The sequence below is a fragment of the Ranitomeya variabilis genome, chromosome 2, assembly GCF_051348905.1.
Source record: "Ranitomeya variabilis isolate aRanVar5 chromosome 2, aRanVar5.hap1, whole genome shotgun sequence".
NCBI classification, from domain to species: domain Eukaryota; kingdom Metazoa; phylum Chordata; class Amphibia; order Anura; family Dendrobatidae; genus Ranitomeya; species Ranitomeya variabilis.
In genome coordinates this window covers 278,089,831-278,156,220 of record NC_135233.1, presented here as the reverse complement: position 1 = coordinate 278,156,220, position 66,390 = coordinate 278,089,831, and the positions used below count along the sequence as shown (strand labels likewise).

Here is a 66,390-nt window from a genome sequence, read left to right as displayed (position 1 = left end):
TATTCTACCCCTAAAACCAGAGTGGTAGCAGGAAAACCGCTACGTACAATACTCATGTTTTTGCAGCATTTTGTTTTTTCTTTCATTCACTTGAATGGGTGAAAAACTCTGCAAAACTGAAAGAATTGACAAACTTCAAATAAAAAACGGAAGAAAAAAATGCAACGTGTGTTTGAGAGTTTAGAAATCTCATTCTCTAAGCTGGTACTGTAAAATGCAAGTTTTTTTTTTCCACAGAAGGAAATAAGTCTGAAAACCCCTAGGGTTAGGCATATTTTCATGTTATAAGCTGGAACTCACAGGCTGTGTCAGTGATACACTGACAGACTCATGCACTGCAGTACACAAGTACTGCAGTGTATGAGAGCAGCAATCAGAGTAAAAATTATACATGTCCCACAGTGAGACCAAGTCCAAAAGTGAAAAAAAAGTAAAATAAAACATGTAAAAAAACACAAACGCGCACGCAAATAACGGAAAGCCATTTTGCCACTGAAAACGCAGCATTTATAATAAAAACTAAACAAGAAATGTACTCATAATTGGCTTTGCCACATCCGGAACGACTCACTCTATAAAACTGGCATGTTATTTATTCCATTTGTCGAACATCGTAAAAAAATAAATAAAACACTTGCTTTTTCGTCAGTGACTCACAAAAAAGTGAATGAAACTGATGAAAAAGTCATATGTAAAAAAAAAAATAGGATAAATGAAAACACCAAACCGTCCTGCAAAAAAAAAATTCATAATTCGGCAAAATAATAAAAAAAGTTACAGTTCTCAGAATATTATGATGCAAAAACAAATTCATTTTCGTAAAATAATGTTTTTGGTGTGTAAAAATAGCAAAGCATAAAAAATAAAAATCAGTTATCGCTGTAATCGCGCCAACCGGACAAACAAATTGGTCTTCCTTGCTTGTGCCGATCACCGGCAGAGCAGCATGGGAAAGTGAACAGGCATTTTCCTACGCTACACGGTTCAGCGCGGGACAGGCCGGCAGGGAAGGCAGCATTAGTGAGGTCATCAGTAGTCACTGATACTGTGCGGCAGCATCTCCTCATTCCCCAGAAGATTGCAGCTGTGGAGGTAGCATCTTAGCACTGTCCTGGTTGCAAACTCTATATCCCCAGATATGGATTACTGCGTGGGACACTTCGACGGACAGACTGCAGTTTTCAGTATGTCAGGGGGGGCTGTTTAACTGGTATCACGTTTGGGGGTTTGCCAATGTATGAGACCCCTAAAGACACTTCAAACCTGGATAGGTCCCTAAAAAAAAAAGATTTTGTAAATTTCATTGAAAAAATGAAAAATTACTGCTACATTTTTAAACCTCCTAAAAGGCTAACAAAATGAAAGAACATTTTACAAATGGTGCTGATATAAAGCAGGCAGACATGAGAGAAATGTTATTTATTAATGTTTTGCTGTGGTATGACTATCTGGATTAAAGAGATAATCATTAAAAGTTTGAAAATTGCACATTTTTTTACATTTTTCTCAAATTTCTGATATTTTTTATAAATAAGCATAAAACATATTGACCTAAACTTACCATTATCATACAGTATAATGTGTCACGAAAAAACAATCTCAAAATCACTGGGATTTGTTGAAGCGTTGCAGAGTTATTACCACATAAAGTGACACTGGTCAGATTTAAAAAAAAAAATGGCTCTGTCACTAAGGGGTTAATAAAGATGGCAAACTGTGTTTAGTAATTAATTTCAATAAAAGACTTTTTTCTGGCTGTGTTTCTTTTAACCCATTACCAACTATAGGATTAGTAATGGATAGGTGTCTTATTGACACCTCTCCATTACTAAACAGGCTTGATGTCACCTTACAATCCAAAGGTGACATTAACCCCCCCCCCCATTACCCAACTTGCCACCGCTACAGGGCAGTGGGAAGAGAGAGGCTATGTGCTGGAATTGGTACATCTTACAGATGCGCCATTTCTGGGGCGGCTGAGTACTGATGTTTGTAGCCGGGGGGGCAATATCCATGGTCCCTTCCTAGGCTATGAATATCAGCCCGCAGCTGTCTGCATTGCCTTTTCTGGTTATTAATTATAGGGGAACCCCACGTCATTTTGTGAGGGGGTCCCCCTTTTTTAATAGCCAGTAAAGGATTAAATATACAACTGCGTGCTGATATTCATACCCTGGGAAGATCCATGGGTATTAACCCCTTCCCAGGCTAGAAACATCGGCCCCCAGTCGCTGGCTTTCCCTCTCTGGTTTTAAAAATTGTGCTGGAGCCCACGCAAATTTTTCCCCAAAAAATAATCTTTTATTAATTACATACATGTACCCTAATTTGCACGCACACACTACTAATTGTATTGTCACCGACATCTATATTTCTACCTATTCTGCATGGATAAATTGAAAGATGGATGGACTCATTGAAGGATGGATGGGATGGCTGGCTTGAATGATGAATGGCTGGCTTCGTGGAAGGATGGATGGATTCGTGGGAGGATGGATGGATTCGTGGAAGGAGGGATGGATTCATGGAAGGAGGGATGGATTCGTGGAAGGATGGATGTCGGAAGGATGGATTCATTCGTGAAAGAATTTATGGATTTGTGAAAGGATGGATGGATCTGTGGAAGGAAGGATGGATTCATGGAAGAATGGATGGATTCATGGAAGGAGGGATGGATTCATGGAAGGAAGGATGGCTTCGTGGAAGGATGGATTCATTTGTGAAAGAATTTATGGATTTGTGAAAGGATGGATGGATCTGTGGAAGGAAGGATGGATTCATGGAAGAATGGATGGATTCATGGAAGGAGGGATGGATTCATGGAAGGATGGATGGCTTCGTGGAAGGATGGATTCATTCGTGAAAGAATTTATGGATTTGTGAAAGGATGGATGGATCTGTGGAAGGATGGATGGATTCATGGAAGAATGGATGGATTCATGGAAGGAGGGATGGATTTGTGGAAGGATGGATTCATTCGTGAAAGAATTTATGGATTTGTGAAAGGATGGATGGATCTGTGGAAGGAAGGATGGATTCATGGAAGAATGGATGGATTCATGGATGAAAAAAGTGCAGTTATAGTTCGTAACCCACAGATTGCAACCAACTTATGATACATAAAAAAGCTAGAAAATGAACAGCAGTCAATAGCAAATTCCATGCAAAAATTGTTGGCTTTATTGGCCAATATGATAGATAGATTGATAGATAGATAACACTGGTCTACAAAAAAAAAACTTTCTGGCATGGACTTTAAGAACAGTTTTAGACTAATTTGAGGGTGCTGAATTCCAATCTGATCTTATAATGTTTCTATCACATCACGTTTTTGTGCTACAGGTACTGTATATAGCCCATTTTCAAGAATTCCATGATAAATATAAGTAGTGTATGAAAAGTGCCGGTTTATACGGTTCACTAAGGTAAATGTAGTTTTCATTTAGTCTCCCAATAAATGTGAGAATATCTTTGCTTTCTTTGAACATGCATAATTCCCATTTGTTATGATAACACCCTTGTTTTCTGTGCTACAGGGACAGTAGAGCTACAGCAGAGCATTGGGTGAAAACTGAATGGCCTCAGCGACAGAGTTTGGCATCTGGCGATAAGAATGTCATCCATGATCCTCTAGTGGATAGGAAGGACATTGTCTTTCCTCCCTTACACATAAAACTTGGATTGATGAAGCAGTTCGTCAAAGCTCTCAATCACAGTGGAGAATGCTTTAACTATATATGTTCAACTTTTCCTGGTCTTAGTGAAGAGAAGAAAAGGCTGGAATATTTGATGGACCTCAAATAAGAACACTTATGAGAGACCCAAATTTTATCACATCAATGAATGAGACAGATGAAAGAGCTTGGAATGCATTTTGTAATGTGGTGCAGAATTTTCTAGGGAATAAGAAAGCAGACAACTATGAAGAGATTGTGGAAGAGCTACTAATGAGTCTGCGAAATCTTGGATCTAGAATGAGTATCAAGATTCACTATTTACACAGCCATTTAGACTTTTTCCAGAGAACCTTGGGGATGTGAGCGAGGAACAAGGGGAGCGTTTTCATCAGAACATTAAAACAATGGAAGAACGTTATCAAGGCCGGTGGGACTCACATATGTTGGCTGACTATTGCTGGAGCTTGATGAGAGACAACCCAGAAGCTGTACATCACAGATCAGCCAAGAAAAGAAAGTTCAAATAACTGCCATTTGTGTTGTGAATTCCGTTCTGGAGCTCCCTCCTGTGGTTGCTAATGGTATTTTGTGAGTTCTGCCCTTGGGCTCCCTCTGGTGGTTTTGAGTGGTACTGCTGCTCCTTTAGGTAGCTGTAGCAGCTGCCTTCACTAATCGCCTTGCTTGGGTTTGTTATTTAAACCTGCTCTGGGCTTTAGTTCATGCCAGCTGTCAATGTTTCAAGATTGGATTTAGTCTTCTCCTTGGATATTTCTCATGGCCTGTTCATTCCAGCAAAAGATAAGTTCTTGCTAGTTCTTGTTAGTCCATTTTCTTGGACCTTATTTCTCAGTTTTTGTTAGGTCTTTTTGTCCAGCTCGTCATTATGATATATTCAGGCTAGCTGGAAGCTCTGGGGAAGCAGATTTGCCCCTCCACACCGTGAGTCGGTGTGGAGATCATTTTTTGTGAACTCTGCGTGGATTTTTAGTTTTGAATTCTGACCGCACAGTATCCTTTCCTATTTCTGTCTATTTAGATTAGTATTTGGCCTCCTTTGCTAAAATCTGTTTTCATCTCTGTGTATGTTATTTCCCCCTCCACTCACAGTCAATATATGTGGGGGGCTATCTTTCCTTTTGGGAATTTCTCTGAGGCAAGATAGTTTTCTATTTCCATCTTTAGGGGTAGTTAGTTCTTAGGCCGTGACGAGGCGTCTAGGGAGAGACAGGAATGTCCCACGGCTATTTCTAGTGTTGGCGTTAGGAGTAGGGTTTGCGGTCAGAAAAGTTACCACCTCCTCAGAGCTTGTCCATGTGTCCTTTTAACCACCAGGTCATTTCAGTGTTGTTCCCTAACCACCAGGTCATAACACATTTGCCATTCATCTGTGTGCCATATATATGTGTTTTTATATTTTGTAGTTTAATTCTGTAAGTATATTTGATTTGCTGTACATAGACTTTGTAATCTTTGTTATTCCTTGATTAAAAATATAAAATGTGGTATCGAAAATCATGTGTTTTTTATCATAAAACATTAGATAGGAGTAATTTTCTTTGAAAATATCTCGAAATCCTGATGTGATAGCCAAAAACGGAGTTCATATTCGTAATCAGCAGCCAAAATTGACTTAAAGTATGTTTTAAAACCTTTTGCCAGAAAAATTGCGTTGACCAGTGTAATAGATGGATAAATAGATAGATTATAGATACAATGCTTTGCGAAAGTATTCAGCTCCCTGGAACTTTTCAACCTTTTCCCACATATCATGCTTCAAACATAAAGATACCAAATGTAAATTTTTGGTGAAGAATCAACAACAAGTGGAACACAATTGTGAAGTTGAACGACATTTATAGGTTATTTTAAATTTCTGTGGAAATTCAAAAACTGAAAAGCGGGGCGTGCAATATTATTCGGCCCCTTTAACTTAATACTTTGTTGCGCCACTTTTTGCTGCGATTACATCTGCAAGTCCCTTGGGGTTTGTCTCCATCAGTTTAGTACATCAAGAGACTGAAATTCTTGCCCATTCTTCCTTGGCAAACAGCTCGAGCTCAGTGAGGTTTGATGGAGATCGTTTGTGAACAGCAGTTTTCAGCTCTTTCCACAGATTCTCGATTTGGATTGAGGTCTGGACTTTGACTTGGCCATTCTAACACCTGGATACGTTTATTTGTGAACCATTCCATTGTAGATTTTGCTTTATGTTTAGGATCATTGTCTTGTTGGAAGACAAATCTCCGTCCCAGTCTCAGGTCTTTTGCAGACTCCAACAGGTTTTCTTCAAGAATAGTCCTGTATTTGGCTCCATCCATCTTTCCATCAATTTTAACCATCTGCCCTGTCCCTGCTGAAGAAAAGCAGGCCCAAACCATGATGCTGCCCCCACCATGTTTGACAGTGGGGATGGTGTGTTCAGGGTGATGAGATGTGTTGCCTTTACGCCAAGCATATAGTTTGGCATTGTTGCCAAAAAGTTCGATTTTGGTTTCATCTGACCAGAGCACCTTCTTCCACATGTTTGGTGTGTCTCCCAGGTGGCTTGTTGCAAACTTTAAACAACACTTTTTATGGATATCTTTGAGAAATGGCTTTCTTCTTGTCACTCTTCCATAAAGGCCAGATTTGTTCAGTGTACGACTAATTGTTGTCCTATGGACAGACTGTCCCACCTCAGCTGTAGATCTCTGCAGTTCATCCAGAGTGATTATGGGCCTCTTGGCTGCATCTCTGATCAGTCTTCTCCTTGTTTGAGATGAAAGTTTAGAAGGACGGCCGGGTATTGGTAGATTTGCAGTGGTATGATACTCCTTCCATTTCAATATGATCGCTTGCACAGTGCTCCTTGGGATGTTTAAAGTTTTGGAAATCATTTTGTATCCAAATCCGGCTTTAAACTTCTCTACAACAGTATCACGGACCTGCCTGTTGTCGTCCTTGGTCTTCATGATGCTCTCTGTGCTTCAAACAGAACACTGAGACTATCACAGAGCAGGTGCATTTATACGGAGACTTGATTACACACAGGTGGATTATAGTTATCATCATTACGCATTTAGGACAACATTGGATCATTCAGAGATCCACAATGATCTTCTGGAGTGAGTTTGCTGCACTGAAAGTAAAGGGGCCGAATAATATTGCACGCCCCACTTTTCAGTTTTTGAATTTACACAAAAATGTTAAATCTAATATATAAAGCTGAATGTGTGTGTATGTGCGTGTGTATGTCCGGGATTGGTATCTGCACCGTCGCAGCTACAGCCACTAAATTTTGCACAGTCACACGTCTGGACCCCGAGAGTGTCATAGGCTATGTTGTGAGGCGAAATTTTAACCCCGCGCTTTCCAATTCACCAAACAATTTTGCCCCTATCTACATAATGGGGAAAAAGTGAAAGGAAAAGTGTTGGAGGCAAATTGACAGCTGCCAGATATGAACAAGGGGGACTTAAAGAGTGAGAGCGATGGCGCCAAAGAGTATATACCGTACAGTTGCTAAGGTGGGGCCCCAACATGGGATACTTACCACACACGGGGATATGAACACACACACAAAATGCGCCACACACTACCACGTGCTTGAACACATATACCACCCTCAGCACACATTTCACCACACATCCACCAACCTCGCCACATAAAAGTCGAAACACAAACGTCACCGCTCAAAATTCGCCGCACGCAAAATTCAACACATGCAAAACTCACCACATGCAAAACTAGGCTCACGCAAAACTAGCCACATGTGCAAAACTCACCTCAGGGAAAACTCGCCACACGCAAAACTTGCACACGCGGAAAAATTGCCACATGCGCAAAAGTTGCTACACATGCAAAAGTTGCCTCACACAAAACTTGCACATACTCAAAACGCACCACACGCTTTTTACAGCTGCTCTAACACCAGATTATGCTGCGTAAATACATCTAATCTCCTTTCAGCCAAAACAACTTGTAAGGGAGTCGGTCGGTAATATTCAGGACAGGAGCTTGAACAACTTTATGATAGTATTCTGTCTTCGATAAAATGTAGAAGGATTCCTTGGCTTTGGTAAAGAGTTGATCCCAACTAAGAGATGGAGTAAGGATGCAGGTGTACACAGATGTCAGTTCAAGAACTAACAAGAACGCAACAAGCTTGATAGTAGACATTCTTACAAGAGATAACTAGCTTGGAGGTTTCAACAGTCTCACGGGAGACAGCAGGTGGTCTGCATAGACATAGGTAGATAGTTGCTACAGATGGCTTACCTTTGCTGACACTTGTGTTCTCCCATCTTTTTACCCTGTCCATGAGCGTCTGTTGTCCATGTGAGAGTTCTGTCTGTGGTAGTGGTGTCATGGGGATGGGATGAGTTGGAGGAGTTGGTTGGAAGCTCTGAGGAGCCAGTCGCAGTTGGTGAGGAGCCATCATACCAAGGTTCTACTGATGGCTCAGTAAGTACTGAACCTCCGAGCAAAACTGGCTTTTGTTGTGTCTGTTGTGCAGCTGTGTTACAAGTAAATGCAGAACAAGAGTGACATACTCGTAGAATACATACAGTAGAACCATTTGGGAATCTTCAAAGTTAATTAAGGGCAGCTTTACGTCCGAAACGCACTTTTTTTTATTTGATGCAATATTTTTAATGTACCTGGAACCTTTTGAACAATACCAATAAATTGGTGAAGATTTATATCCAAATGGCTTGACAATTTAATTTGCTTTGTATCCATCTCAAGCCAAGCAGGGGCTTTTTACTTTCCGTGCCAAGAATCTTTACAGCCAGTCTTCAGGAGATGGTGAACTTTGTACTTTGTGCTTATCATCAAAATTGATTTATCTGTGCCTAAGTGGTCAAACAAATTATTTGAAGCCATATGGTTACACTTGGTGCAGATGGCAAGATCAGACCTAAACACAAATATGGCACTTATAGCAAAACTACAGTTTTCAATCAACAATCATGTCCCTCTTAAGGGGGCAGCAATGGTCAATGTGCTGACGTTTGACAGTAAAAATATGCCATTGACAAACTGGTTTAATGTTTAGATTGTGTGGCTCCATTTTTTCAGGTCTCAAGCCTTTAAGGCATTGTTCTACTTAGTGGGGAATGCCAAGCAATTAGTAGCATGCCTGCTTCGTGGCATGAATGGGAAGGGGTGTTCCCCTTTTCCCTGTTTACATTCATGTTATTTCCTTTATTCTTCTTTACTAGCGGATTTTCCTCCTTTCTTCTTTCTTTGATTGTGCCTGCACGCCTGGGCTTACATCGCGCATGGGCAGCGCCCCAGAGTCCTAGTCGTTGCAGTAATGTCGTTCTTCCACCAGGGGGAGTGATGTTACATCTGAAGGCAATAAAGGAGATCTCTTTACCAGGTATCACAAACCCCACAACACACTTCACACTCCAGCCCATCAGGGGGAGCTACGCTCCTATCTATTAGGGCACTCCTCACAACTAGGTAAAACTGGTGGTCTGGATAGGAAGTTAGTCAGAAGCTGACTGGGCTTCACCCAGGCAGCACCCTGTCAGGCAGACAGCGAGAAAGGAAGAACAGCTAAGAGCTGCAGACAGAGTGGGTCCCTGACAGGGGTGGGATCCTGTCAGAGGCCTAGACAGAAGGCTACGGAGCTGCGCCTGCCCGACATGCGGCAGCATCCTAGGAAAGAGACACTAGAAGAGAATTGTATTGTAGAGAGTGAGAAACTAAGTCATAGCAAAAGATGAGGAAACCAGAAGGAGTTCTGCCCTGTAAAAGGCTGCCTCCTTCTGAGGTGCAGGACCCGGTAGCCGGAACACCGAGGGAGTCAACGTCTCCAAGCCTTGCTCCAAAGACCGGCACGACAGGTAATTCCACGTTACCTGCCCGACCCATACCCAGGAGTCACGGTGGCAACTTGTGGGGGCCGGGGCGTGATAGAGTCCCTGTAAAAAGCCTCAGGCCACCTGTCATACGGGTTTGTCCTATCCATTCCATCTGGGGGACAGAGAGAAAGAAAAATAACATCTAGAACACTAGCATCAGTTGTAAGGACCTTACCGGGAAGCTCAGCAAGGAGGTACTACAACACACAGGCGCTAGAGGAAGGCTACTGATTTCCACCTGGATAAGGGGACTCTGGATTTGCCTTCGGACCGTCCGAACTCTGCCTACCCTGTGGTCGGTACCCTGGACTGTAGATGCTGAAGCTTTCAGTAAAGGTAAAGAGACTACAACCTTGTGTCCTCGTTCTTCACTGCGCCTCTCACCATCTACCATCTACACTCTGGGAAGCCCTGGGGATACATTTCACCTGTGGGAAGGTATATCATCTAGCTGCCATCACATCACCCCAGCTGACCCCTAAGCAGCGTCAGTCACCCTGACCGAATACCACAGGTGGCGTCACGAACATTATCCCTTTAAAGACCTTTCCCCCATTTTACAACGGACGTCCCTAGGGCCACAGACCGGGTCAGCCACCGTGACATCCCCGCCGAGAACTGAAGGACCCGGTACCGAGTACCCCATAGCCCTACTGGGGGCGATCCACATGCGCGGCCGCCAGGCTTACGTGCCTGACGGCGGCTGCGCACTTTGTTTCTGGATTGCCTTTATTGCATTCCAATGTGCGCCTGCGCAGTACATTATTTGCTTTTCAGCAGTACAGCGCTGGCGGCTCATGTAATTTCCGCCCTTGATATGGATTATGGCGCTCAACACCGGTAGGCTATTAAACATGGTAATTTTGTCCATATATATCCACAAATCGGTGGCCTTCCTTCACTTCCCCTGATGAAGCCTCACTTTGGAGGCAATACGTGTGGGGCCATGTCCTGCTTTTCGTCCTGGGTCCTCTGAACCTGTTTCCTTTCAGGTTATTATATCACATTGGGTAATATTTTCCTCTCTTAGTACGTGGACGGATTGTCCATGTTTATGTCTATGGATGTTGGTATATTATTATTATTATTATTATTCATTTTTATAGTGCCATTTATTCCATGGCGCTTTACATGTGAAAAACGGGGCAAATATAGACAAATACATTAAACATGAGCAAAAACAACATAAGGAGGGATATATTGGTTACTATAGGTAACTGGCACCTATTGGAAAAGCTTATTTCATGGTTATGTTGCTTTTCCTTCAATTTGGATAGGATACCCTAGGTACCCCATGAGCCATTTAGGGAGGGATATATCCCATGTATATTTTTTGCTTATATATTATTGTGCGCCAGGTTATACATTGAGGTTTATGCTGTGTACCAGGGATGGTAACAGTTGTGTGTTAAGTTTAATTATGTTTTAATCGTGTGTCAATAAAGTGGATTTTTTCATACTATTAATGCGGTGGTGTGCATATCACAGTAGTGTCTTGTTTCTTGTCCTTGCCTGCAAAGCATCTGCCAACCTTAGAAGCCATCGTACGGAGAGGAGATAGCAAAATAGTGGCCAATTCCTCATCCTAGAGTGGAAGGACCAAAACACCCAAGGGTATTAATTTCCAGAAATGCAGTGAATGTGATGTGCCAGGACACTTTGTTTGAGAATCCATACATGACGTATCCACAAAGACAAGCTAAGCCTTGCTCATCTGTGGCCCTGATTAGGCCCTATGGTGGTGCACATCAATAGCTTACTCACCCCTACTTTCTAGCTATCTATTAGCGCTTTTATCATAACCTCCTCATGTGCCTGTCTGTGCTCTGTTTCTATCTGACCTCTATGACAAAAAGTCCCTTTCTTTAAGCTCACGAAGCCCTACAGGAGTTGTGAAGGTACATGCTATGCTAAGCCCTCAGTGACCCATGACTGAGCCATTATACCTTAAAATCCCAGCACATAGAGCATAAAATAATACCATATAGCATAGGGCAGACCTGGGCAAAGTGCGGTCCCTGGGCCACATCCTTCCCTCTGGCTGTCTCAGTCCGGCCCGCGGACCGAGACAGCTGTGGGGCTGAAAACCTGAGGTCCGCGGGCCGCACCGTGCCTGCCCGCTCGCTGCCTCCCGCAGTCAGCATTGGTGGAGGAGGGGCCTCCAGCCAAATCCTCCACCAATCAGCGTGTGAAACAGCTGACGCTATGATATCATGTCATCGCGTCAGCTGTATACTGCCGGAGAGTCAGCGCATTGGAGACCGCAACAGAAGTAGAAGCAGGGCGCCTAGGAACGGGACCGAGGTGAGTATGTGGTGTTTTTTTAGGTTTGCTTTTTTTTCATGTGTACGAACATGGGGATTCTATGGGGTGAATATGAGGATTCTATGGGGTAAACATGGGGATTCTATTGGTGTGAACATGGGGATTCTATTGGTGTGAACATGGGGATTCTATGGGTGTGAACATGGGGATTCTATGGGGGTGAACATGGGGATTCTATGGGGGTAAACATGGGGATTCTATGGGGGTAAACATGGGGATTCTATGGGGGTGAACATGGGGATTCTTTGGGGTGAAGATGGGGATTCTTTAGGGGTAAACATGGGGATTCTTTAGGGGTAAACATGGGGATTCTATGGGGTAAACATGGGGATTCTATGGGGGTGAACATGGGGATTCTATGGGGTGAACATGGGGATTCTATGGCGGTGAACATGGGGATTCTATGGCGGTGAACATGGGGATTCTATGGGGGTGAACATGGGGATTCTATGGGGGTGAACATGGGGATTCTTTAGGGGTAAACATGGGGATTCTATGGGGTGAACATGGGGATTCTTTAGGGGTGAACATGGGGATTCTATGGGGGTGAACATGGGGATTCTATGGGGGTGAACATGGGGATTCTATGGGGTGAACATGGAGATGCTGTATATAAGAAGGCTGTGTGGGGCTCATGCAGTTTATGGGGAGGCTGTGTGGGGCTCATGCTGTACATGGGGAGGCTGTGTGGGGCTCATGCTTTACATAGGGAGGCTGTGTGGGGCTCATGCGGTATATATGGAGTCTGTGAGGGGCTCATGCCGTATATAGGGAGGCTGTGTGGGGCTCATGTTGTATATAAGGGTCTGTGGGGGGTTCAAATATATATAGAGGGTGTCAGCATACTTAATTATGCTCAATATTAAGTGATACAATTAATATTAATAAATTAATATTGAGTAGAATTAATTTCAAGTTATTAGCTCGGCCCTCTACAACAGTCATAGTCTCTCGGGAAAATTAATTGCCCACCCCTGGCATAGGGTATAATGTCACACAAATAGCATATGGATGCCATTTACAAAGCAGTAAGGTCACTTGATATGTATGGACACCTCTAACATGGCAAATATATTTTTACATATGTTAGTGGTCACCTTTAGGTGATAAAACTGCCATATCAGTCTGGAATCTTCATTCCTTCTCTCTTCTTCAGGTCCCCGACATGCAGTTTACAGCTTGAATCAGATTTCAGCTGTTTTACTTAGAGAGACAACAAGACAAACAGGCAGACTGTGAGGTCAATGTGAATCCACACTGCTGTAAAGTGCTTCATTGGCTGCAGCATATGGAAGCACAGCTTCTATCCTGCTCGTATTTCCTCTTCAGCTGCTTTCCTCCCTATCTGTAGCCTATTTTCTATCCCCACCTGAGATTGTACATGATTTCCCCTCTCTCCACTGGTGGTCTTTGTACAACCCACCCCCCTTTTCATGCTGCCATATCTAACACTGAGTGGAAATTCTGCAGAATGCACAAATCTCATCTGTTTGGATTCGAAACTCTGCCATGCTGACAGTATCGATACGGCATCCATTTTTAATGGATCCGTTGCAGAGTTTGCATAGGAAAATGAATTGGGGCTTTTGTCTAAACTTAACCTAGCAGGGATGCTGATCCAGATAAATATATTTATTATTATTTTTTTTTTATATATATATAGCGCTAACATATTCCGCAGCGTTTTACAGTTTGCACACATTATCATCGCTGTCCCCGATGAGGTTCACAATCTAAATTCCCCATCAGTATGTCTTTGGAATGTGGGAGGAAACCGGAGTACCCGGAGGAAACCCACGCAAACACGGAGAGAACATACAAACTCTTTGCAGATGTTGTCCTGGGTGGGATTAGAACCCAGGACTCCAGCGCTGCAGTGCTAACCACTGAGCCACCGTGATATATATATATATATATATATATATATATATAGAATATACTGCATTTTCATCACTGTGTGTTTAACTCTTTTTTTTAAGTTTAAAGGGGCGTTCTCGAATTTGAAAGTTATCTTTTAATGGTAGTGCATTCCTATTATAATGAATGGAGAGGCAGTCCTTATGAGTGACCTCTGCTCCATTCAGCTGGGGTTGGTTCTATGGAATACTGGGGACCACGGTGGTTGAACCCCCAGCAATCAGAAAGTTATCCCCTATCCTTTTTAATGAATGATAACTTTCAAACTTAAGAACACCCCCTTTAATTAGTAAAAGCTAAGATCTGAAAGACATGACAGCATTGCATTTGAATACATTCTATAGATCATAAAGGGATTTTAGATGAAATTCTTTTTTTTCCCATATTTTTCCAGAAGTTAAAAATTAGAAGCTCAGCTATGCTGACCCACCGCTCCTACAGAACTGCCTCTCTGCCCGGCCCAGGGACAAGCTGCAGCGGTGACATAATGACTATAGTTTGAGTATGGCAGAGCTTATTTTTAACCAGTTCAAGTCCAGGCACATTTTTGTGTATTTTCACTCATGTGGCTTAAGTCTTGTAAAATGTTTTCTCGTTCAGATATTTAAATTATGTTTTAATCGTTTTTTCATGATACTTGGAGGCTAATTTGTTTTTCCTACTCTCTCCTTTGGATTCACCAATTTCTCCCACACTCTAAAAACATAATGGTATAGAATTTAGCATTTAAGCCTCAACACAGACAGTGGTGATGATAATGTTTGTACAGCGGAATATGATGGGACTATGGGATCGTGCAGACGGCTGAGTGGACTAAAATTCCTTCAGAGTGTTGTAAAAGACTCATTGCCAGTTATCGCAAATGCTTGATTGCAGTTGTTGCTGCTACGGGCGGCCCAGACAGTTATCAGGTTTAGAGGACAATCACTTTTTCACACAGGGCCCTGTAGGTTTGGATTTCTTTTTTCCCTTAAAAATAAAGACGTACATTTAAAAACTGCTTTTTATGTTTACTTGTGTTACCTTTGTCTAATATTTACATTTGTTTGGTGATCTATAACATTTAAGTGTGACAAATATGCAAAAAATCAGGAAGAGGGCAAACACTTTTTCACACAGGGCCTTGTAGGTTTGGATTTCTTTGTTGTGAAGTAAATAAACCCTGCATTTTACACAAATGAAAAGTTTCCAATTAATTAACACCTCAACTATTATTTTTGCTTTAAATAACTTTTAAGATTAGATAAGATAAGATAATTTTTTTTTATTATTGCACTTTAGGTACTGAGACTGTCACTAATTGCTGGTTTTCCCGTAAGCTCTTTCAGCTTCTGTCAGGACGGGCATCGTGAGGAAACCATAGCCCTGACGAAGAAGGTGTGTACATTCGAAACGTGTTGGATCATTCTGGCCCTCCCGCGCACACGTCCACAGCCCCGTGACGTCACGACCCACAACGCCCCCATCGCACTCCGTCACAGCCTTGATGTTGCTTCCGGCCGGAGCACGCCAGGAGCCGGCGTTTCTCTGCACCTTGCCAGCAGGATCCCCTACACGGGAGGACTCTCCCACATAGTTCCCAGGCACATCCACAGCATACCGCCAGGTGTGCGCTGCAACCTTGAAGTAGCAACACAACCTTCTAAGGAAGGACCAATTCTCCTGTATCCCGACACATTATACCACCACGGTCAACGCAAGTAAGTGTTTATTAGTGGAGTTAATCACCCCCCACTTGCTTTTTGTGAACATAAGTGTCAAGGATTCGATACAAAACTGTATTTATGTTCTCTCAATTTCAATAGTGGCATTTTACACCATCGACACTGGTATGCACCAAGCGCATTAGCCACTATTGGTGATTTTACCGGTGCCATTCCAATCAGTGTTACCAATAGCGCGGTGATTATTTATATATAACAATGAGCTGGGTAGATTGATAAATGAATAAGATGCCGCCTCTGTCTGTACATAGTGATTCAAGTATATTGTGCCAAGTACTGCTCATATATGATGGTGGTGGCCTACCGGAGGATTCTCCTGTTCTGCAGTGGGCCAGTCCACCTATTGCTTGCAGGGCTCACAGCTTCTTGATCACTTAGAGCTCCTCAAATAGATTTTAGCTTCCCCAAATCAGATAATGGCTATAATGGTTGGTAATGGCCCATAATGATTCCTACAACACAGTGATACCTAGAACTGCAGAAATGATATTGTCCGCAACAGAATGTGGTTTTACAGTGAATCAATGCAATGAAATGGTAGTTTATGTCTGCAAGGATTGTTTTTTCTGGCATGGCATTCAGGTGCAGGGCCCACTTACCTCTGCAACAGCGAACACTCTACCTTTAGTCCACCCAGGTAGAAACTATACATATAGTGAATGAAAAAAATAGTGAGATATGTTTTTAATCAAAATGTAACAGTGCAAATATGACAAAACCCTGGAGTTGAGGCGAGGAAGAAAGACCGCAAAACTTCTACCTCTTTTCTTCAAAAGTTTACTGTTCAAGCTAAATGATATATGCAGTTCAAGATACATACAGTTCAGTACATAAAAGTATAGATCTGACTGCCATAGGTGTTTTTTTTTACTCATACTAGAGGACATGGCATGCAGCGATTCAGCTTCACAAAAGCCCCAGTCAGACTGCAGGATGCTCAAACGCTGCTGTGATCTTTGCACTTTTTGCTTGTGTAGACTGACTCTCCTTATATTTATGTATTTTACTCACTTATAAAGCGCCATTAATTCTACACACATCATCATCACTGTCCCCATTGGGGCTCACAATCTAGATTCCCGATTCATATGTCTTTGGAGTGTGGGAGGAACCCGGAGAACCCAGAGGGATTTGAACCCAGGACCCCAGAGCTGAAAGGCTGCAGTGCTAACCACTTATATGACCCAGGATGTTGGGGGAAGGGCCCCTGAATCTTTCAAACCTTGCATTTATAGTCAATTATTTTTTCTTTTTAAATGGTATTCTTCTATCTTTACAGGCATTTAGTACTATGTAATAGAGATACAATGGCTTGCAAAAGTATTCAACCCCCCACCCCTTGGTACCTATTTTGTTACATTGCAACAGGTGTATAAATATTTTTGTAATCCGATTTGTGTGTGATGCTTCAGGACTAAGTTGTCTAAGTTAGTGAAGTGAAGTGACAAAAATATACGCTTAAATTAAATTTATGGGATTAAATAACTGAAAATTGGCATGTGTATATGTATGCACCCCTTTTGCAATAAAGCACGTAAAAAATGTTGGTTTAAGCCATTACCTTCATAAGTCACAAGCTCAGTGACAGGATGTCCCCTGTGTGCAATCTAAGGCTGTGTGCCCACGTTGCGTTTTTTATGCATTTCTGCCGCGTTTTTTGCAACCACAGAAATGCTTAACAAAAAACGCTTAAAAACGCATTCCTATGCAATCCTATGGGATTCCACAGTTGCTGTACCCATGCTGCGTATTTTACCGCTGCGGAATCGCATAGCGGTAAAATCCGCAGCATGTTCATTATTTCTGCGGAATCGCGGCGATTCAGCCGCCATAGGATTGCGTTGAAACGCTCACTTTCCGCATGTGGCTATGCCCACCATGCGTAAAGTGAGTGCTTCATGTGTGGATGGTACCCAGGGTTTGGAGGAGAGGAGACTCTTGTCCAGGGCCTGGGTACAATATTCCTGTAAAAAAAAAAAAAAGAATTAAAATAAAAAATAGGGATATACTTACCATCTGATGGCCCCCGGAGCCCTCCCGCCTCTCAGCGGTGCATGCGGCTGCTTCCGTTCCCAGGGATGCATTGCGCGAATCACCTAAGATGACGTCGCGGTCACACGACCTTGACGTCACAAAGGTCCTTCACGCAAAGCATCCCTGGGAACGGAACATACCAGGAGCGCCGCTGAGGAGATCAGGGGCCGTCGGAAGGTGAGAATAACCATATTTTTTAATTATTTTTAACACTATCTTTTACTATTGATGCTGCATAGGCAGCATTAATAGTAAAAAGTTGGTCACACTTGTCAAGCACTATGCTTGACAAGTGTGACCAACCTATCAATCACTTTTCCAAGCCATGCTTCCAATCGCTTGTAAAGCGCAAGCATTCTGCAAGCTAAAAACGCTTGCAAAACGCTTGTGTTTTACCCGCATTTTACCCGCAGCAGGGAGTTGCGAAAATGCTGCGGACATTTCTACAGCATTTCTGCAACGTGGTCACATAGCCTAAGTGTCACATGGTGTGTCAGTATATACACAGCTTCTGAAAGGCCACAGAGGCTGCAACACCATTAACAAGAGGCACCACCAACCAAACAACACCATGAAGACCAAGGAGATCTCCAAACAGGTCGGGGACAAAAGTTTTTAAGAAATACAAGCCAGGGTTGCGTTATAAAAGAATATCCTTATCTCTGATTATCCCCCGGAGCACCATCAAATCCATTATCATCAAATGGAAAGAACATGGTACCACAACAAACCTGCCAAGAGAGGGCCACCCACCAAAACTCCCAACTCGAGCAAGGAGGGCAGTAATCAGAGAGGTAGCACAGAGACCAAAGGTAACCCTGAAGGAGCTACAGAGTTCCCAAGAAGAAACTGGAGTATATGTCGATACAACCACAATAAGCCGTACACTCCATAGAGGTGGCCTTTATGGAAGAGTGGGCAGAAAAAAAGCCTTTATTTACACAAAAAATTGTAAGGATCATTTTGAAATTGCCAAAAGACATGTGGGAGACCCAACAAATGTATGGAAGAATGTGCTGTGGTCAGATGAGGCTAAAATTGAACTTTTTGGCCACCAAGGTAAACGCTATGTCTGGCTCCAAACCAACACAGCTAAACACCCAAAGAACACCATCTCCACAGTGAAACATGGTGGTAGCAGCATCGCGCTGTGGGAGTGTGTTTCGACAGCAGGGACCAGGTAAATGGTCCTAGTCGAGGGGAAGATGAGTGGTTCAAAATTCAGGGATATTCTTGAGCAAAATCTGTTTCAGTCTTTCAGTGATTTAAGATTGGGACGGAGGTTCACCTTCCAACAAGACAATGACCCAAAGCATACTGCTAAAGCAACGCTCGAGTGATTTAAAGGGAAATGTGTAAGTCGAGCGGCCTAGTCAAAGCCCAGACCAATAGACATTAATCCAATTGAGAATATGCTGTTCACCAGAGGAAACCATCTAATGTGAAGGAGCTGGAGCAGTTTTGCCTTGATGAATGGGTAAAAAGCCAGTGGCAAGATGTGGAAAGCTCAGAGAGACTTATCCAAATTGTCTTGCAGCTGTACTTTCCACAAAAGGAGACTCTATAAAGTACTGACATTATGGAGTGAATAGTTATGCACACTGAATTTTCACTCATTTTGACCTATTTGTTGTTTGCTTCACAAAAAAATGTTCACAGTTGTAGGCATGGTCTTTACATGAACTGATGGCAAGTCCTAAAAAAAAAACAATATATAGTAAAATTCCAGATTCCAGATCGTGAGGCAGCAAAACAAAAAAATTGCAAGGGGTGAATACTTTTGCAAGCCACCGTATATCTTTATATACCAGTGCATTTCTATATACCTGTAAAATAAAAGTGAAAAGATTTTTCTTTGTCCTAAAAATTATTAAAAATGCAATGAAAAGCACAATATTCAAACTCCCCATACGGTGTTTTTTTTTTTTTTTTTTTAATAAACATAAAAATCAGTATGCAACATGCACATATTTGATATCATGATAATAGTAACAACACATACAATGCAGTGAATAGATTATTTATGGGGATCTGTTGAAAAATGGTAGCATTGTTATTTTCCTCTACTTAATCTATAGAAATGTTAACACAAATGTAACTCTTACATACATGCATGTTGGGCAAAATGGCATATAAACCGATCGTCTTCCAAAAGAAAAACAGTTCCAACTATGAATGAATGAACAAAGAAAACATTGTCTAGATGACTGAACACGTGAATCACAAAAATGTCACTGTGTATATGCATGTGTAATGTGTATGTACATTTCTTATTGATGTTTGTGTGTGTATACTATGTACGTGGTGCCTTATGTGGAATTTTACATGCATTATGTTTTAGCTTGTGTACATTTTATTATATTGTTCCTATTGTGAATATACATGTAAATGTCAATATGTTTACAGGTGGCGCCTGACTGGGGTGAGGCTTAGGCACAAGCCCTTACTGTCTTTGTCTTCCCCTGATCCATGCCAAGCATTTTTTGCATATGTAATTATGTCATGTACGCCACTGAGGATATGAAGCGATACAATGGAACATGAGTTGTTGTTGGAATCCTGGGGAAATCTTACTCAGGACGACCATTAATTATATCTCTTCACAGTAGTGGGGAGGTAACGGTTTACAGGCACACAGCTATCACACAGTTCTGAGCTGGAGTTGACCACATGGGTTTTAATCAAGCTTCTTTTCATCACACAGAATCACTTCTCTTCATGCAATACTTCATCAACATAAATGAAAGTCTCTTCACAGATAACGTCTCTTCTCACACAGGGTCTTAACCAAAGCACAACTATACCTTGCTCATGTAGTGAAGTGGGGAGAAGGGGGATGAGTCCGGTGCTGTAACTCTCTCACTTCTATCTTGAGGTAATAAAGATGCTCCTGGCTGTCTTGACTGCTTCTTTGATTACAGCAATCGCTTCCCAGAAAGAACTGGTCTATACAGCTTGTCTGATTTCAGTCTGGCAGGAGACTCTCTAGCACACACCTTAAGGCCCCGTCTCACATAGCGAGATCGCTAGCGAGATCGCTGCTGAGTCACAAGTTTTGTGACGCAACAGCGACCTCCATAGCGATCTCGCTATGTGTGACACGTACCAGCGATCAGGCCCCTGCTGCGAGATCGCTGGTCGTGTCGGAATGGCCTGGACCTTTTTTTGGTCGTTGAGGCCCCGCTGACATTGCTGAATCGGTGTGTGTGACACCGATCCAGCGATGTCTTCACTGGTAACCAGGGTAAACATCGGGTTACTAAGCGCAGGGCCGCGCTTAGTAACCCGATGTTTACCCTGGTTACCAAAAAAACAAACAGTACATACTCGCCTTTCGGTGTCCAGGTCCCTTGCCGTCTGCTTCCTGCTCTCACTGAGTGCCGGCCGTACAGTGAGAAGTGAGAGCACAGCAGTGACGTCACCGCTGCGCTCAGCTCTCAGTGTACGGCGGCTCAGTCAGAGCAGGAAGCAGACGGCAAGGGACCTGGACACCGAAAGGCGAGTATGTACTGTTTGTTTTTTTTTACATTTACGCTGGTAACCAGGGTAAACATCGGGTTACTAAGCGCGGCCCTGCGCTTAGTAACCCGATGTTTACCCTGGTTACCCGGGTGCTGCAGGGGGACTTCGGCATCGTTGAAGACAGTTTCAACGATGCCGAAGTCGTTCCCCTGATCGTTGGTCGCTGGAGAGAGCTGTCTGTGTGACAGCTCCCCAGCGACCACACAGCGACTTACCAACGATCACGGCCAGGTCATATCGCTGGTCGTGATCGTTGGTAAATCGCTTAGTGAGACGGGGCCTTTACTCTTGGATGTCTAGGACACAATTACAACTTTCCCAGTATCCCCTGGAGCTGAGCTAATTACTCCCTGTCTGCTATAACCATTTTAACCCCTATAGTTGCTGGATGATTCTATATCAACAGTTCAGCTTCTGTCTGACACATAATGAATAATTTGCGATTTTTCTTTAGTTTGCTTGTGATGTGGTCATCATTCCTTGGCAGCTCCTGTCCTTTATCAGTGTTTTCCTCCTGTAGTCACATAAATGCATACCATATTCTTATACAGTCATTTCTCACACATCCACATCCCTTAGAGGAGCACACAGATATAGTCTCATAATTCATAGACGGCAGCATCGTGAGCAGTCTTTTGTATAATGAAAATTCAGATGAGATGATTTAATAACATTGGGATCCATCGTTGGTTCACTATCCTCTTTGTTGGCAACCATTTCTTTAATTAAACACGACATTGCTTGATCGATGTTCACATTGTCCTGCAGGAGGCATATAGACTCAAATCAAGAGCTTCAGATTGTACTGATTTACTGCACAACTCTTAAAGAGTAAGCCTCATTTAATTTTATTTTCTTAAATCAATTGCACACATGACTATAAGAAACTTTTTAATATATCTTATCAGAGAAATCCGCTTCTTTCTCCTCCTGGACATTGATCTTTCACTTTTAATACATTGGTAGAATCTGTATTCAGTGAAGACATATTTTCCCATGACTGAGGTAGGAGATTGCATTTGGTGCTTTTGAAATGTTATGGAGGGAGGAGCTAGAGGCAGCCCCAGACATTCTGCTGCAGTTACAGTTCTCCATAGAACTTTATCAGCACCAACTGTCATCTCCTATCTCAGTAATGGGAAAGTCTGTATTCACTGATTGAACTCATGAATTGAGAATTTTGAGAAGAAATAATCTCTGCTGGAGGAGAAAGAAGCAGATTTCTCTGATATTTGACATTACAAAGTTATGCATTTTCACAAGTGCTAATGATTTATGAAAAAAAGGTGATTATTCTTTAACCCCTTCATGACCGGAGATATTTTTGATTTTGTATTTTGTTTTTCGCTCCCCTTCTTCCCAAAGCCATAACTTTTTTATTTTTCTGTCAAAATGGCCATGTGAGGACTTGTTTTTTTGCAGGACGAGTTGTACTTTTGAATGACACTATTGGTACAAACATATCGGGTACTGGAAAATGGGAAAAAACTCCAAGTGTGGTGAAATTGCAAAAAAAGTGCAATTCCACAGTTGTTTTGGGTTTGTTTTTTTACCATGTTCACCACATGCTAAAACTGACCTGCTATTTTGATTCTCCAGTTCATTATGAGTTTATAGACACCAAACATGTCTAGGTTCTTTTTTATCTAAGTGGTGACAAAAAAAATCCAAAGTGTGGTAAAAAAAAATTTAAAAAAATATTTCCGAGACCCGTAGCGTCTCCATTTTTCGTGATTTTGGGCTGGATGAGGACTTATTTTTTGCATGCCGAGCTGACAATTTTAATGATACCATTCAGGTGTAGAAGCAATCTTTTGATTTCCCGTTATTGCATTTTATAACGTAACATAATTCTGGCATTTGAATTATTTTCTCATTACGCTGTTTATTGATCGGGTTAATTCTTTTTTAATATTGACAGATCGGGAGATTCTGAACACGGCAATACCAAATATGTGTATGTTTTTTTTTTTTATTATTTTGAATGGGGCGAAAGGGAGGTGATTTGAACTTTTATATATTTTTCTTTTTTTTTTTTTTTAAATTTAATTTTTTTTTAACTTTTTGCAATAGTCTCCATGGGAGAATAGAAGCTGCAGTGCTTTGATCGGCTCTGCTACACACAGGCGATGATCAGATCGCCTGTATGTAGCAGAAATGCTCACTTGCTATGAGAACCATAGAGGTCTGCTGGAGACTTCTGGTTGTCATGCCCATCCATCTGTGACCAGCGATCATGTGACGGGGTCACCGATGGGTGGGATTTCTGGCGCGCTTACCAGAACCAGCGATTGACAGCGGCATTTAACAGGTTAACAGCCACGGGTGGATCGCGATTCCACCTGCGGCTGTTAGAGGCACATGTCAGCTGTTCAAAACAGCTGACATGAACCAGGAAAGATGTGGGCTCACCGCCAGAGCCAACATCAAAGTGAGGAAGTCCGACATCGGCGTACTATTGCGCCCAACATCGGAAAGGGGTTAAGAGTGGTTACTTCATAAAAAGTGATCACATTGGCTTAGATTAAATACCACCATCAGTAAACAAAATTAGGAATCATATAAATTGTTTGTTACATACAGAGAGACACACGTCTCTCAATAAGCCTCTTTACAATCAGTCTAATGTGATATAATAATTAAAATAATTAAAGGGAATGTGTCAGCAGGTTTTTGCTATTTAATCTGGGGGCAACATGAAGTAGGGGCTGAAACACTGATTTCAGCCATGTGTCACCATTAGGCTGTGTGCTGTTGCTTCAATACAGTGAATGTTTTATCAATAGGAGATTAACACTATAGGATATAGGGCTACATCACACTGGCCTCCTTGTCTGACTCCGCCCCTCCTGTGATAAGCAGCTCAGGGTCTACAGACATTGTATATACAGAACCTGGTGTGGGTGGGGTTAGCTTTCTTAGCTCTGCTTCATGCTACATCTTAAAACTCTGTGTCACAACTGTTGCCCTTAGTAATCTAAGTGATACATCGTTGGAATCAGGGTCTCTGCCTCTACATTATGCTGCTCGCAGATGAGGTAGCAAAAACCTGCTGACAGATTCCCTTTAACTCTAATTGTCCCATAAATATAAAGTTTCAGGAATTGGGGCAATTTGTGAAATCTGATGCAAAACTTAATCTGCTGTATGAGAATTTTTGCCTGGAAAATCTGCTACATATATATAACCCTAGGAACATACCCTAAAACTTTTTCATGTAGAAGGCAGCATACTGTACAAGAAAGTCACCAATGAGTTACCTTAGCAGAAGTCATATAGCAATCTGTAAACTCCAGCTCTCGGCCCAAGTCCTCTACATTTTGGATTCTTATTCCATGGGGAAGCAGATCACTTTTGTTCCCAATCAGAATCATTGGAATTGGTTTCCCATTTTTCAGCATAATCTTTGAGTCCAGGTCTTCTTTCCAGCGCTGAACGGATTGTAGAGTGACTGCGCGGCCCAAGTCACACACTACAAAGGCACCAGCGGCTTCACGGTAATAGAGACGAGTCATGTGGCCAAACCTCTCCTGACCTTAAAGAAAGCATATTTCATCATCATACGGTTATATTCCCACTTTCTTCAATTTGAAATGTAAGTGTATGTATGACTATTGGACAAAAAGAAATAGAAATATTGCAAAAATCTGCAGCAAAAACCACTAAAAACACTAATTTCCCTTTAAAATAAAATAATTGTAACCAATGGCAATCTGTCTTCAGAACAAATAGAAGTAGCTGTGGTGTTTGTACAATTCAGTTCGTCCAATCAAATACTATTTAGGACGGTTTTTGTCATCTTTATTAATACGACACTCAAGGAGAACCTGTTATCAGCTTTTTTTAAGCCAAATTAATAGCATATACAGTATGTAAAGGTAATTTACTGCGGAGTAAATCCTTACTGTGATCATAGAATTGCAAGCCCAGTGGATGGGCTCCGCATTTACAGCCCATTAGTTTGGGGTATATAACACTGATAACAGGTTTTCTTTAAAGACCAATCCATTGGTAATCTCAACAGAATCCAGGGATAGATATAATCTATTGTCCTGGCAAGTAGTCCAAGATAGCTGCTAAATTGCTACTCTAAAGGTACCTTCACACGAAACGACATCGCTAGCGATCCGTGACGTTGCAGCGTCCTAGCTAGCGATATCGTTTCGTTTGACACGCAGCAGCGATCAGGATCCTGCTGTGATGTCGCTGGTCGCTGAATAAAGTCCAGAACTTTATTTGGTCGTCCGATCGCCGTGTATCGTTGTGTTTGACACCAAAAGCAACGATACCAGCGATGTTTTACACTGGTAACCAGGGTAAACATCGGGTTACCAAGCGCAGGGCCGCGCTTAGTAACCCGATGTTTACCCTGGTTACCAGCGTAAAAGTAAAAATAACAAACAGTACATGCTCACCTGCGCGTCCCCCAGCGTCTGCTTCCTGACACTTACTGAGCGCCGGCCCTAAAGTGAAAGTGAAAGCACAGCGGTGACGTCACCGCTGTGCTGTTAGGGCCGGAGCTCAGTCAGTGTCAGGAAGCGGACGCTGGGGGACGCGAAGGTGAGCATGTACTGTTTGTTTTTTTTACTTTTACGCTGGTAACCAGGGTAAACATCGGGTTACTAAGCGCGGCCTTGCGCTTAGCAACCCGATGTTTACCCTGGTTACCCGGGGACCTCGGCATCGTTGGTCGCTGGAGAGCGGTCTGTGTGACAGCTCTCCAGCGATCAAACAGCGACGCTGCAGCGATCGGCATCGTTGTCGCTATCGCTGCAGCGTCGCTTCGTGTGAAGGTACCTTAAAGCCTCGCATTTGCATATACACTAGACTAATGTCGGCCAGACTTGCTGATATTGACAAGTTAAGTTGACAGTCTAACATGTATGCGGGTCCCTGACAAATGATTGTTGGGGGTGATAAGGATCTGGCATGTTAAATTTTGGACTGCCAATCCTTCTGTTCTCCCAAGACAAGCCGCTGCCAGAGAGGTCTGGCAGCTGCTCTCTCAGAGAATAGTGATGAGCGAACGTGATGGAATAAGGTGTTATCTGAGCATGCTTGGGTGCTATCCGAGTGCCCTCGGTTTGCTAGAAAAATATGTTTGAGTCCCTGCAGCTGCATGTCTCACAGCCACAGCACATGCAGTGATTGCTTGTTTGGTGGGCAATCCCTGCATGTGTTGCGGTTGTCTAACAGCCACGTGACATGCAGCCCTGGGGACTTGAACATATTTTTCGAGCACGCCGAAGTCACTCGGTTCGCACAGGAGCATGCTCGCTCATCAGTAACAGAGAACACAAGAGCGCTCGACAGAGTGAGCAAGTGCCCCTGTGTATGGTCGATAGACAAGATAGCTGCTGTGGCTTATCAGATTTTTGCTTTGTAATCTGAGAGCAGCATGACGTAGGAGCAGAGCACCTGAATCCAGTGATGCATCACTTACTGGGTTGCTTGATGTAGTTTTGATAAAAATCGCTGCTTTTTCTGCTGCAGATCTAGTAGTTTTCTGAATGCTGAGCTCTGTACAACCCCGCCCACACCACTGATTGGCAGCTTTCTGTGTACACTGTGCATAGGCAGAATGCTGCCAATCAGCAATAGGGGTGGGTTTAAACAGAGCAGGAGGACTGCATGACACGATACTGCAGCGCCCCAGAGTCCTGGTCGTTGCAGTACTGTCACTCCGCCACTAAGGGGAGTGATGGTACGTCTGATGGCACTAAAGGAGTTCACCTGACCAGGTATCACAGTCACACATTACACTTCACACTCCGGCCACCAGGGGGAGCAAAGGGTTCTATGTATTAGGCCACTCCTCACACTCTGGAAAAACTGGGGGCTGGATAGGAAGTTAGGCAGAAAGCTGACTGGGTTTTGCCCAGGTAACATCTAGTGAGAGGAGAGCGTTACTTGGGAAGATTCAGGGGGGTCCCTGTCAGGGGTGGGATCCTGACAGTGGCCTAGCGAAAGGACAGATTGTTACGGAGCCGTGCCTGCACCTCATTGTGGCGGCATCTTAAGAAAGGACACGAAGCGAAGTATATTGTGGAGAAGTGAGAAACGAGATCACAGCACAAAGGCGATAGAACCAGTAGGAGTTGTGCCCCGAGATCGGCAACATCCTACTGAGGCGCGTAGCCGGTGGCCAGAACGCCGAGGAAGTATTGGGCTCTACGCATTACTTCAAACCAATGGCAGGGCAGTTAATTTTAGGTTGGCTGCCTCACCTTAATCACCTAATGAAGACAACGGAGGCAATTGTGGGAGAGGGGCGTCTCTAGGGTCCCTATAAAATAACTCCAGGCCTACCCCGTCATACGGGTGCGTCCTATCCATATCATCTGGGGGACGGAGAGAAAGAACAGAAACATACACGACAGTTGTGAGGACTATCCCGTGGTGCTCAGCAGGGAGGTACTACAACACCCAGGCGCTAGTAGGAAGGCTACTGATTTCCACCTGCAAAGGGAACTCTGGATGTGCCTTCGGACCGGCCGGTCTCAGCCAGCCCTGTTAGCAGTGCTCTGGATTGCGGATGCCGAAGCCTTCAGTAAAGAGGTAAAGAGACTGCAACCCTGTGTCCTCGTTATTTACTGCGACCTACACCACCATCTACACCTTTTATTGGGCGCCCCTTAGCAGGACCACGGACCGGGTCGGGCCACCGTGACATCCTCAGAACCAAGAGAGACCCGGATCAGAGTACCCTGCTGTCCTGCGTCTGGGGGCCGCTCCAATACAACTAGTCCTCTAATGATAACCCCCTTGATAATACACTGATTTTATTGAAATTACAGAAAGCAGGCCGGTAAGTGACATCATTGGACAGAGGATCTCTCTCTGTATTCTGCTGATTTCATATTTGGTGTCAGATTTCCTTTAATAATTTAGAAACTTTTCAACTATTAATCAAAGCGGGAGCGCTCCAAAATGTTTGTATGTAACCGTTCTTATTTGGGCAGTATAGGGTAGTATTTTGTCAGCATTTGGGCTAGGTCCACATTGCATTAGGGCAATCCGTTTAACGGATGGGCTAAAAACTAGCCCAAAGTTTTCTTTTTGTGTTGTATTTTTGCCATTGGCTGAGTTAGGTCATTTGCATTTGCAATGGAGTTCTATGGCAGAAAGAACGCTTCCGTTCGTTGTGCGTTCGCCGTACCGGACCCGAAAACATGGTAGTCCGTGTTGGAAGGTTCATCACGAACTAACGGACCATTGCAATCACATGCCGATTTTGACATGCGTTAGGATCCGTTACACTAATGGAAGTCTATGGGTGCGTTAACGTGTCTGTTACATTGCATTAGTGCTGCTTACAAACGGATCCGTTAAACGGATTGCCCTAATGCAATGTGGACCTAGCCTTAGTGTCACTGAATGATAAATAGCAATGTTATGTGGGAAATCAGTATTATTTAAAAGGGGTCATCCCCTTTCAGTAAATATTCGTCCTCGTACCAAACTGTGACAAGGGACCAACCCCTTTAAGTGCTGCAGTTAATAATTAAGCAGTTGTGGTGTTAGCCGATTATAAGCCAAGGTCAGGATTTTACGATAAAAAAGACCAAGCTAAAAACAAGGGATTTCTAAAATAGAAAAAAGTAAGTCACCGCGGTTGAAGACCTACATTGTCAGCTGAACATATTGAGGGTCTGCACACCTAAAGCTAATGGCCATATACATATATAGGAGACACTATTATATGAAGTCATTTGCTTTTAGCATCAGATGAACCAATATGGATGGGTTATAAAATTTTACATATTGGTATTGTGCAAATTTCATTCAATATTTCAGAATATTTTAGGCATTATAATCTCAAGAAACCAGTAGACTCACCAGCAATGTCCCAAAGCTGAAGCCTCACAACAGCGTCCTTCTCCCAGTTCAGGATCTTAAGAGCAAAATCCACCCCAATAGTCGCCCGGTAGCAGTGAGAGTAGATGTTGTGGACGTATCTCTGGATGATAGACGTTTTACCAACTCCCAGGTCACCAACTACAAGTACTTTAAAGAGGAACTCCCTCTTTGGGGAGCTCATGGTCTTGCCCAGGAGGCAGTCTACACATCAGACCGAGTCCTGAACTGCTCCTGTGCATATAAGCCCACCGCTTGTGTACTCAGCACCTTGTCTTAGGATTCCACATCCAAGTGACAAAGTGTCTTAACCATTTCATAGAAAACCTACTTACAGTGTAGAGATCCTACTAATTAAACATTAATTTTGTAAAGAATGGCATCAAAATTAGAAGACCCTTTGCCTGTATCCTCTGGATGAGTGACATCTTATACGGAGATAAGATGCTCATCGTTAAGGTTCATTATCATGGAAACTTTTGGTAAGATAAGTTTCAATGCTGTTAGAAGGGACTTGTCTAAAAAATACCTGCACACTTCATTTTCTCAATTTCATGTGTCCAACCACTTTACAAAACATTTTCTATATATGCGGCGCCCCAGTGTCCTGGTCGTCGCAGTGATGTCATTATCCTTTCAGGGGAGAAGGGATGTCATGTCTGAAGGCAATGAAAGACAACCACATTCAGGTATCACACACATGCAACATGTTCACACTCCAGACCAGAAGGGGGAGCTCTAAGACTGTTTAGGGTGAACTCCCCTATTTAACATCCTGATCTGGAGGGAAAAGGGGTTCAAAGTAGAGTTCCTGTCAGGAAGACAGAGGGAGAGGAGCTCTGCTGGCATGAAGTGCTACAACTCCTAGGAAAAGACACTAAAGTGAGCATATTGCTGAGAGTGTGCAGGAAAGCAGAGCACAGGAGAGGAATATCAGAGGGAGATCAGCCAGCATACCGAGGGAGCAATCATCTCCAAGCCTTGCTTCAGAGACCGGCAGGACAGTTAATTCCACGTTGGCTGCCCGACCATATACCCAGAAGGCACGGTGGCAACTTGTGGGGGCCGGGGTGTCTCTAGGGTCCCTGTAAAAAGCCTCAGGCCATCAGTCATACGGGTTTGTCCTATCCATACCATCTGGGGGACAGAGAGGAAGAAATAACATCTAGAACATCTACAACAGTTGTGAGGACCTTACCGAGAAGCTCAGCAGGGAGGTACTACAACACCCAGGCGCTAGAGGAAGGCTACTGATTTCCGCCTGGATAAGGGGACTCTGGAATTGCCTTCAGACCGACCGGACTCTGCCTGCCCTGTCATCTGGCACTCTGGGCTGAGGAAACCATCTGAAGTCTTCAGTAAACAAGGTAAAAGACTGCAAACCCGTCTCCTCGTTCTTTACTGCACCTTGCCCATATATAAACTCCTTTACTGGACACCCCTCTGAGGGCCACGGACCGGGTCAGCCACCGTAACATCCCCTGAGCCGAAGGACCCGGTACCGAGTACCCCATTGCCCTACACGTTGGGGCGATCCATATACCTTTTAGGTAGATGTACAATGAATGGCTCCACCGTCGATAAAGCTAAACAGAGGAGATCGATTTGGATCCATGTGACCTTTAATAGTACAAGGTCTCCTTCATTCTGCTGTAATAGTTATGCACATATTGAGGTTCAGATCACACCGCACTTTTCCTTAATTCCATACAAAGGCACATTATTATTTTTCCTTTTCACAGATCCTATACGAGTCCACAAGAAACAACCTTGCAGGTTTAGCTAATTGCCAGCTGTGTCCCCGAGGTTTTGTCTTCCAGATTATATCTTCCTTAGACCTATAAAAAACGTTCACTCTCTATGGGGTTGCTGAGCACTGTACCTGTCATTTTCCAGCAGCCCCATAGAGAGTGAATGGAGCAGGGGTCGGGTGTCCGTGGGTCTAACCATTAGGCAGGACCTTCTGATTGGACTAATATTGGGAGCAGTTGGGTGATATTACTCATAAAACTCACAAACAATATAGGTTTTACAAGCACGTTCCAGTAGTACAGTCTAATTTTCTACTGAGGTGGATCTTCTGGACGTTGAATGTGAATGTTGTTCTTGGAGGTCACAAAGTCTCCATGGTTGACTATCATAGACCTACACAGAGATTGTGACATCCATCTAGCCCAAATCAGGTATGCAGAAATAACTACTAATATTCATAAAATAAAATCAATCAAATCTATAAAAAAAAAGTACAATATTGTAAGAAAACTTTTATTAAGGAGAAAATGATTTCCCAAGTATGAGCATTAGCTACAGAGTGTCTAAGCCTGACATGTAAAATGTAGCACTAAGAGGGGATATGTGACATGAAAGAGAGGAAAGTGACATGTACACGAGGTAAAAGGCTATTTTTACCTAGAAGTATTAAAACGTAGGGACGTAATAGATGATTTATACAGGGATTGGCTCCATGGTCGTTGTCTCAATCACAAGGCTCCTCATCTTCTGACCAGCTGAGGTCATCATCCGAATCTTTACCAATATCCACTGGAGGGGCTCCTGCAGGCTCCTGTGGATCTGCGTTATCTGTGACCTGCGGAGGAGCCACTGTGAGCTCCAGCCGGGCCCATGTCACGGGGTCAGATTTCTTAAGGGTGATCTCCACTTTTGTGGGCAGCATGTTCACGAAGCAGTTTTCGGTGTTAATAACCTGGAAGAAATTTGACAAAGTTTCATATGCAAAACAGAAGCCAGAACATGCCAGAAGAATGGAATTCATTTTGTATAAAGAAGTGACATCTTCGATTCATTGGTTTCTCTAGAAATGTTATCTGTGGTTAGAAAAGTCATACTTACACCCCACAACTCCAGCCGTTTACTGAACTCCTTCTTGCCTTCAAAAGTAATCTGAATGTCCAACTGCGAGGAGCGAGAAGGAGGTTTATTATTTTCTACTTTAAAGTGCTTTTCCCACTAACAATGTCCATTTAAATCAAGAATAATTTCCACAATTGGATATGTGAAAAATGTTCCTGTGCTGAGATAATCGTATAAATGTGCCCCGGCTATGTCTGACCATGCAAAATAAAGTATACAAACAGGACAGCACAGGATCGAAGATGATTCTTTCTGTGAGGGGCTTACAAGAATAGGAAAAGGACAAAAAAAAAAGTTTCACAAAATATGGAAAAAAATAAATATAAATTCAAATCACCCCCATTTCTCTCCCTTGAAAATATAGATATTAAAAAATACACATATGTGGTATCATAGTGTTCAGAAAAGTCCGATCTATCAGAATACAAAAATTATTAACCAGGTTGATAAACACCGTAAACAGAAAAAAAAAAGAACGCCTAAATTATGTTTTTTTTGGTCGCCACCGTTCTCCCAAAAATACTCTAACAAGTGATCAACAAGTCACATCTATCCCAAAATAGTACTAATAAAAACATCGTCTCGTCCCACATAAAATAAGCAATGACAAAGCTTCATCGGACGTAGAATAAAAATGTTGCAAGTCTTGGAAAATGGCGACAATTCCAAAAATATATATATTTTTTTACAACTTCAGATTTTTTTTTTCACCAAAAAACTGGACATGTTTAATATCACTGTAATCGTATTGATGAGGAGAATCATATTGCGAGATCATTTTTATCACATAATGTAAAGCGTAAAAACAATTCACACAGAATTGCGTTTGTTTTTTTTTCACAATTTCACCGCACTTGGATTTTTTTTTCCCGTTTTCAAGTACACTGTACACTGGATGAGATGCAGCAGATCAAACATTTGGGAGCAAGGGAGTTTGTCACGGGGACACTGTACTGGTGACATTGAAAAGCGCAACACGTCCCGGAAAAACAAGCCCTTAAATGTCTATGTGGACCGAAAAGTAAAAGCGTTATGACTCTGAGAAGGGGAGGAAAGAACGGAAACGCAAATTTCGGAAATTGGCTGCGGAGTGAAGGGGTTAAATAGTTGTGTTTTGTACTGTGAAGAAGTAGTTTGTTCTTTTCGCCTTGACCTCTACCAGTCCTGCCCCTGAAACTAACTAGTAAATACTAGCATCTCTCCTTTACATTTCTTTCTCCCGTCACCACCTCATCTTCAGGTTGTGTCTGTTTTCCCGCCTTACCTGAGTGCGGTTGGCCAGAACCTTAGTTACATCTGGCAGGGCCGTTTTGGCATAAACTGTGATGACAACGAGGCTGCTGGTTTGGTGCCAGTCATACCGACATGTCACTTTCTGAAAAGAAACAGAATAGTAAGAAAACTCCTATACAGGCCAGGTACATTATAGCAACCACTATAAGACATATCCCCATTTATAGGCCGCAGAGCAGTGGGTCCTCTCTGCTGCAAGCCACTATCAAGTCATAGAAGTGGCAATGAGCCCCACTGAATATTGAATGTGAATAAGCCAATCAATGATATGGATTTTACCATATGGTTTTGGCCCTAGTAACATGTGCTACTAATGCCATGACTCCCAGGGTGCAAAATAATATATCTACAGCCGCCAAACATTAGAGAGCAATATGCATCTTAATCTAGAACAGAGCTTGATTACAGTGATGTGTCATTTACTAGGCTGTGTGCTAGGCGGAGTTATAAACAACTCAGCATTCCGACCACTCCATTCCGACCACCATTCACCATGCAGTTCTTAGATTACATAAGAAAAAAAACTGCTGACAGATTCCCTTTCAGATGACCAGTTTCTGACTAGTCAGACGTTACAGATTAGGAGACCGGTTACGAATCTTTTATTATGGTAGAACTAATTCTCATTTATTTTCTTCTTCTGTTATCATCCAAACTGAAAACATTACTATTCCCTATAATGTGATTGTCTTTCATCTATCTTTTAGTTGCTGTTTCCATGCTGCAGTCAGTGTCATTTGATAGCAGATTTTTATACCCGCCTGCTCTCCTGCAGAGGCAGTGACGTACGTCACTATTTTGCTCCACCTTTGGGGGCCTTTTTCACTTAAATGAATGTAATTGAGGTTAAAGCAATTGGATTTCCTTAAAATTAAATAAATAAATAAAATTACTGTAAGAAATATTCAACTTAGGGAAGGTATAATGATTTATATACAGTATCCAATCTTAAAAGGGGCAGAACCCCTGTTAGCAATAAAGCCTTCTACGAACAGGCTGATTAAAACTTTTCTATGGTCTACCTGTTATTATTGAATCCTAGCCAGAGAAGAAGTGATTAAAACAAGGGCATACACTAGTAAAGTCCACTGTCCCTTTCCCTGATGGCACTATAGATGTGGCAAAACATATCGAGGATACTTTAGTAGTGTGTGCTCATAATTTAGTCACCTCTTATCTGGCTAGCATTCAATAATAGTAGGTAGACTGTTGTGGATTCTGTTTTTGGGCTCCCTCTGGTGGTTACAACTGGTACTGGGTGACTTTGGTGGGTTGCGGTCTCTGGTTTCCACCTGTCCATCTGAGGCTGGGTGTTTCCTATTTAACCTGGCTTCCCTGTCATTCCCTTGCCGGCTATCAATGTTCTCAGATGTTCTCAGTTTGGTTCTGACTACCTGCTTCCAGATCTCTCAGGATAAGCTAAGTTATGCTTTTCAGTTGTTTTGTTTTTTGTCCAGCTTGCTAAATATTACTCTATGCTAGTTGGAAGCTCTAGTGGGCTGAGGTGCTCCCCATGTGCCATGAGTTGGCACATGGGTGCTTGTAATCTCAGGATGGTTTTTGATTAGGGTTTTTTGCTGACCGCTCAGACCCCTTTTGTATCCTTCTGCTTTCTAGTTATAGCGGGCCTCGTTTTGCTAACTCTATTTTCATATCTATGTGCGTGCCTTCCTCTCATTTTCACCGTCAATACATGTGGGGGGCAACTATACCTTTGGGGTTTATTTCTCTGGAGGCAAGTTAGGTCTTTATTTTCTCTGCAGTGCTAGTTAGCTCTTAGGCTGGCGCGAGGCGTCTAGAATCAACGTAGGCACGCTCCCTGGCTATTTCTAGTTGTGTTTGTCAGGAGTAGGGCAGCGGTCAGCCCAGGTTCCATCACCCTAGAGCTCGTCCGTTATTTTAGTTATTTTTGCTTGTCCAGTGCTATTCCCTAGCCATTGGGATCCATAACAGTAGACATTCCAGAGCATCTTCTTTAGGATACAATACAATTTGCGCTGTAATACATATATGATCAATGCACCTAGCAAATATCCTTGATCTAGAATTCATAAAATTTTAAAATATAGATAATAAATGTGACTTTTAAATTGGCCTGTTAGGGTCATTCCATGTCAAGTGAACCAATGATTTTTACCACTATATTTTTAATTCTTTTGAGATTTTGGTATTTGGTAATAGTTTGTCAGAGAATGCAAAATGTGAAGAAAAAAAAATTCTAGATATTTTTTTTTATTTTTTAGTGATTTTCAAAGTTCGGAAAAAGTGCGAATTTCGGTGTTGCCTGCCCTTACATTTCTCCCCGTAACTCAGGCTAGAAAAGAGATAGAGAAACAAAATAAACACCATTCTACTCAGAACTGTACATGCTTTCACCAGATATGTCACAAGAGTATCTTTGATAATAATTTACCTATGCGAACGCAAGCGCAAAACTTTAAAACCCATTTCCGAAAAAAACGTTTAATTTAAATATTTCAAAAACTGCACATGTGCCTGTTATGCTCCTAGCCACTTCTGCACCAAAATACAAGCTGGGATCGTGATGGGATCATATTTTAAAAAATAAAACTATTACAGTGTCAGTTCAAAAATCTTGATTTCAGGTCTGTTCAGCCTGTGGTGTAGAAGTGTGGGGTCTGTATTTACCAAATATTCCATGATTGTTAGCTATTCCTGTATTATTTTATTATGTTAGAGTTAGAAGCAGGAGAGGACAGAGGAGAAAGCTTTGTTAGGGCCCAACCTGAGATTGAACAGGGGTAGACAGTGACTGCAGAGCAGATGACAGGCCGGCAGCTCGGGCCGTATTCACACCAAGTCTTATCACCCAGGCAACTCCTCAAATGGAGGGAGAAAAATACTCTTAACATCCAGTTCATGTATTGTACAAACCAGGACTACGGGGAGGAGGAGAGATTGTTATAACATCGGTTACAGGCACAGGGACTCAGCAATACCGCACTGTTATCCCATGTAGTGGAAATAAAGACAGTGACGTCCATGACGTGGTAGAAGGCGGCACAAGATCGGCAATGGATGACACAACTGGTGATGTGACCTGTGAATATGATCGGCGCTGGCGGCTACTGGACTCTCCAAAGATTGTGAAAATTTAGACATAGAAGTGACTTTTCTGCACCTTCTGGTCCAGCGCCGTCCTTTGTGTATCCAAGAAAATCAGACATTGTAAAAGTGAACAAAAATCAGATATAACTCAGGTGGAGCCGAGCACCATGACAGCCGCACATACTCTGACACAGAAGGAAACGGCCATTGCTAGTGAGCGCTTATGGACCAGATGACACTTCATCCTCTAGAAGGGACACATTGATGATAGAAGGCCAGTGTAAAAACCTACTATTAATTGTTTGATTAGTTCATATTTTATAGTACGAGGATTTAACTACTGGACTATTCTTCTTAAACACTTCAGAAATGACATGTTTAGTGATATAGTAGAAAAAAAATTGTTCCATGTATAAATGGGTGGTAGAAATATTGGTTCTTTTAATCTTGTTTTTAACATATAATCAGGATGAGACTGTATTTAGAAAACCACACTTGAGGATGTGATCACGTTTTTTCTTTTGGCTTGTTCAATGAATTAGGCTACGTTCACACGTTCCTTTTTTTCATCCTTTTTTTTTTTTCAGGTCCTGTTTTGAAAAACCGCAGCTAAATTCAGCGCTGATTTTAGCTGCGGTTTTTGATCCTTTTTCTTCTGCGGATTCCACTGCGGGTTTCCAAATGCAGTTTCCTATTGGTGCTGCTGGAAACCCGCAGTGGAATCCGCAGAAAGAATTGACATGGTACTTCTTTTTTCTGCAGGCAAAACCGCTGCGGATTTGCCTGTGGAAAAAAGGATCGTCGGCACAGCGGTTCCTGTTTTCCATTGGGTTACATTGTACTGTAACCTACATGGAAAACTGCTGCGGATCCGCAGTGCAAATGCGCTGCGGATCCGCAGCAAAAACCGCACCGTGTGAACATAGCCAAAAGGTTGAAAATGCTGAGCCAGTTGTTATGATGATTAAGATGTATTTATTCTGGCACTTCGGTATTTGTTTTTTGTGTTTCTTTATTGTTACATATAAATGCTGAATGCAATAAGTTGTAATTTGAAAAGAAAAAGGGAAGAAGCTCACACAAACATAAAATCAGATGATTCAAGGCTTAAAAAAAAATACAAATTTGATAGGTCCCAAGTTGAATCCCTGTACAAATATAAACAAGGACACAAGTAACACACATGCATGTTTTCACAATTTTAAAACATACGTTTTTTTCAGAATTGCGCATCAAAATGTTTAATTTGATTTCACTAAAACAAAATACAAAGAAACATAGTCTTGTGACATATCAAATGAAAGCCGGTACCGTTCTGAGAAAAATGATGCCTCTCCCACCTCTATATCTTAATCATAGCCCGAGATATGATAAAAAATGTAAAGCCATACCAGGCCAAAATCAGCGCTTTTTTAAAACTTTAAAAATCTGTAAAAAATTAACTGATGAAGAAAAAAATTCTAAACTTTTAATTTGTAATTAACTAAAGTTGTACTTCATAAAAACAAAAAATAAAAAAAATCTAAAGACGTCAGGTAAAAAAAATATTCCTATTTGGATCACTTGATATGGAATGACCCGTTAGTGGATGGATTTTTTTTTCTAATTGGGCATATGCCCCTTTAGTATCAGGTATATAATTTATTATACATTGAATACAGTTCACAGTAATTTATTCTTTTTTTTTTTCAAAATGTATGTCCCCAAAGGTGGACTACTCCTTGAATGAACTGCCTATTAGTTTTAAGTAATGTAGCAATGCTACTCGAGAGCAATCTGAGGTATCACAGGAACCATTTCTGTTTAATGTCCGGCTGGTTTAGTTCAGTCTTCATAAATCACATCATAGAAAACTCAAATACAGCCCTTGTCTGGCAAAAAGTAAATCATAAAGCAACAAGTTCATATTCCAGGTTTATCTCCCATCCACTAGGTGTTTGTCAGCCACCTTACATACCTCCCCACTCTGTCTAAAGCAGTGTGTCTTGGCACCTTCTACCACTTGTCATGGGATTCTCAAGAGGGCATTGGCATTACCATGTAACCCCCAGCTCTATGTTCCACATAGAAACAGAAATCCTACAGGACTAGAAACCAGAGGGTAACGCAAGCATTTTTTTCCCTTTTTCTTTTTCATCCACCCGAGTGGGGAATGGTCTGACACCAATTTCAATTTTCACCCTAATAAGAGATAGCATTGCAATCTGTCGCCTGCCCACTTTATGGTCAAGTATTCCTTTTCTACAATGGAATACTTTTTCTCACAAGTTAACAGTCTCCTGCTCAGTTGGAGAACAGGATCCTCTCTGTGTATTTCCTGAGAAAGAATCGCTCCCAATCCAACTTCTCACACATCCGTTTGGGGTACAAATTCCTTCTTAAAGTCGGGTACAACCTAGAGTGGCTGCTTACACAGAGCTACTGTCAGATTATTAAAGGCTGACTCCACCTCTGACTGATTTTGTCCCCGTAGGAGGTCAGTCAGGGTTGCGGCCACCATGGCAAGTCCTGTCCAATGCTAATTGAGTGCAATAAATCCAGGATTACGCCGACCTCATGTGACTCAAGGCCCCGTCTCACTAAGCGATTTACCAACGATCACGACCGGCGATACGACCTGGCCGTGATCGTTGGTAAGTCGCTGTGTGGTCGCTGGGGAGCTGTCACACAGACCGCTCTCCCCAGCGACCAACGATCAGGGGAACGACTTCGGCATCGTTGAAACTGTCTTCAACGATGCCGAAGTCCCCCTGCAGCACCCGGGTAACCAGGGTAAACATCGGGTTACTAAGCGCAGAGCCGCGCTTAGTAACCCGATGTTTACCCTGGTTACCAAAAAAAACAAACACTACATACTCGCCTTTCGGTGTCCAGGTCCCTTGCCGTCTGCTTCCTGCTCTGACTGAGCCGCCGTACACTGAGAGCAGAGCGCAGCGGTGACGTCACTGCTGTGCTCTCACTTCTCACTGTACGGCCGGCAGTCAGTGAGAGCAGGAAGCAGACGGCAAGGGACACCGAAAGGCGAGTATGTACTGTTTGTTTTTTTTGGTAACCAGGGTAAACATCGGGTTACTAAGCGCGGCCCTGCGCTTAGTAACCCGATGTTTACCCTGGTTACCAGTGAAGACATCGCTGGATCGGTGTCACACACACCGATTCAGCGATGTCAGCGGGGCCTCAACGACCAAAAAAAGGTCCAGGCCATTCTGACACGACCAGCGATCTCGCAGCAGGGGCCTGATCGCTGGTACGTGTCACACATAGCGAGATCGCTATGGAGGTCGCTGTTGCGTCACAAAACTTGTGACTCAGCAGCGATCTCGCTAGCGATCTCGCTATGTGAGACGGGGCCTTCAGTCAATATGCACTCTATACACCGGATAGTCTTTAATATCTCGTGAATGCAGAGGACGCCCACCTTCTTCCCAGGAATCAATTGGAGAGGGAATGTGGCCCTCACAAGGGTCACCAAACTCCTTGAATCAACTAGTCCAGTCATTTGCCCACCATTCACTTTTACAGGACAAATTTGGGGCCCCTCGCTGGGTGGACAGTCCACACTGCAGGCCAGATATGCATAGAATGAACACCGGCATCCCATGTTACAGTCCATTTGCTAAGTGGCCAGGGGACAATGGACAGCTAAATGACCCGGGCCTTGACATCTCCTGCAAAGCACATCCTCGGTATAACCTCCACCACCCCTTTGGACTTTGAAGGCTCTACTGCCTTTTTACCCTCCGCCCCCTGATGGGACCGCCAGTATGGAGTGGGTAGCCTCCCCAAGGAATCATCGACTCCCTGATACCTTTTGACCAGTCTGACAAAGTCAGACCGAGGATATCCCTGGGCAACCCAAGTTGGGTTCGGAAGGGAGTGCATGAACTGGTCCATTACAACTTGCTCCACCATCAGCATTGGGATAGAGGCAGTAGCGTAGCTACTGGGGGGGCAGAGGGGGCCATCGCCCCGGGCCCTGTCACATGAAGGGGCCCACCGGGAGCCAGGGCAGGGCCACTTCTGTGACGAGGCAGGAGAACACCGCATAGGAGCAGAGCAGTATAATGTCTGCTCCTATCTGACGGAGACTCTGCAGGCTGCTATTAGCACAGTGACCGGCTGCAGTCTCCCCCCTGCAGTGAATGGTTTCGCCCGTCTGACTTGATGATGGAGCTTTTCCCCGGCTGCAGTTTTCTTCACTCTGTGCACGCTGGGATTGGCTCAGGCACGCTGGGTCCTAGTGCCCACCCTGCATTACACTACACTTCCTGGTCCTGCCTGCAGTGCAACCTTTATCAGTAAGTGCTGGGGATGGGACTTATTAGGTTTATTAAATTCAGGTATGTCACTGTGAGACCGTGGGGTATTGTGGGGGCTGAAAGTGAGTGAGGGGGGACAGGACACTGGGGGGTGAATGTGACTATGTGAGACCATGGGGGTATTGTGGGGGAGGGGAGACAGGACATTGGGGGGTGAATGTAAGACCATTTGGGTGGTGTGAGGGCAGAAGATGGGTGAGGTGGGACAGGGCACTGAGGGGGTGGATGTGAGCTGATGGTATTGGATACTGAAGTGGGGGAGGGGAGACAGATCACTGGGGGCTGAATATTATAATGTTTTGTTATGATATTATATGTACTCCATCATGTAATATTTGCTGGCTGGAGATGGGGGGATGGTAGGGGGCTTTTGATACGTACCACCTAGGTCTTTTATGAGTATTAGTATAAGGAGCCGCATACAGTAACCAGGAGCTGCATCACATTTACAGCACCACTGCAGCATTATTTTTTATTTCATTGCTGGAGCGGTGCTGAAAATCCCCGTCCCCTGCCCCCTGTCTGATACTCACCTTCCGGCGTTTTCCTCTGTTTTAGTCTCCGCTCGGCTCCGTCTCCTGCAGTTTGTGTCCTGTCCGAGGCTCCAGTGTTTCATGGAGCAGCGCAGAGGTCACTGATCAGTGTGAGTCTGTGGGAGCCTTGTTCTGCCTCTTTCTCACTCTCAGGCTAAGTGCACACGGTGCGGATTAGCCGCTGCGGATCTGCAGCAGTTTTCCATCTGGTTTACAGTGCCATGTAAACCTATGGAAAACCAAATCCGCAGTGCCCATGGGGCGGAAAATACCGCACAGAAACGCTGCGTTTTATTTTCTGCAGCATGTCAATTTTATTTGCAGGTTCAGCAGCGTTTTACACCTGCTCCTGTATAGGATTCTACAGGTAGTAAAACGCAGGTGAAATCTGCAAATCACAAAAAACACAGGAAATCCGCAGTAAATCTGCACAAATCCGCAACAAGTGCACATAGCCTCATAGTCTTACATTGAGCGCTTGTGACATAGCTTTTAACTTCTGGCCAGTCAGAAGCTGCACTCACAAGTTTGAGCAGCGGCACTGCAGCAGTGCCACAAAATAGTGAATACGCCGGAGGATGAGTAAATGACCGCGGCATCCAAATCATGACAGGGAGCTGTGAGTCCATCATACTGTGTATGTGGGAGCTGCGGGCCCATCAAACTGTGTATAAGGGAGCTGCGGGTCCATCATACTGTGTATACGGGAGCTGTGGGCCCATCAAACTGTGTATAAGGGAGCTGCGGGCCCATCAAACTGTGTATAAGGGAGCTGGGGGTCCATCATACTGTGTGTATGGGAGCTGCGGGCCCATCATACTGTGTATAAGGGAGCTGCGGATCCATCATACTGTGTATAAGGGAGCTGCGGGCACATCATACTGTGTATAAGGGAGCTGCGGGCCCATCATACTGTGTATAAGGGAGCTGCGGGCCAATCATACTGTGTATAAGGGAGCTGCGGGCCCATCATACTGTGTATAAGGGAGCTGCGGGCCCATCATACTGTGTATAAGGGAGCTGCGAGATCATCATACTGTGTATAAGGGAGCTGCGGGCCCATAATACTGTGTATAAGGGAGCTGTGCACCAATCATACTGTGTATAAGGGAGCTGCGGGCCCATCATACTGTGTATAAGGGAGCTGTGAGTCCATCATACTGTGTATAAGGGAGCTGCGGGCCCATCATACTGTGTATAAGGGAGCTGTGAGTCCATCATACTGTGTATAAGGGAGCTGCGGGCCCATCATACTGTGTATAAGGGAGCTGCGGGCCCATAATACTGTGTATAAGGGAGCTGTGCACCAATCATACTGTGTATAAGGGAGCTGCGGATCCATCAAACTGTGTATAAGGGAGCTGCGGGTCCATCATACTGTGTATACGGGAGCTGGGGGTCCATCATACTGTGTGTATGGGAGCTGCGGGCCCATCATACTGTGTATAAGGGAGCTGCGGATCCATCATACTGTGTATAAGGGAGCTGCGGGCACATCATACTGTGTATAAGGGAGCTGCGGGCCCATCATACTGTGTATAAGGGAGCTGCGGGCCCATCATACTGTGTATAAGGGAGCTGCGAGATCATCATACTGTGTATAAGGGAGCTGCGGGCCCATAATACTGTGTATAAGGGAGCTGTGCACCAATCATACTGTGTATAAGGGAGCTGCGGGCCCATCATACTGTGTATAAGGGAGCTGTGAGTCCATCATACTGTGTATAAGGGAGCTGCAGGCCCATCATACTGTGTATAAGGGAGCTGTGAGTCCATCATACTGTGTATAAGGGAGCTGCGGGCCCATCATACTGTGTATAAGGGAGCTGCGGGCCCATAATACTGTGTATAAGGGAGCTGTGCACCAATCATACTGTGTATAAGGGAGCTGCGGGCCCATCATACTGTGTATAAGGGAGCTGTGAGTCCATCATACTGTGTATAAGGGAGCTGCGGGCCCATCATACTGTGTATAAGGGAGCTGCGGGCCAATTATACTGTGTATAAGGGAGATGCGGGCCCATCATACTGTGTATAAGGGAGCTGCGGGCTCATCATACTGTGTATACGAGAGCTGCGGGCCCATCATACTGTGTATAAGGGAGCTGTGCACCCATCATACTGTGTATACGAGAGCTGTGGGCCCATCATACTGTGTATAAGGGAGCTGTGCACACATCATAGTGTGCATAAGGGAGCTGTGGGCCCATCATACTGTGTATAAGGGAGCTGTGGGCCCATCATACTGTGTATACGGGAGCTGTGGGCCCATCATACTGTGTATAAGGGAGCTGCGGGCCCATCATACTGTGTATAAGGGAGCTGCGGGCCAATCATACTGTGTATAAGGGAGCTGCGGGCCCATCATACTGTGTATAAGGGAGCTGTGCACCCATCATACTGTGTATAAGGGAGCTGCGGGCCCATCATACTGTGTATACGAGAGCTGCGGGCCCATCATACTGTGTATAAGGGAGCTGTGCACCCATCATACTGTGTATACGAGAGCTGTGGGCCCATCATACTGTGTATAAGGGAGCTGTGCACACATAATACTGTGCATAAGGGAGCTTTGGGCCCATCATACTGTGCATAAGGGAGCTGCGGGCCCATCATACTGTGTATAAGGGAGCTGCGGGCCAGTCATACTGTGTATAAGGGAGCTGCGGGCACATCATACTGTGTATAAGGGAGCTGTGAGTCCATCATACTGTGTATAAGGGAGCTGCGGGCCCATCATACTGTGTATACGGGAGCTGCAGGCCCATCATACTGTGTATACGGGAGCTGCGGGCCCATCATACTGTGTATAAGGGAGCTGCGGGCCCATCATACTGTGTATAAGGGAGCTGTGGGTCCATCATACTGTGTATACGGGAGCTGCGGGTCCATCATACTGTGTATACGGGAGCTGTGGGTCCATCATACTGTGTATACGGGAGCTGCGGGTCCATCACACTGTGTATAAGGGAGCTGCGGGCCCATCACACTGTGTATAAGGAAGCTGCGGGCTCATCATACTGTGATAAGGGAGCTGCGGGCCCATCACAGTGTATAAGGGAGCTGCGGGCCCATCACACTGTGTATAAGGGAGCTGCGGGCCCATCATACTGTGTATAAGGGAGCTGCAGGCCCATCACACTGTGTATAAGGAAGCTGCGGGCTCATCATACTGTGATAAGGGAGCTGCGGGCCCATTACACTGTGTATAAGGAAGCTGCGGGCTCATCATACTGTGATAAGGGAGCTGCGGGCCCATCATACTGTGTATAAGGGAGCTGCGAGTCCATCATACTGTGTATAAGGAAACTGTGCACACATCATACTGTGTATATGGAAGCTGTGGGTCCATCATACTGTGCATAAGGGAGCTACAAGCCCATCATACTGTGTATAAGGGAGCTGCGAGCCCATCATACTGTGTATAAGGGAGCTGTGAGCCCATCATACTGTGTATAAGGGAGCTGCGGGCCCATCATACTGTGTATAAGGGAGCTGCGGGCCCATCATACTGTGTATAAGGGAGCTGCGGGCCAATCATACTGTGTATAAGGAAGCTGTAGGCCCATTAGTCCATGAGCCAAGAACCAAATTTGACGATATCGGTACCAAGCGGAGTGACTAATTCTCTTTGGTATTTTTAGGTAGATGCATGTCTGTAGTTTATTTTTTGATATGATAGCCCTTACATATACGTAGCTTATTAACCCCTTCAGCCCTAGGCCTATTTGTACCCAAGTGCCTAAGCCAATCTGACCTGTGCCACTTCATGGGCTAATAACTTTGGAACGCTTTCACCTATCCAAGCCATTCTGAGATTGTTTTCTCGTGACATATTGTACTTCACGTCAGTGCTAAATGGGAGTCAATATATTTTACCTTTCTATATAAAAAAATGCTAAATATTCGGAAATTTTGGAAAAATCGGCAATTTTTTAACTTTGAAATTCTCTGCTTTTTACAAAAATACTGATACCCCCCATAATAGTTATTAATTTACACTCCCCACATGTTTACTTCATATTGGCATCATTTTGAAAATGAAACCTTATTGTTTTACGACGTAATAGGGCTTATAGTTTTATGCGCAATTTTTCACATTTACAGCAAAACCCACTTTTCAAAGGACCAAGTCACTTCTGAAGTCACTTTAAGGGGCTTACATAACAGAAACCACCCATAAATTACCCCATTTTGCAAACTACACCCCTCAAGCTGTTCAAAACTCATTTTTAAAAACTGTTAACCCTTTAGGTGTTCCACAGGAATTTTAGCATGAGCCAAGAACCAAATATGACGATATCGGTACCACCCGGAGTGACTAGATGTAGTATTTGTAACAAAATTTAATCCAAGTTATGTAAATACACACTGAACATGTCATGTGCATATATATATATATATATATATATATATGTTACTCCATAATATCTTCAACATCGGACTCTGAATCTGACTGTTGTTCTACTGGCTCGTCTTCAGTACCCTTGTTCTGGCATGTCTGTAATCTGCACATGTCTGTGCACTTCAGGCCATTGCTGAGGCAAGTACACTGAGGAAGTTCACATGACCGCACACACTTGCAGGACAGTAGCTGTATAATAGCTTCTGGTGCTGGTGCCCCTTGCATCCACTTGACAACAAGCTTTCCGTCGTTATCTATCATCCAACCGCAGTCTGTTGGGTTTGCAACCCATGGCTGGCTCTGCAGACTTCTCCTCCAGATCGCAGCCTGGTAGTTTGCACGCAGTGCATGCATGAAAAGGCAGTCCTGGCAAGGAGGGAGTTGACTTGACTCTACCACTCCACGTCTGGCACAGAACAGCTGATAACGGAGCCTGTTTACCTCAGTTGTTTGGGTAGTTGGCAGGTACATGTGGCAGGTGATTTCCTGTAACTTCTCAAAAAGTTCGGTAGACACTTCCCATGAACGACCAACTTCCTGAAAGGCATCCTGGTATGTCTTGTTCATCTTCAACTGCTTGAGTGTCGTCATCTTCCCACGGCCAGCGAATGCACTGACGGTGTCACAGCCTGTAAATGCATGCATACCAATCAATGAATCACATACGCTGCCTCCCAATGTTCGGCTCAGAGTGGTGATATCCAGGAATCTTGTCCGGTTCTGTGTACCGCATTTCTGGAACAGGTGGGATGGGATTTTGTGGCACATGCCCAGACACAGGACCATGACATCAGTATCCTCCGAAGTGATGATGACCGACTTGTAACCAGATTCTGCTGCATGAAGAGCATGGAGAAGGAGGCGTGTGTCTGCTTCTTCTTGATTTGACTTAAGGTCAGCAGCCTCTTCCCACTGTTCTTTGGTGATCTTAAAGCAGAGCTGCTCACATGTGACATACAGCTCCTTCTCCTCAAGCTTCTCCCTGTGGTGTTTCGCCTTCCATTCTTCTACCAGAAACTTTATGAGACTTGCCTTGTTGGAGGAACTACTTAGAAGCTTTTTCCACTGCTGGATGTTGTGCCCATGTTGAATGTTCTTGAAATGGATCCCTGTGCCTTCATATCTGTTGACTCTTTCTGTATCTTTGATGGATGTCTCCTTGTAGACGTCAAAGACAATATCAATGCGCTTGCTCTTAGCACCCTCATGGATAGCGCGACTCATTGCTGTGCCTGCTAGCTGGCCAAATGTTGCATTGTTTCCCTTCAGTTTCTGAACCAGGCTCATCCCATCAATGATGGTTGCAGAGGGCTCGGGGATCACTTCTGCAGGACGAGCATTCCTCTCCAACTCCCTTGCGAGGGCAGCCTTGTTGGTCTTGCGGATAGACCCATCACCATTGGCAAGTGCCCATGGCAATGGACCCAGGGGATGAGTCAAGACATCACTCATTTGTAGCTTTCTGTTCTCAGCTACAAGTATCATCTGGCCAAATAGGTTTCTGTCAGCCTTCAAAATTACCTCCTTGCCAAGACCTTGTCTGCGTGTCTTCATTTGGATGTTAGAGAACGTTTTAAGTTTGTTCTTCGTCATCTTGTCATGAAACAATGTAGTTGGCTTATCGGTACCCAAACGCTCATCCTTGAATGTTTGATATGCATCCTCTCCTATACTGTATGCCCCTTGAAGGTCTTTGGCTACATCTGGTGGTGCTACAGTCGCTGTTGACAAACTGATAAGTTCACCATTATGCTCTTTGTTGAAGGGGTTCACCCAACCTGTCTCCAGCAGTTGAACGAAAGATTGGACATCGGCTTCATCTCTTCTAATCCTAGACACCTGTAGGTCTGAATGGCTGAAGTCAGTATATTGTTGGCCTACCAGGGCCCTCAGCTGCCTCAAGTACATACTGCGGTACTCTGATGTCAGGTAGAACCTGGAAACAGCTCCAACTTTGAGGCTGAAGCCTTTTGTGCCCCCTGGTGTCTGGGTGTCTTTGTTGATTGTCTCTTCAATGGTCTGGTCCACAGGAATTCGTCCAAAAGGATTCTTGCTACCGATCTGGACCGAAAAGCCACCTTGCATGAAGTATTCATGGACCTCTGGGTGTTCTATGGGCAGCCGAGACATTGTGGCATAGTAATAGGTTAGGTATCGGGCATAGTTGACCTTGTCATAGGCAAAACACCATGGTATCATCTGTCGGATTGCTCCTAGGTGAAGCATCCAGTTGCCTTCTCTTGAAGCTCGAACCAGGGCCAGCATGGTCTCGACCATGTCCAAGTATGACATCCAGAATGCTGAGAGTTGTTCATTTCTGAGGGTCTCAAGATAAACTTGAAAGAGCTTCAGGGTAAGTGTGCAAGATTCATTATCCAAGAGCTTTTCGAAGGATCCCTGCGACACACTGATGCGAAAGTTTGTGATGTTCTTCAGTGTTTCATCCAGATGGTGAAGGTCCCTTGCATGGTTTTCTTCTAGCCATGGAAGGAAGTTTTTCCATGCAAGCCTCATAAGTGCTTCATAGACCAGCTTGTGTAGTCTCACTGCTCTGTTGTACCTCCGGCCGTCCATCACTCCAGACACTGATCCTTCAGCGATTACACCGGATTCAACACACAGATCTCTAAGGCCTGCATCCTGAAATAGGTGTCAGCCTCTACAGAGGGAGATAGGAGCTCTGCAGAGAAGACCGGAGAGTCCTGTTCAGCACAGAACGTGTATGTGTCAGTGTGTGTGCGTGTGTTGGGGCACCTCAGGGTGTCTTCAAATGTGACATAGCCCCCTAGATTTCTTCCAGTAAAATTTGCACTCCAAAAGTCATTTGGCGCTCCTTCCCTTCCGAGGCCTGCCGTTCCCCAATACTGCAGTGTACGACAACATATCGGGTGTTGTTGTGTTCGGGAGAGATTGGTGAACAAATAGTGGGGTGCATTTTTTGCTGGTACACCTCTTAAAAATAAAAAAATGAGCCTAAAATGACACCTTCATGTAAAAAATGCACTTTTTCCATTTTCTCAACCAAGTGTTTCCAACTACTGTGAAACACTGGTTGGGTCAAAGTGGTCACTATACCCCCTAAAAGATTCCTTGGGGGTGTAGTTTCCAAAATAGGGTCACTTTTTGGGGTTTCCACTGTGGGGGTACCTCAGGCAGCCTTCAAATGTGACATGGCCCCCTAGATTTCTTCCAGTGAATCCGCCACCCAAAAACCACATAGCGCTCCTTCCGTGTTGAGCTGTGCTGTGTGCCCATACTTTAGTTTACGAGTACATGTGGGGTGTTTCTATAAACTGCAGAATTAGGGTAACCAAGTTTGGGTTTGCCGTTAACCCTTGCTAGGTTGCAGGTAAAATTGGATTACAATGTAATATCTGGAAAAAAAATGAAATTTTGAAATTTCGCCTTCATTCTGCTAAAATTCCTGTGGAACACCTAAAGGGTTAACAGTTTTTAAAAATGAGTTTTGAACAGCTTGAGGGGTGTAGTTTGCAAAATGGGGTAATTTATGGGTGGTTTCTGTTATGTAAGCCCCTTAAAGTGACTTCAGAAGTGACTTGGTCCTTTGAAAAGTGGGTTTTGCTGTAAATGTGAAAAATTGCGCATAAAACTATAAGCCCTATTACGTCGTAAAACAATAAGGTTTCATTTTCAAAATGATGCCAATATGAAGTAAACATGTGGGGAGTGTAAATTAATAACTATTATGGGGGGTATCAGTATTTTTGTAAAAAGCAGAGAATTTCAAAGTTAAAAAATTGCCGATTTTTCCAAAATTTCCGAATATTTAGCATTTTTTTATATAGAAAGGTAAAATATATTGACTCCCATTTAGCACTGACGTGAAGTACAATATGTCACGAGAAAACAATCTCAGAATGGCTTGGATAGGTGAAAGCGTTCCAAAGTTATTAGCCCATGAAGTGGCACAGGTCAGATTGGCTTAGGCACTTGGGTACAAATAGGCCTAGGGCTGAAGGGGTTAATAAGCTACGTATATGTAAGGGCTATCATATCAAAAAATAAACTACAGACATGCATCTACCTAAAAATACCAAAGAAAATTAGTCACTCCGGGTGGTACCGATATCTGGCCCGGCTCATGGACTACATCATACTGTGTACAGGGGAATTATGAGGGACATCATACTGTGTATAAGGGAGCTGCGGGCCAATCATACTATGCATAAGGGAGCTGTGGGCCCATCATACTGTGTATAAGGGAGCTGCGGGCCAATCATACTATGTATAAGGGAGCTGTGGGCCCATCATACTGTGTATAAAGGAGCTGTGGGCCCATCATACTGTGTACAGGGGAACTGTGGGGGACATCATACTGTTTGACGGGAGCTGCCGGCCCATCATACTGTGTATAGGGAACTGTGAAGGCATATTGTGCATATGGGAGCTGTTGGCCCGTTACACTGTATATAGAGGAGCTCTGGGGGGCATTATACTTTCTATAGTGGAGTTCTGTCAGCATTATACTGTGTATAGGGGAGCATTGGGCTCATATTATCTATAGGGGAGCAGTGGGAACATCATACTGTGTAAAGGGGAGCAGTGGGAATATCATATGGTGTATAGGGGAGTTATAGAATCATCATACTGTGTATAGGGAAGCTTTAAGCTCACCATACTGTGTATAATGGAGCAGTACATGGGGGAACTTAGGGGACATTATTAAATGTTAAGTGGGCACTTAAGCATTATTGTTATAGGGGCACTCAGAGTATTGTGACCATCAAAGTTGCATATGGTCACAATATGGCTGTAAAGTCAATGTTCATTTTTGTATAAAGATTTATTTTCAATAACAGTGCGGTCATATTCTGAGGTTCCCCTATATTCACAACTAGAGTACGCAACCGTAGCTGTAATCAGGGTTAGCTGGTTAGGGGCCCACTCAGATGTTTCGCCCCCCCTAAGTTGAAACCCTAGCTACGCCTCTGGATAGAGGACTACGGCTGCAATCACTTTTGGATGAGATGCAGCAGATCAAACATTTGGGAGCAAGGGAGTTTGTCACGGGGACATGCCCAGCGATAGACACGTTGTGCCTTGGCAGACATCGTCTCCCCCAGGCGCACCAAAGCTTCCGTTTTCAATTTAGCATATTCTTTGGTGTCCTGTAAGGTTAAATCATACTAGGCCTTCTGAGGCTCCCCTGTTAAGTATGGAGTCAGGACCTCCACCTACTGTTCTGGAGTCAATTTCTCCCTTTCGGTGACTCTTTCAAAAACGGTTAAAAAGGCCTCTATATTATCACTTGGGATTCATTTTCTGCATCATTTTTTCCTCACCACATTCCACTTTAGAATCGGTGGCACTTGGTGATCAGGTAGAAAATTGTTCTTTAATGCAGAAAATTAACACATGGTTGCAGTTGAGTGGGTACAGCGGTGAAAGACAGCCGTTTCGCATTGGTCGGACGCTTCAATGGGTCCAAGAATTCTTGGATACATGGTGGGCAGCCATCTCTCCCAACTCTTCAGCTGCTCACAATCAATCGGTCATGGCCAATTAACCCCTTTTAGTTCTATATGTACTAAAGTATTACTCCAGGTTTATCTCCCATCCACTAGGTGTCCGGCACCCACATTACAATATATTTATCACATTCCTGTAATAAAACAGGTAAAGCCTAGGTTTCAGGATTTTGGAAGACAGGAATATCACTGCTCACTGTTCTGTTCTTGCAATCTGAGGTACCTGAAAAGGCAGTGGAAACCTGAAGGGGCGCTAAACACAAGTGCAAACAGAGAATTAGAACTTCAAACGCAGCCTATTTGCATAATTGTACATTTATCTCTTACTTGCTTCCCGGGTGGCTGCACCCACAGATGTGTCCCTGTGCTGCATCCTTTCTGCTCTAGAAACTCATTGAAGTCACTTGTTTTAATGGCACAGCATGACCAGTACTTCATCCTGTAGAGAAACCATCAGAAATAGGTGCATTATGCATCTATGTAAAATATTCAGCCTCTTACAGTAAGGTGCAATACCTACAGAATGAGGTACAAATACCATGAAAACAAACTATTAAAAGAAAAGTTTCAGCACTTCTGCAGAAATATTCAGGGAAAATAGTATTCCCAGGACACAGAACCACAGAATAAACAATGGTTTGACCTCAAGAGTAAAAGGATGAGGCCTACGAAAGTGGATTTTATACATGGAAAATAAAATATCTGCAGATATGTCACTAACCAAAAGTAAACAAAATATGGAAAAAATTATATTTTTAAGATAGTAACACTCAAACCTATAGGATATATAGATAGTTTCTGAATCTTACATAATGTTGCTGTGAAAATATATTTCATGGATAGAACATGTATCCATTATAATCAATGGAGCTGTTTACTTAACGGCAAAAAAGAAAAACGTCGACATGTCCATTTTTTATACGTTTCCTGGATCAAAATTACCCTTACATGTCTACAGATCCATGAAAAATCACTGACAACACACACTGTTGCTCCTGTGCAATCCATTTTAATATTGTATTGGGTGGGAGAAACTTTGCAGTTTTTCTTTTATTTTTGAGTTTAGAAAACGACTGATAAAATACTGATATTAAAAACGAACACAGACCAAACTGCTGAAAATCTGATCAAAGTCACATGTTTTTACATATGAGAAAAATCATTTATGTCTAAGGGTAGGTACACACGGTCAGTAAACGCTGCGGGTACTTGCACAGCGTCCAGATGTTACAGCATAGTGAATGGGATTTCAAGAAATCCCATGCCCACTATGTGTGCATCGGCACCCGCGGCTTACCTGAAGAGACGGACATGCGGCGTGTCTTTCCAGACCGCAGCATGTCTATTTATCTTGTGGAGATGCGAGTCTTCGCAAGATAAATCTCACTCATACAATGCATTGGATGCGGTGAATCTGCACAGTTCAGTGAAAACATGCAGAATCACCTGCGTTCAACAGCCGGCAGCGCTTTGGACGGAGCGGACATGTGCTGCCTCCAAGTCAATCTCCCTGCTCTGCCGCTATGGGGCCCCTGAGCAGGCGGGGGGCACGGTGCCAGCAGTGGGCCCCCCGCCGTCATCGCATGGTGAGCTGTATCGGCAACTAGCCGATACAGCTCACTGCATTGATGAGGGAAGGAGTGCTGCAGTTCTTCCCCCATCATCCCCCTGTCAGCATCTGACGTCACTCTCAGACGCTGACACTGACAGTGGGCGCAGGTGACGTCACCGCCCTGCGCCCGCTGTCAGGACAAGAGTGGGAGCAGGGAGCACCGCTGGAACAAGGAGGAAGAGAGGTGAGTATTGTGTTTGTTTTTTTTATGGGGGCTGTCTTATACACTGCAGGATCTGCCTATGGGGGGGGGTGCTGCCTAATACACTACAGGATCTGACTATGGGGGGGCTGCCCAATACACTACAGGATCTGCTTATGGGGGGCTGCCCTATACACTACAGGATCTGACTATGGGGGGGGCTGCTGCCTAATACACTACAGGATCTGACTATGGGGGGGGGGCTGCTGCCTAATACACTACAGGATCTGACTATGGGGGGGCTGCTGCCTAATACATTGCAGGATCTTACTATGGGGGCTGCTGCCTAATACACTACAGGGTCTGACTATGGGGGGCTGCTGCCTAATACACTACAGGATCTGCCTATGGGGGGTGCTGCCTAATACTACAGGATCTGCCTATGGGGGGTGCGCTGCCTTATACACTACAGGATCTGCCTATAGGGGGTGCTGCCTTATACCACAGGGTCTGCCTATAGGGGTACTGTCTTGTACTACAGCGTCTGCCTATAGGGGTACTGTCTTGTACTATATTGAGGACTATCTGGCACATTATACTATATGGGGCCATCATACAGTGTGGGGATTACAGTGAAGGGGCCATAATACAGTGTTGGAGCCATCAAACAATTTGGAGTCTACTAAGGGGTCAGTATACTGTGTTGGTGGTACTATACAGTGAGGGAGCATCATGCTGTGTATAGGGGAGCTGTACAGGGGGAGACTCGGGACATTATTAAATGTAAAGTGGGCACTTATTGTTATAGGGGATCTTGGGTTACTGTGACTATCAAAGGGGCACACAGGGTAATATTACTTTCTAAGGGGCAAAATATGGGCAGTGTTTTCTATGGCAGTTGCACCTGGCATTACTATATTATAGAGAGGGTGCTTTAGAATTTACACAGCAGGTGCAGTAATAGGGACATATATGGCAGCAGCGGCTCAGTATTGGGGTATCAGGTGCAGTAATAGGGACACGTACGGCAGCAGCGGCTCAGTATTGGGTTATCAGGGGCAGTAATAGGGACACATACGGCAGCAGCGGCTCAGTATTGGGGTATCAGGTGCAGTTGTAAGAGGGTGAACTGTAGTCCCACTGAGAGGGCACTAGGACCCTGTGGTTTTTGCCTGTTGCAGCAGAGAACAGATCCTGCAAGACTCCGAGAGACAATGTGTGCTGGGGGGTGGGGTCTGGTATCTCGTGTGTAAAGTGAAACAAGGAAGTGAGAGGAGAGTGAGAAAGGCGGGAAGAGAGAGCAGAAGCTGCTGCTGTGATATAACCAAGAGACTGTGGATTTTACTGTGAGTTTGTTGGAGAAAAAGAAGCTATTGAGAGACTTTGCATTGCTAACGTTTTCCTGGAGAAAAGCTAACCTTTTGTTCAACTCTGTGAGAGACTTTTGTTGCTAACATTTTTCTGGAGAGGAGCCAACCTTTTATTTTGAAAGACTGAAACTTGACTGCAAACCCACTACGTATGTGAGAGTCTGTGGAATACCTGTGCATTGATTGGAGAAACAAGTCTGACAGATTGCTGATACAGAGACAGACGGGTTGTCGTGGAAGCATTCCTAGGAGCTACAGAAGAAGAGACAATATCGTGAGGCCACTAACTAAGTCCCCGGAGTTTGGGCTCGGCATCCGCCGATCAGACAAGAGGAGCTTGCTGTAACTTATTGGCGCTGAAGATATAGACTGGGCTGCAGCCTGTGCGGATTCCTACCTGAGAGGAGATCCATCTCAGGATACGGTACCATAAGTTATAGATACCCGGGTATCTCTGCTCAGAGTGTTTAATTGTTACTTAGAGGTGTATCTTATAATAGAGTTGTGTAAGTTATACTCAGTGTGCCATTCCAGGGGCTCCCTTTATAACACTACAATCAATTTACACTTGTTCCTGATTAGTTGCCCTGTTAGGTAAATTTCTTACTAGTCTTTTGTAGCATACAGTTCTCAGGAGACCTTGGAGTGGCACAGTGATTTCAGCTGCTGCTGAGCTGGTGTATCTTTGGGGTGCATCTACTTTAATATTCTCCATATTACCTTTATTATTTTGCCTTTGAGTAAACAACTGTTGGAGATTTCTGCCTTAGTCTTGGTTTGTGACTCACTGGATCTTATTCGGACCTCTGGTCATTACACAGTAATAGGGACACATACAGCAGCAGAGGTTCAGTATTGGGGTATCAGGTGCAGTAATAGAGACACATACGGCAGCAGCGGCTCAGTATTGGGGTATCAGGGGCAGTAATAGGGTCACAAACGGCAGCAGCGGCTCAGTATTGGGGTATCAGCGGCAGTAATAGGGATACATACGGCAGCAGTGGCTCAGTATTGGGGTATCAGGTGCAGTAATAGGGACACATACGGCTGCAGCGGCTCAGTATTGGGATATCAGGTGCAGTAATAGGGACACATACGGCTGCAGCGGCTCAGTATTGGGGTATCAGGTGCAGTAATACGGACACATATGGCGGCAGTGGCTCAATATTGGGGTATCAGGGGCAGTAATAGGGACACATACGGCAGCAGTGGCTCAGTATTGGGGCATCAGGTGCAGTAATAGGGACACATACGGCAGCAGCGGCTCAGTATTGGGGTATCGGGTGTAGTAATAGGGACACATACGGCAGCAGCGGCTCAGTATTGGGGTATCGGGTGTAGTAATAGGGACACATACGGCAGCAGAGGCTCAGTATTGGGGTATCAGAGGCAGTAATAGGGACACATACGGCAGCAGCGGCTCAGTATTGGGGTATCAGGTGCAGTAATAGGGATACATACGGCAGCAGCGGCTCAGTATTGGGGTATCGGGTGTAGTAATAGGGACACATACGGCAGCAGCGGCTCAGTATTGGGGTATCAGGTGCAGTAATAGGGACAAATACGGCAGCAGCGGCTCAGTATTGGGGTATCAGGTGCAGTAATAGGGACACATATGGCAGCAGCGGCTCAGTATCGGGGTATCAGGTGCAGTAATAGGGACACATACGGCAGCAGCGGCTCAGCATTGGGGTATCAAGTGTAGTAATAGGGACACATACGGCAGCAGCGACTCAGTATTGGGTTATCAGGTGCAGTAATAGAGACACATATGGCAGCAGAGGCTCAGTATTGGAGTATCAGGCGCAGTAGTAGGGACACATACGGCAGCAGCGGCTCAGTATTGGGGTATCAGGTGCAGTAATAGGGACACATACGGCAGCAGCGGCTCAGTATCGGGGTATCAGGTGCAGTAATAGGGACACATACGGCAGCAGCAGCTCAGTATTGGGGTATCAGGTGTAGTAATAGGGACACATACAGCAGCCCCGGCTCAGTATTGGGGTATCAGCAGGATGAGGAGTTTGTGCAGGTTGGGAATAGATGATGATGGGGCTGGAATGTGAGAAGTGTAACGTGTCTTTGTTGTATTCTCTGCAGACGAGTCCTGGCTGGAAGAAGTTGTCATGTCAGTCTGGGCCAGATGGAAAAGACGGGAAAAGTGAACAATTCCATCAGAAAGGACGTCAGCGGTAAGTCACTATCTGTAACTGTGCTGTGATCTCTTTATGTTCCGTAGGACTGTGTTTACCACTGACCATATGGTGGTAATATCCATGTTGGTCTTCATATAGAGATTATCTTCAGTAACAGCGCGGTCATCTGCTGAGGTTCTCCTCCACTATTAGGGCGCGTCACCGAATTGTAATCAAGGTTACTTGGTTAGGTGCCCACTCAGAAGCTTCGCCCCCTGAACCAAAACCCTAGCTACGCCTCTGGTCTGTACATATCATAAATGAGACCTAAGAGCTGGAGGAAGGAACCTATATAGGAACAAAAGGACCAAATATATCGCACTTCAAAATCCATCGTGCCATTTGTCCATGTAGAGTTTTATTATTGTCAGCAGCACAATAATGTTTACATCTGCCACCGAAAAATGAGTATTTCAATGTCTATAAAAATTGCAGTTAAGCAACATACAAACATGGTTGTCATTTGTCAGCAGACATGTTTAGAAACGCCAGTGGTCTGATACTAACATTTATTGGCCCACCTTATCATTGGCTGTGTAAGAGGACCTTAACGGGAATAAGTCACCAGGTTTTTGCCACATAATCTGAGAGCAGCAAGACAGAGGTCCTGATTCCAGCAATGTGTCACTTACTGGGATGCTGTAGTTTTGCTAAATCACTGTTTTATTATCATGAGATAATCAGTATTGCCACCTGCTGTCATGTAGTCTTCCATATTCATTAGCTCTGTATAACCCTGCCTCCACCACTGATTGGCAGCTTTCTGCCTATGCACAGTGTACACATAAAGCTGCCAATCAGTGGTATGGATGGAGTAACACAGAGCTCATCATTCAGAGAACTGCTAGATCTGCAGCAGCCCAGAAAATGACAAATTTCTGAAATCAGGATGTCTGCCCTACATCATGATGCTCTCAGATGGGCAGCAGAAACCTGATGACAAATTTCATTTCCAGGGCATCTTGTGGTAAGATCAAACCCTGCTAAGATATCTATATGGGCTTGTCCGTTATAGGAAGCTGAATAAATTATGTCATGATATCTGATCTGATGTCTTATTTCAGAGAAATCAATGTTTTCCTTATATGTAAAGGAGCTGTTCCAAGCTATGGGTCGGATGCTGATCTGCATGAGAATCTGCCTCCAGAGATTATTATAAGTGAAAGGGGTAGAAACGGTAAAGAGAGGGGCACAATAGCGCAGTTAGCAAAATAACAATTAGTTTGCTGTAAGGTAAAATTCTCACCTTTACAAGTTGTGAGTATGCACAACACATATAATCAGTAAGATAGGAGGGCTGCAGATGGCACCGGACCCGCGAAGGATCTTCAAGAAATTCTGGATAGGATATTCAAGATGCCGACAATTCCGCGCTCCTCCATAGATTGGCTATGTACCGGAGGAAGTGGACAGGGCGTCCACAAAACGCATAGTTTTATAGCCCTGAATAAAGTATACAACTCTTCTAAACTCTGTGATTCCCTTGCCTGTTTTTGGAGGAGCGCGAAATTACGGCATCTTGAATATCCTATCCAGCATTTATAAATGAATGGGGGAATTACCAGTGTGATATGGAATAGTTACCAGTGTGATGGCCGCTTTCTGCTCTCCTGATCTCACTGCAGAGCTGTGTGTGATTACACCTGACACATCTGCAGGTTCCTCTCAGCTTCCAGTTCACAGGCCGACAGGGCTACAATATTGTTACAATACAGCAGAGCTGTGAGAGCTGCAGCTGCTATGGTGTTTGTAAGGAGACAAAGTTCAGTTCTGCTGTTCTGTGTTAGTTACATGTCTCACACTGGTAACTCCCCCTTTCATTTACAATAATTTCTGGAGCGAGATTCTAATGCAGATCATTGTCCGTCCTATAGCCCTGAACAACTCATTTAAATACTGTATAAGAAATATGTGAATTTCTCTGGAATAACATCAGCTTGCAGATATCATGGTATCATTTTATTCAGCTTCCTGTGACCTACATGCCCATGTAGATGACTTAGGAGTGTTGATCCTACTGACATATTCCCTTTAAGGCTTCAACCTTCGTCACCTTATGGTTCCTTCAAATGGCACCGCATTATGAAGATATTCAAATTATATAATGTGGGTGCATATGTTACATGCTATAATATTATCACAGAAATATGGGTATAAGTGCCATATTATGACTGCATACATCTCTGAAGTTGTACAAAACAAGCCCTAAAGCATGAAATTCAGAAAATGAAGATGCCTCAGGGCAGTTGCAATAAATCAAAAACATCAAGATACTTTACAAATCCATAATCCTGTATATATATGTGTGTACTGAATGTGTTGCATAAATTATGTATATGCAAAAATGATCACTTGGATGAAAGATAAATAAAGAAGCCTTCAACATTGCATTAATACGAACACTGAATGCCTTACCCTTCATGGAACACGGGCACCCCAGGGTGATACACACAGCTTGCTATGTCACTCTCTGGCCCTTGGTAGACCTGTATAAGAAGACCAGACTGTGTCCTTGGCTCATCGCCCACATCGCTGTGTTACCATACTAGAGGAATAGGACTGCTCACCTCCTTACATCCTGAGTGCTTACATCTTGTCCCCGATAAGGTTACTGAAGTGTCAACTGAAACCAGAAAAGCATTTCAATAATTGTGCAGTCAGATACATAGTACTGGAATAATCCATAACACTTTTGATCACAGACCTTTGTTTTCTGATTCTTTATGTGACTGCAATGTGAGCTTCTCCAATTCTTGCTCAAGTGATCGAGAAACTTTGAGCACAAGAGGATTCATCTGTTCCTGTGTCCTAAAAGTAACCAAAACTGGGCAATGAGCTTGTGTTTGTTCTGCAGAATAGTATTTCATACTTTCTTCAGCTCAAGAATTGCATTCCGTTCCCAGTTGAGCCTATGTTAATGTTTAAGACAGTTGGTGATATTACAGATATACAGTCTAGCCGTTCATTTTCGATAACTGTTAGCCAAAAGCTACTCTTCACGGTTTCTCTTACTGCAACTTGCTACTAATTGGTCTTCTTCTTTCTGTCCTACGTTGATGCCTCCGCCATGTGCCAGGCAGTGCACTGGTTTCTTAGAGGGGCGAATACATTTGAGTGAAATTGAATTCACCTAAAAATTTTTACAAAAATCCATGTCGTCAAAATGCGGATCTTTTTAAATTCAAAAGAAAAAAGGAATATAGTCAGCTTACCGGTCTTGGACGAAATCCCCAGACCTGCCAACGCCCAGCACGGTTCAGGGTGAGCGCCCACAGCAAATGAAGACAAAAAGAGAAATGATCCAGCTGGAGGTGGAGGCAGTTCAAACTTTGTGAGACTTTATTAGACAACTAAACCGATAAATAGTTCTTCAAAATGAAAAATCTTTACATAGCAAACACCTGGCACACCAGTGAGGAGGATCAACGCGTTTCAACTATGAAGTCTAGATCATGAGTAAGACTTCATAGTTGAAACGCGTTGATCCTCCTCACTGGTGTGCCAGGTGTTTGCTATGTAAAGATTTTTCATTTTGAAGAACTATTTATCGGTTTAGTTGTCTAATAAAGTCTCACAAAGTTTGAACTGCCTCCACCTCCAGCTGGATCATTTCTCTTTTTGTCTTCTTTTTAAATTCAGCCCAATAGCGTCCACTGGCCACCAATTTTTTTGAACTATAATGCGCCATCCAAAAAGGTTAAAAACTAGAAATTCAATTTACTCACCACTGACTTCCCCTTTCGTGAAGGAAACTTCATACCCCCCACTGTGCCAGGTATTCTGAGTGTCATGGCACCCAAGAGGGTTTGATGCCCAGGAAGTCAGAGCGTACATCATGACACTGATGACCTCCCGTGAGCATGCGCAGAACCCTCCCAGACATAATGACATCCAGAAGACCCAGCACAATGCGGGAGATAGGACGATTCCACATGATCTGCTCCACACCCTCTATGCACTGGGTAGCCTTTTGTATCTGTACTTATACAGATACTGGTCAATGGCCAGTTTATGCAGCTCTACTGGAATACCCTTATTTATTATAATGATGGCTAGACCATACACGACTAGGAGTGCTAACAATTGGTCCTTGCCAATAGTGTCCAGTTTGGACATCCTTCATCAGATCTACATAACCGCCTAATGACTTGTGGCATAAAGTCTTCCATACACATGATGGCTTATAGTCAAATGATCGATCAGCTAACAGCGATTCCCCTTATTACCTCGGTCTCTCCTTTTGCATTTTTTCTGCCGATTTGGGACCTTGTACAATGATTTCTGTACATGATTTGGATCCTGGGCCATCAGATGCGTTTTTACTTCCAGAAATGTCAGGCTTTAAGGGTTCAGCTGGTTTCTCATTGCTGTGAAAACCTTTCGTGCAGCCCTGGAATAGACATACCAAAAAAACAAAAATGGGAATGCAACATTATGTATCATATAGTAAAAAGGTGCAGAACTGAAAACTCAGTAAACAAAGGAAGGACACTATAAAACTTAAAACATACTGTATACAAGGGCACTCACTCGCCCGAGGCTCCTATGTTTTCTATGACAGAGCTGCCACCAAACACCTCTCCATGTGGCTTATCTCAAGGAGAGCAAAAGGATCAATAGTCTGAAATTGGACATGTCGGATCATTATCTCCTAATAATGATCTGTCAGGTACACCCTATACACGGTGAATCCGTCAATATCGGCACATTTTAATATGTATTGGGGGGGCTTAAGAGCACAATGAGTTTTCACTTACCTGAATGGATAGGTTACAGACCTTTCCCGGCATACATTTTTACATTCCTATAGACCAGTGTTTCCCAAACTCGTCATCATGGCACCCGACACATCATGTTTTCAGGATTTCCTTAGTATTGCACAGGTGATGGAATTATTATTATTAGGGCACCAGAAACTGCCACAGGTCATGTCACCTGTACAATACTAAGGAAATCCTGAAAACATGATGTGTTGGGGGCGGTGAGGACTGAGTTTGTGAAACACTGCCATAGAACGCTGTTTACCGGACAGAGGGCAAAAATGTATCCACTTGACCTTCGTCTGGCTGGTGATCATATATAGAATAGCGCTATGGACTGCACTTCCCCATACAGAAGGCCAGAAAAGTATACCATACACAGAACTCAGGGGTATGGATTTTTTTTCTAATGCTCTCTATGCCTAAGTCTTCATCCAGTCTTTGGCTACTGTCGGGCATATGTCATGTGTAGGGGTGAGCGGACCTGTGAAAGTTCGGGTTCTGGTACCTCACCCAAACTTTATTCCAAAGTTTGGGTACCAGAACTCAAACCAGAACTAGATTCCCATTGAAAACAATTAGGGACTGAACTTAGAGATGGGTAAAAAATCTCCCTCTCTCATCTTAGATAACAAAGTACACCAGTACATATTCACACCCTGCCTGTCTTGGGGCTTGTTTGTACAGCTGTCCAAACTATCATATAACCATTGATACTCCTTTTCCCCAACAGCATTATTTCCAGAGATCACAGGAAATACATTTCACTGGGCTTAAATTGTTAAAGCGGAAGAGTAGTTCTAAAAACTAGACGTAATAGAGAATTTACAATGATTGTAGGTCTTGGAGCGGAGACCTGCACAAATTGCTAAAACTGAGGAACAGAAGAGCTCAGATAAAGCTGCTATGCTCTAGGAAGGGATCATAGCATTTCCATTGAGCCAGTCTTCAGTCTCAGGCTGAATGGCTCAGCTTCTTCATTTTAGTGATCAGTGAGGGTCTCAACATCCGGACCCCAACCAATTACATATTTTTACATATCTCTAATGCTTCAAAAGTTTTCTGAAGGTTCAGGTACATTTTATGTTACTCAAAGGGATAAAGTTTATCCTTGTGGAGAGCACCAGTTGGCATATGGAGACTTATCTGCCATGCAATGCTCCCCTGGTAACTTAAATGGGCAAAGACCTATTAGAGAGGAAGAGGACAGGAGCACTAGTAAGGAGGCAGCAATCATAAAAAACAAGGAAAAGGGATTCCAGCTTCATCAATCGTAAAATTTATTCCAAATAGAAAAATAGACATAACGCGTTTCGAACGCACAAATTGTGATCTTTATCAGAGCTCTAAAAGAACGCAGTTTGTGCATTCGAAACGCGTTTCTTTATCTATTTTTTAACCACAAAATCCTTCTATTTGGAATACATTTTGCAATTGATGAAGATGGAATCCCTTTTCCTTTTGCTCTATTTGCAGACACAGGTTGCAAGGGTTTTGTCCCCAAGTCATATGGCAAGACCCTTTGATAGGTTGACTTTTAGAATTTCGACCTCCAATGGGTGACAAAAGCGTTCCTGTCCTCTTTCTCTCTGAAGAAGCTATTTAAATGCCCAGAGCAGCACTGCGTGGCCTATAAGTCTCCTCATGCCAATTCTGTATTCCTTTAGATAAGTTAATATTATAAACTCTTCAAATCTCAGCTACAATTTGAAATAAAAAAATAGCCGATAGCATACCATTATAGCTAGAAATTCAGAAAAGTCTGTTGTGCGTTTCCTACAGCAAGACCAGCCCTGAGAGGAGAGATACATAATGAAAGGAGTTAAAAGAGGCAATCTGAGCAAGCACAAGTATTGTTTAATGGGTGGAAAAGACTTGAGACTGACCTTCAAAGCATCATGAAAAATAGGGTATCCCGGATGGAAGAGACAAGAGTCTGGAGACAAGAGATACACTAAGTGATTCCTACATAGATACCTCGCCATTGATACCCTTATTCTACAAAATGGACATAAAAGACACTAACCTGCAGCGTTGCTGTCGGGAAGGAATCGCTGTCCGCATCCCTTGTTATAACACAGCAAATAATGATCCTGGGTGTCCTGTGTATTATTCAGACTAATCCCCGGACAGCTCATCATGTCAGGAATGGGTATAGAATACCAAAGAGAAGATAAGGAGAGTAGGCTGTGAAGTAGTCGAAGAAGAGAAAAATCCAATGTCTGCAGAAACATGAAACATCAGAATTATAAAGACTGAAGTGTACCGATAATTGATTGATTAGTATAAAAATCACATAAGTATTTGCACAAAATCGAGAAGATGTCAGAATGCTGGGATCTACAAGCACTAATAGTAATGATACAAGAAGTTTCACAAAGCAGAATTAGGACTCGTGCAGACGACCAGAAAAATTAGACAAGAGCTATCCATCTTTTGACAAATAACATTCACCCCCCATATTATTCTATGGGGCCATGCACATGTCTGATTTTTTTTTCCTTCCACCAGAAATTGCAACATGCACAATTTGCCTCCAATAATCGGAACACTCTTGGCCATTCAAGTATGTTGAAAAAATTGGACCTCACATGGATAACATCTGAATGCAGTCTGATTTTCACGTACTGACTGAATGGTGATAAAAAGAGAAATTTTGTGTGTGTGTTTTTCACATCCGAGAAAATCGGATCACCCTCTGATCAAAGTGTAAGATGCATAATCGGACCGATTGCCTTGTGTGACCCTAGCCTAATAACAAGAAATATACAGATCAGTTATAAGAAAGACGCATAACAGAAGGAAGGGAGACAATGAGAGCCAAGTACCTGTAGATGTGCAGTAGCATAGTCACAGACCGGCCGGAGGGCACAGCACACTGTGCAGGCCGGACACATGGCACTATCTTTAGACTCTGTGGGTGCCAGCCCAGCACCAAAGATGGAAATAAGAATGTCAATAGCTGTGACAGGTGACGGACGAGACAGAACACTCCGGCCAAGCTGCAGAAAGTACAGGAAAGATCTAGAGGAGAGAGAAACATCCAGATTCTCAGAAAATAAGAGGTACAAAAGAAAAAAAACAAGTAAAAAGCAGTAGTATAAGGCCTCCAGAGCACAAGTATTTAACTCATAAGACAGTAAATAAAATAAAACTATTTATTTTGCTCACTTATATAGTGCCAAGATTCTGTAGCACTTTACATACATTACTCATTGTCCCCATTGGGGCTCACAGTCTTCTTTCTCTGTCAGTATGTATTTTGAAGTGTGAGAGGAAAGTATAGAAAGCCAACACAAATATCAGGAGAACATACAAACTATGTACAGTAGATGTTGTCCTTGGTCAGACTCCAGTCATTCAAGGTCGCAGAGGTAACCACTGAGCCACTTTGTATTGTATGCCATATAGCGAGCTGCTCAGTGAGCCTTCTGTTCATGCTTTTATGTGTTTCCTTCCAGAAGAGCTCACTTCAGTGTGATATATATAACATGCAACAAATACACAGATTTTCATAGTATGTATGGATATGCATGACCTTTATTAAAATAAACTTGTGCGCATGAAGACTTGCTGAAGTAAATTTTTTTTTTTCTGAACAACATTTTAAAAATTCATGGACACACATTTATTATAAACATATTGGATAACTAAAATGAATCATAAAAGATACATTTGTACAGCTGTCTATACTGATATATACTCAATACAGCATTTACTGCGTGCTGTAAAATGATGACACTCATAATTACACTGCCACGTTCTCAAGTACTCCCCCTCCCCCCCAAAAAAAAACAAGCAAAGGAAAAACACACACTGTTGGAGAAATAATGCTTATTATTGTATATATTGCAACAACTACTATTTACTATTGTTTAATAGTGCATGAGTTTCTGTCTCTAGAAAAAGTGTTATATTGCCAATAATGCATTGTTAAAAAAAAAACAACAACATGAAGTTCCTGTTCACTGTGTGTGGCTGGAGCACATTTTACTTTCAATTTGCAAGCTGACAGACAAGATGCTAAGATCCTAAGCTATAATAAATACCAGTTGTAAGCGGTGTTATCTTTGTTCCTGAATAAATATATATTCACTTTGAACGGCTGGACAGTACAGAGATTAATCCGCTGCCAACAGGTTATGGGCCCAGAGAGCCACAAACCCAAACACCCAGAGAACACCCTAGAGGACAGAGAACAACAGTCTACTAAGAAAAAGCAAAGATTGTCACCAGAAGCAACTATGAAGTTCACAGTTTCATATCTGACTAACCAGAGCTACGAATCCTGGAAATTCAAGGTGAAGATGCTGCTGATAAGAGAAGGTACGTGGAAATTCACACGAGTCTAGACCTGACCCACTACCAGAAGACTGGGTAGAGAAGGATCAAAAAGCACAAAGCACTATCTCCCTCAGTATAGATGATGATTAGATTGTGCATGCATGTAAATCTGAAACTGCAAAAGAATGTGGGAACAGCTGCCGAAAATACATGAAAGTATAAATCTTAGTAATAAGTTCCATTAAAAGAGAAAACTGTATCAGTCTAAGCTAAGGGCCAAGATATGCATGATAATAACACAACAAATACACTAGAAATTGTTGGGTGCCTGTGGGGCATTGGGGAAGATCTAAAGAATTTCCATATTGCTGTACTACTACCGTACTAAGCGGTCTACCAGAGCTGTCATATGGTAATGCAGGGGTCCCCAACCTTTCTTACCTTGAGAGCCACATTCCGCTATGAAAGTTGGTCAAGAGCCACAATGCAGATAAAGTCATAGAAAAACCTAGAGAAGGCACAAATAATAACATGCAGATTTTCACTTTCACTCTATCCTTATGTATTTTTTATTTTTTATGCAAATTGCTTAGTCAAAGAGGGCTTGAACTCTAGTGCCACCTATTGGAAGTAGCAATCTTAAAAGTCAATACCCTTTAACAGTCCCATAAGATGCTTCATATATTATTGGCCCCATATACTGGTCCATATGTAATTGGCTCCATATACTGCTCCATATGTAATTGGCCCCATATACTGCTCCATATTGAATTGGCCCCATAAGATGCTCCATATAGAATTGGCCCCATAAGAAGTTCCATATAGAATTGGCCCCATTAAGAAGCTCCATATAGAATTGGCCCCATAAGATGCTCCATATAATGCTCTATATATGGGCCCCTTCTGATGGTCCCCATATATTGCTCTAAATATATAAAAAAAAAGAAATACTCACCTCTCATTGCTTGTCGCTGCTCTAGACTCCTCAGCGTCTTCCTGCTCTCTTCCTTCTCTGGTGATGTCATCGCGCCCTCTGACCTGAACGTCACAGTCAGAGGATCGAAGACGCTGCAGCGCTGGAACCAGGAGAGGTAAGTATCGCAAGTGCCGGGGCCCGGAGCAGGTGGGGGGTCCACT

General features: G+C 43.5%; 2 protein-coding genes across 2 annotated transcripts; both read right to left on the bottom strand.

Moving 5' to 3' along the window:
* Window positions 1-21,660: 21,660 nt before the first annotated feature.
* LOC143803720 (ras-related protein Rab-38-like) lies at window positions 21,661-29,095 on the bottom strand. Its single transcript, XM_077281497.1, has 3 exons — window positions 28,894-29,095; window positions 24,315-24,589; window positions 21,661-21,816 (listed from the first exon to the last, which is right to left on the bottom strand). The coding sequence occupies exons 1-3, from the start codon at window positions 29,093-29,095 to the stop codon at window positions 21,661-21,663; spliced, it is 633 nt and encodes a 210-aa protein (XP_077137612.1).
* A 2,067-nt stretch (window positions 29,096-31,162) lies between these two features.
* ITGB1BP2 (integrin subunit beta 1 binding protein 2) lies at window positions 31,163-63,836 on the bottom strand. Its single transcript, XM_077285003.1, has 12 exons — window positions 63,798-63,836; window positions 62,996-63,191; window positions 62,856-62,905; window positions 62,706-62,762; window positions 60,436-60,599; window positions 58,914-59,017; window positions 58,777-58,832; window positions 58,625-58,695; window positions 51,218-51,329; window positions 33,047-33,157; window positions 31,762-31,824; window positions 31,163-31,615 (listed from the first exon to the last, which is right to left on the bottom strand). The coding sequence occupies exons 2-12, from the start codon at window positions 63,108-63,110 to the stop codon at window positions 31,388-31,390; spliced, it is 1,131 nt and encodes a 376-aa protein (XP_077141118.1). The 5' UTR covers window positions 63,111-63,191; window positions 63,798-63,836; the 3' UTR covers window positions 31,163-31,387.
* Between the last annotated feature and the right edge of the window lie 2,554 nt (window positions 63,837-66,390).

Excerpts from the sequence above, each read along its gene's own strand:
- LOC143803720 (XM_077281497.1), bottom strand. The coding sequence starts at position 29,095 with ATGAGCTCCCCAAAGAGGGAGTTCCTCTTTAAAGTACTTGTAGTTGGT. Across the intron at positions 24,590-28,893 it reads TCAGCTTTGGGACATTGCTG|GTCAGGAGAGGTTTGGCCAC; the intron begins GTGAGTCTACTG and ends GCTTTCTTTAAG. Across the intron at positions 21,817-24,314 it reads GCTATATGACTTCTGCTAAG|GACAATGTGAACATCGATCA; the intron begins GTAACTCATTGG and ends TGCCTCCTGCAG.
- ITGB1BP2 (XM_077285003.1), bottom strand. The coding sequence starts at position 63,110 with ATGATGAGCTGTCCGGGGATTAGTCTGAATAATACACAGGACACCCAG. Across the intron at positions 58,696-58,776 it reads AGCACTCAGGATGTAAGGAG|GTCTACCAAGGGCCAGAGAG; the intron begins GTGAGCAGTCCT and ends CTTCTTATACAG. Across the intron at positions 31,616-31,761 it reads AACGGCTGGAGTTGTGGGGT|GTTATTAACACCGAAAACTG; the intron begins GTAAGTATGACT and ends AATTTCTTCCAG.